The sequence below is a fragment of the Physcomitrium patens genome, chromosome 21 (assembly GCF_059467195.1).
Source record: "Physcomitrium patens ecotype Gransden chromosome 21, ASM5946719v1, whole genome shotgun sequence".
Classification (NCBI taxonomy): Eukaryota; Viridiplantae; Streptophyta; class Bryopsida; order Funariales; family Funariaceae; genus Physcomitrium; species Physcomitrium patens.
In genome coordinates, this window is record NC_143430.1 from 12,579,979 (window position 1) to 12,649,469 (window position 69,491).

General features: G+C 35.1%; 8 protein-coding genes and 2 long non-coding RNA genes across 16 annotated transcripts; 8 read left to right on the forward strand and 2 right to left on the reverse strand.

The window, feature by feature from the left end:
- The first annotated feature begins 12,745 nt into the window (after positions 1-12,745).
- LOC112274519 (histone acetyltransferase MCC1) lies at positions 12,746-16,061 on the forward strand. Of its 2 annotated transcripts, none has more exons than XM_024504133.3 (6): positions 12,746-13,284; positions 13,896-14,146; positions 14,593-14,737; positions 14,938-15,037; positions 15,249-15,477; positions 15,634-16,061. In XM_024504133.3, the coding sequence occupies exons 1-6, from the start codon at positions 13,267-13,269 to the stop codon at positions 15,701-15,703; spliced, it is 813 nt and encodes a 270-aa protein (XP_024359901.1). In that variant the 5' UTR covers positions 12,746-13,266; the 3' UTR covers positions 15,704-16,061. The 2 variants fall into 2 exon arrangements, with proteins under 2 accessions (XP_024359901.1, XP_024359903.1); XM_024504135.3 differs by having other exon boundaries at positions 12,746-12,814.
- A 1,886-nt stretch (positions 16,062-17,947) lies between these two features.
- Positions 17,948-18,418, forward strand: LOC149986767 (uncharacterized). The gene is made up of 2 exons (XR_016499806.1): positions 17,948-18,056; positions 18,180-18,418. It is a non-coding gene; the product is annotated as an uncharacterized LOC149986767 (long non-coding RNA).
- Positions 18,419-19,224: 806 nt separating this feature from the next.
- LOC112274517 (4-hydroxy-3-methylbut-2-en-1-yl diphosphate synthase (ferredoxin), chloroplastic) lies at positions 19,225-26,636 on the forward strand. Of its 2 annotated transcripts, none has more exons than XM_024504130.3 (19): positions 19,225-19,594; positions 20,471-20,628; positions 20,748-20,854; positions 21,058-21,158; positions 21,402-21,478; positions 21,601-21,720; positions 21,944-22,174; positions 22,355-22,471; positions 22,734-22,808; positions 23,234-23,311; positions 23,534-23,593; positions 24,151-24,213; positions 24,367-24,511; positions 24,642-24,780; positions 25,002-25,079; positions 25,332-25,491; positions 25,739-25,837; positions 26,054-26,158; positions 26,274-26,636. In XM_024504130.3, exons 1-19 carry the CDS (start codon positions 19,363-19,365, stop codon positions 26,376-26,378), a joined length of 2,250 nt encoding a protein of 749 aa, XP_024359898.1. In that variant the 5' UTR covers positions 19,225-19,362; the 3' UTR covers positions 26,379-26,636. The 2 variants fall into 2 exon arrangements, with proteins under 2 accessions (XP_024359898.1, XP_073385753.1); XM_073529652.2 differs by lacking the exon at positions 19,225-19,594 and adding an exon at positions 20,017-20,143.
- Positions 26,637-27,067: 431 nt separating this feature from the next.
- Positions 27,068-28,050, forward strand: LOC112274521 (18.5 kDa class I heat shock protein). Its single transcript, XM_024504137.2, has one exon. The coding sequence runs from the start codon at positions 27,371-27,373 to the stop codon at positions 27,833-27,835; it is 465 nt and encodes a 154-aa protein (XP_024359905.1). The 5' UTR covers positions 27,068-27,370; the 3' UTR covers positions 27,836-28,050.
- Positions 28,051-29,574: 1,524 nt separating this feature from the next.
- Positions 29,575-31,545, forward strand: LOC112274520 (uncharacterized). 2 transcript variants are annotated; one of them, XM_024504136.3, is made up of 5 exons: positions 29,575-29,903; positions 30,236-30,308; positions 30,458-30,598; positions 30,779-30,823; positions 31,118-31,545. In XM_024504136.3, the coding sequence occupies exons 1-5, from the start codon at positions 29,716-29,718 to the stop codon at positions 31,298-31,300; spliced, it is 630 nt and encodes a 209-aa protein (XP_024359904.1). In that variant the 5' UTR covers positions 29,575-29,715; the 3' UTR covers positions 31,301-31,545. The 2 variants fall into 2 exon arrangements, with proteins under 2 accessions (XP_024359904.1, XP_073385754.1); XM_073529653.2 differs by having other exon boundaries at positions 30,458-30,823.
- Positions 31,546-32,846: 1,301 nt separating this feature from the next.
- Positions 32,847-34,607, forward strand: LOC112274522 (uncharacterized). Its single transcript, XM_024504139.3, has 2 exons — positions 32,847-33,073; positions 33,898-34,607. The coding sequence occupies exon 2, from the start codon at positions 33,952-33,954 to the stop codon at positions 34,402-34,404; it is 453 nt and encodes a 150-aa protein (XP_024359907.1). The 5' UTR covers positions 32,847-33,073; positions 33,898-33,951; the 3' UTR covers positions 34,405-34,607.
- Positions 34,608-34,613: 6 nt separating this feature from the next.
- LOC112274518 (PI-PLC X domain-containing protein At5g67130) lies at positions 34,614-39,185 on the reverse strand. Of its 2 annotated transcripts, none has more exons than XM_090245829.1 (9): positions 38,701-39,185; positions 38,188-38,417; positions 37,416-37,535; positions 37,002-37,139; positions 36,657-36,752; positions 35,989-36,292; positions 35,588-35,802; positions 35,369-35,455; positions 34,614-35,141 (listed from the first exon to the last, which is right to left on the reverse strand). In XM_090245829.1, exons 2-9 carry the CDS (start codon positions 38,263-38,265, stop codon positions 34,953-34,955), a joined length of 1,227 nt encoding a protein of 408 aa, XP_090101955.1. In that variant the 5' UTR covers positions 38,266-38,417; positions 38,701-39,185; the 3' UTR covers positions 34,614-34,952. The 2 variants fall into 2 exon arrangements, with proteins under 2 accessions (XP_090101955.1, XP_024359900.1); XM_024504132.3 differs by having other exon boundaries at positions 38,612-38,970.
- Positions 39,186-42,402: 3,217 nt separating this feature from the next.
- On the forward strand, positions 42,403-44,497 carry LOC149986768 (uncharacterized). Its single transcript, XR_016499809.1, has 2 exons — positions 42,403-44,076; positions 44,213-44,497. It is a non-coding gene; the product is annotated as an uncharacterized LOC149986768 (long non-coding RNA).
- A 2,847-nt stretch (positions 44,498-47,344) lies between these two features.
- Positions 47,345-51,199, forward strand: LOC112274292 (uncharacterized). 3 transcript variants are annotated; one of them, XR_016499709.1, is made up of 4 exons: positions 47,345-49,161; positions 49,451-49,870; positions 50,009-50,581; positions 50,769-51,199. XR_016499709.1 is itself a non-coding variant. In XM_090245662.1 (3 exons), the coding sequence occupies exons 1-3, from the start codon at positions 48,559-48,561 to the stop codon at positions 50,339-50,341; spliced, it is 1,356 nt and encodes a 451-aa protein (XP_090101788.1). In that variant the 5' UTR covers positions 47,732-48,558; the 3' UTR covers positions 50,342-50,696. The 3 variants fall into 3 exon arrangements, 1 of the variants encoding a protein (XP_090101788.1); XR_016499710.1 differs by having other exon boundaries at positions 47,372-49,161; positions 50,797-51,199; XM_090245662.1 differs by lacking the exon at positions 50,769-51,199 and having other exon boundaries at positions 47,732-49,161; positions 50,009-50,696.
- A 749-nt stretch (positions 51,200-51,948) lies between these two features.
- LOC112274293 (receptor-like protein 2) lies at positions 51,949-53,985 on the reverse strand. Its single transcript, XM_024503642.3, has 3 exons — positions 53,473-53,985; positions 52,321-53,236; positions 51,949-52,161 (listed from the first exon to the last, which is right to left on the reverse strand). Exons 1-3 carry the CDS (start codon positions 53,674-53,676, stop codon positions 52,067-52,069), a joined length of 1,215 nt encoding a protein of 404 aa, XP_024359410.1. The 5' UTR covers positions 53,677-53,985; the 3' UTR covers positions 51,949-52,066.
- Positions 53,986-69,491: the final 15,506 nt, after the last annotated feature.

The following is a 69,491-nucleotide window of genomic DNA, read 5'->3' on the forward strand; positions in this document are numbered from 1 at the left end:
AGACAAATTAAATAGTTAGATCAAGACTTATGAATTTCTAAAATTTGGAAAGAGAAAGTTCTTTGTGAAAAAAATATGTTTTGAAGGGATTTTGCTATATTTTAAATTTTATGCAAATAAAGGAGTTTTGGAAGCTAAGATAAGATTCATGTAAAGGTTTAAGGTAAATTCTCTACTACTAGATATCTAGTGTATTCCTTGATAGCAAATTAGGCCATACGAAAGGGATTACTATCTTTATCAATCAACTCTTGAAGCAACTTCACTTAGCCATGGTGCGCTTAGATATTAATGCCCTGATGCTTGCATGAGTCTTCTTTGATACCATCAATTGTCACCATAGATTACCTTGTGTCATTGTTTTAGATTGAAATCCATGCTTCACAAGAAGTTTTTGACAAGTCTTATTCAAGCTACTGGGTACACGACTTACCACGTTTACAGCCTTCTATCTCCAAACAGATGGACAAATAAAGCATACAAATCAGACCTTAGAGGATATGCTATGGATATTTGTAGTGATTTATCATAATGATTGAGATGAATACTTGACCTCCTTGGAGTTTCTTTACATAATAGTATCCAAGCAAGTAACAATCATTCACCATTTTTTCTCCATATCAGTCAATATCAAATTATACCAATAACTCTTCATTGTTCTATCAATACCAACAATCCAACAACAGATGAATTTATTTAATACCTTACAATGACCTTACAAGAGGCACGACATTACTTCTTTAGTACACAGAATCAATAGAAGTAGTATACAGATAACCATTGGCAATATAAGACCTTTCAAAAGAGTGATCAGGTGTTACTCTTTAATGCCAACTTATCACTTGCTACATCAATCCAAATTTGTAAACTAGCACTTCGATGGCTAGGACCTCTCTGCATTTTTGCAGTGATATTTGAAGTCACATACTACCTTGAGCTTCTGCCACATATTTAGGTCCATCTAGTCTTCCATGTTTCACAACTAAAGGAATTTTATATCAAGCCAAAGTTCTTTTTGGATCAACATCATCTACCACCATCCCCAATTATAGTTGATGACCACCAAGAATATAAAGTGGACTGTATTTTAGAGCATCGTTACCTTTGTCACAACAAACATCCACAACTTTAATACAAAGTTCTTTGGAAAGATTTTTTCATTTAGAATACAATATAGGAACTTGTACAAAACCTCATCTATTATTACGAGACAATTTCTCGATACCATTAGAAGCAAAATGAGGACTTTTGCATTAATAGAGCATAATTAATTATAACAGGGTATAGATAAGATAATTGTATAGATAGATAGAACCATGGAAGTTTTTAAAATTGAGGTTAGATTAGTTGACCACATAAGATTCATCATGAAATATTTAAAAAGGAATTTACAATAGTTATTTAGGTAGGATCTATCATGGAACCTTCTAAAAAAAACTTAGGGTGGTTATTCAGGTAGAGCTTATTATAAAGCTTTCTAAAAAAGGATTTTAAGGTGGTTATTTAAGTGAATTCTACTACCTAAGAATATTCTGGAAAGTCCAAGATGATAGAATAAGGTATAAATAGGACTGTTCAAGGCTTTTTAAGACATCTGGTCAAGTATGGCATCAAACCCTTTCTCTTAGTAAAGTTTGGTTTTACATCATTTTATTCAATTCAATTCTATTTTGTTTCTATTTTCTCAATTTGTCATTCATATCCTATTATGTTTAATTCCATTCAGTTATGTTTTGGTCTGTTTTGATTTATTTTGTGATGAGATTTTATGTGGCTATCAAATAGAAAGATCTTGGATTTTTGACATAGTCTAGTTCTATTTCAGTGTCTCTACCAATGAATAAGATATTCAATCCTATGTTGGTGCCGCCTTGAGTTTAAAACTTCTTCTATCTCAAATTTTTGATTATTATCTACTTCTATAGGAAGTGGCAGTATTTGTATTGTTTTCGAGATATTTACTATCTTATATGGCTCTAAAAGAGATATGTAAAATATGGGATGAATTTTCATAGACTTCAATAGGTATAATCGATAAGCGACTAAATTGACTTATTCACAAATAGGAAATGATCCAACTCTATGATAATCTAACTTATTACAAGAATAAATAGTTTTAATATTACAATGAAGTAACCGTATTTTATTATCAATGTAGAAATCAAGTCGTTTCTTGTAATAAGCATTTGTGTTGCTCTTTTGTTGTTTTTGAGCCTCTTTGAGTTACACCTTCATTGTTGTATGTAGTTCAGATAAATGATTTGTCAAATCTTCTGCTACAAGATTATCAACTTTTAAAAAGTTAAAAGCATCAAGTTGTGGGTGATAATCATAATTAGCAAAAAAAGGTTTTTGTTGCATAGAAGAATGTACCATTATTATATTATAATTGTTTATATCATGTTGATTATAGTGTTCAAATTATATAAGATTTAGATATTTAGTATAAAATTTAAAAAGAAGATTGGATCTTAAAGGTGATTTTATATATAAACTTGGTATTTTTTTATCTTGAAACTTGGTTGAGTAATTAGTGACAATCAAAAGTCTAGTGTCCTCTTAAAAGAAATTTTCTCTAATCCTATATCATGTTATTAAAAAAAAAAATTATCAATGCCAAAAGAATTTTCTAATTATCTTGATAGTAATTAATGATACACCTCAAATATTGCTCCAAAACTTGATTTATATATTCTATTTATTCATCAATTTGAAGATAAAAAATTGAGGATAGTTTTATATCTACTTTTTGAACCTTGAAAAGCATTCTCCAAAATCTTGATACAAACTGAGTTCTCCTATCTAATATAATATCCTTAGGTAGTCCATTATAGTAATAGATGTTGTTAAGAAAAAACTTGGTTATTTCTTCACTAGTGATAGCTTTTGTACATGGTACAAAATGTGCCATCTTGGTGAAACAATCTACTATCATGAATATAGAGTCATAAGAACTTGAGATTGGAAGATCTATAATAAAATCCATAGAAAAAAAAGACCTTAGTTGCTTTAAAATGGATAATGATTGAAGAAGTCCATATAGTCAATGATAAGGAGTTTTTGACCTTAAACAAATGTCACATGAGTAAACAAAGTCTTTCACTACCTTCCACATTTATGGCCACCAAAAATCTTTAGATATAAGTTCAAAAGTCTTATTGTATTTAAAATTTTTGGTTGCTAGAAAGTGATAATGTGCTTGAAAAACTTGTGAATATATTTTTCTTTCTAGAATATATAAGAGTCTTTTGAAATAGAGTAGGTTGTTTTTGAACTCAAACTTGGAAGCATCATAAAACTAAGAAGAAGGATTTTTGATATCATGAATAAAAGGATTAAAAGAAATACTTCATTGAATTTATTTGACAAAAGTTGAATCAATAGTTAATATTGATTTTATTTCTCAAAATTGAAAATACTCTGGCTTCAACAAAATTATTCTTTATTGATCAAAAGATGAATTTTTTTCTTTTGGTGCAAGATAAAAATATCTAGAAAGGACATGTGACAAAATTCGTTATTTTTTGAGTCAATAAATGATTTTAAAATCAAATCTTGATAAACACATGCTCTAATGAACTTGGTGACAATTCAAAATATGTACTAACATGAAGTATTGAAGTTTCTTGTAGTCTTTATAAATAGTGATTAGATTAGAAGGGCCTTCTAAATAATAGCACCATTTTTTAAACAAATCTATAATTGCTAGAAGTTTTTTTTTCATGAATCTCTTAGTTGATTTTGTTTACTAAAAAATTTTTTAAATAAAAAAATATTAGGTGAAGTTTATCATCTATTTCTATTTATAAAAATACAACACTCAAAGAAAAATTTAATATATCTACTTTCATAAAAAATATCTTAGAAAAGTTAATGCAATCAAAGATTGGTACAGAAAAAAATACTATCTTCAAAGCTTCAAATATTGCTTTCACTTCTTGATTCTATTGAAGTTTGTCTTTATAAGTCAAACATATAAGTAGAGTTACAACTGGAAAGAAGTTTTTAATGAATATCTGGTAGTAATTAGCAAATCTTAAAAAATATTAGACATCTTTTTTTGTTTTTAAAATCTTTCAATTTAGAATAGTTTGAACTTTGTTAGAATCTATTGTAAGTCCATCATTTGAAATGATGTATCTTAAGAATTTGACTTGAGTATTGTAGAATATATATTTTCTATCTTACTATAGAGTCTTGTATCTTTTAATTTTTATAATACCCAATTAACATGAAGTTCATATTCTTTTGTGTTCTTAGAATAGATTAAAATGTCATCTGAGAAACAAATAACAAATTCATCTAAAATTTCTTAAAAAACATCATTCATTAAATGTTGAAAAGCTTCTGGTACATTTATAAGTTTAAAAAGTATGACATTATATTCAAAATGCTTATACCTTGTTCAAAACATAGTCTTCTATTCATCTCTTTTTTTGATACATACCAAATTGTATGCCTCTTGTAGATCTATTTTTTTATAGATCTTAAACTAATTAAGAAGTCTATATATTAAAGGATAGCTGGTACCTATTCTTGATGGTGATTTTTTTAAGCCCTTGTTAATTGACACACATCTAAATGATCCATCTTTTTTCTTTACAAATAAAATTAGAGCTTCTATTGGAGATTTGGAATGGTATATAAAGTTCTTTGCTAGATTTGTTTTAATATATTCTTTGAATTTTAGTAACTCATTTTGTGATAAACTGTAAATTGGTCCAAACAATGGTTGAACTCCTTCTTGAAGGTCAATTGAGCAATCATAGGAATGATGTTTTGATTGAATATCCACATTTTTCTTTTCAAATACATCTTTAAAATCTTAATATTGGCTTAAAATGTGACTTAAAGTCTTTCCACCATTAGACTTAGGTACAACATAAATAACATAAGATAAGCTTTCTTTTGGAATATATAAGAAAGCTCTTGCACTTACAAATATAAGTTTTATTTTAATAGATTTATGACTTTTTACTTAATCAATTAAATTATTAATTATACTTTTAGAAAATTTATGACTTCTATGCAAACAAATTTGGTTTTCTTCACTAAAAATATACTATATCTTTTAATAAATTCTTCATCTAAGAAACACACTGAGGCTCTTGAATCTAAAACGGCAAAGGCTTTGTAATGTTTAGGTCATAAAATAACATTTATTATCAAAAAAAGAGAGGACTTTGAAGAGAGAATAAAATCTTTATTAGATATTATACAAGGTTCCAACCACACAGTGTTGTACTACATGAAGTGTTGCTTGAGAGTGCACCAGGCACCTCTTTGTAGAAGGTAGAATAGAAATTGTAATAATAAAATTTTAATTCTAATAGAATATTAAATAAACTTTAAATAAATCTTAATAGTATTAAAAAAATCTTTAACCAAATTAAAAAGAAACCTTAGAGAAATTATAAAAAAAAAAATGAAAAATCTTAAAAGAATTAAAAGATAATCCACAATAAACCTTAAAAGAATCCTTAAGAATTCCTAAAAAATACTAAAATAATCACAATATATCTTAAATAAATCTCAATTAAGTTTTAATTTAATACTAATTAAAATTCTAATAGAATTCAATCAAATCTTAAAAAAATTCTAAATCCTAAATCAAATCTTAGATAAACCTTAAAATCTAAATTAAATCCTAGACAAATTCTAAATCCTATATCCAATCTTAATCAAATCTTAAATCCTAAATTCTAAATCCAACCCTAATCAAATCCTAAATATTAAATAAAATCCTAAAAAATCTTAAATCCTAAATCAAATCTTAACCAAATCCTAAATTCTAAAATAAATCTAAAATAAATCTTATATCCTAAATCAATCCTAATTAAATCTTAAATCATAAAACAAATTTTAACCAAATCTTAAATCCTAAATCAAATCCTAATCAAATCCTAAACTCTAAATCAAATCTTAGACAAACCTTAGACAAATCCTAGATAAACCCTAGATAAATCCTAAATCAAATCCTAACAAAATCCTAAATCCTAAAAAAATTCCTAAAATAGTTTAGAACCTCAATATCTTTTCATTAAACCATTGATCTTGTTTAAAATTTTATACACCTCTCAATTTCTTAGTTATAAATAAGTAAAACAAATTTAAAGACAATCGCACTACCAAATGGAAGAAAAATCCTAAAATTTGCTTAAATATTGGTAGGTCTCCTTCTATAGCTTGATGCTGATCTTCTAGTACTAATATCTTCTTTTTTCACTATTCAAGTGATTTCAAAATTGTCATATACGTAAGAAAAAAAGTCTAGTACTTACACATATAACTTTTATTCCAATTTAACTAGTAGATTGTAAGAAATCTTAGAAACCCTTAGTAGACCTAAAATTCTAATTTCCAAGTTTTGACCCTCTTAAACCTCATTAATCTTTAATTCAACTATTAGATCAAGCTAAAATTCACAATAAATATTAAGTACAACTATAAATATTAACTTACAAAATTTCACTTATAGATCAACTACAAAACTCCAAAAATTATCCAAAATGTCAACTTTATTTTATTTTATAAAAATCCAAATTATTCAAAATAATCTTAACTTTATAAAGTTCTTACAAAGTCATTACAAATTCAAATCATTCAAAACCAATTCCTATAAAAATCCTATCAAGTTTGCTATCAAATTCCACTCTTCAATCTTCAAAAGAACCTTCAAATAGCTATAGGTGCTCGATTTTGTACCTCAAGGTTTGATTTCGACCTAGGTTGACAACTGGTCTTCTTTGAGTATCAAAATTTTTTCTTTTGAATTAATTTTTATTTCAATCAATTCTTAATTTCTTCTTACATATGCTCATATTTTTTGTTTTTCTAATCTATCTTATTTTACCTTATTTATGGCCTTACAAAGTAAATAGAAGCCTACTTTATAAAAATGTAGCATTTAAATCTTTATTTCTACTTTCTCTTGGACTATTGTCTATTTTCTAAGATAATTTTCTACAATATTTGATGTAAGATCTTCTATAATATAATAGATTCTTCACCTTATTCATCTATTAGTCGTGTTACATCACAACAATGATCTATATTATAGCTTGACAAACTTGTTTTCTAACATACTATCTTTTTTGCCAGTCATACTCCTCATTTTGTGGTTGTGTCACTTCTTTGGATAATGTTAAGTAGTGTACTTAGGTTCTACACAATACAAGCATAATTCTTCTTCACTACAACAAGTCTTTTCTTGCTCAATAAGAAATTTGAAATGTACCATATAAATTTACATATTTTCTACTTCCAAACATATGTGTTGAAAAGGCATTAGTATTATCATTGAATTATAACAATGTTAAAGTGTACTTGTGCAACTCTCAAATCAAAATTCAAAAAATCAATTGTCACACCTCCTAGCAAAATCAATTGTTTTACTCAATGTTTGAGGATCAGATAAGTTGAGCATCAATTTTTTTACTTAATATTGTAATCCATAGAAAAATTGGCTAACAACTGCAACATTATCATATTTAATATTAAATACAAGTTGTCAAAATTGTAAAGCATATAACATTACTAATTGATTATTTTATTATAAAATTTGAATCTTATTGGTTGCAACGCAAATTGTATCATGTTTTCTATACATGGATCAAAACTTTGTTAAAAAAGCCTCTAGATTATCCAATATTGAATCTCATTGTTCAAGAAAAGATAAAAATCATAATAGTGCTGAACTTGAAATAAATATACTAATAAATCTAATTTGTAATCTTCAAGTTAAACAGCTTTGGAATTAAAGTTCAATCACATATATTCTTAAATGATAAATCCTCAAAACTTGGATCTTGTGCCATCAAACTTCTCAAACAATGCAATCCTTGGTTCTTTAACATTGGAAGGATGATCCACCATAGAAAAAAAGACATGATTTGGTACAGATATTGAAGCAATTCCAATCATCTCTATATCTTTGCTTCCTAAAATTCTTTTTGCTCCCTATGGTAGTAAATTGAGTTGATGCATTGCAAGCATTAACTCCCTCAATTGCTCTTGTATTAGTGCCATTATATTCTTTATTTCAAGAAGCTCTACCTTGATAATACTTAAAGAAGAGAAGATGTCTAATATTCCTTGAGATAAATAGAAGAGAAGACTTGAAAACAAAAAAATAAAATAAAAAATAAAAATAAAAATATTGAGGATAATATTAATTTAGAAGAGAAAAATCCGTAGCTCCTAATATAATTAAGTCTTATTAAGAAAAATAGATAATTTACTCTTAATTAAGAAAAGACAAACCTCTGATATTATAAATGTACTCTTATCAATCTATCAAGGATAAGAACTCAATGAAAGTAAATAAACAAGTAATATTCTCTCAAAGACATATGATACAATAAAAATAGAGAAGTATGTATATTAAAAAAAAAATGGAATGGCTATTACCAAAAGAAAAATAAACTAGGGGCTCTTCAAACTAGATTAGAAATAAAAAAAAGACTTTACAAGAATAAAGAAGGCTTTACTCTTGTTTTTATATATACTATTTATCTAAGATCCATGTAGCGACATTTTATAGGACCTCTAAAAACATATTGACTTTGTATGATACATATCTTAACTTGCAAGGTAAGTTTTCTATATGGACACCAAATAATTAGCTTGTTCTACAAGCTACCAATACATGTGGCACGTGGTTAGTTTTTTGACCAAGTTTTTAATCCATCAATCAACTACAAATATATGTAAAATCAAAAGAGCGTTTAAAAAGCTTCTAGAAAGCTTCTTTAAAAGATATTACAAATTTAATCTATTTTTATCTACTTTTACCTATTTTAACCTATTTTTATCTATTTTTATCTATTTTTACTTTTACATAAATTTATTTAAATTTATGTAAAAGATTACCTACTTCTATCTATTCATATTATCTAGTTAGCAATTACAATAGATATATATCTTTGACAATGTATAATTGTTCTTCCAAATATAATAGATTGTTCTTGAACTTGAACTTAGAAATATCATGAGTCTTAGAAGAATTATTCTTAATATTAAGAATTAGAAGATCAAAGAATATACTTGATTGAACTTGCTTGAGAAATATTAAATCAACAATCAATATTGATTTCATTGTTTGAAGATGAAAATGCTCTGGCTTTAAATAAATTATTCTTTATTGATCAAAAAGTGCATCTTATTCTTTTAGTGTAAGATAAAAATATCTACAAAGTGTATTTGACAAACATTAATTTTTTTCAAGTTGATAAGTGATTTTGAAATTAAATCTTGATAAGAACATGTTTTATTAAACCTAATAATAATTTAATATGTATGTTGACATAAAATACTCAAGGTTATTGTGATTTGTATATAAAGTGACTAGATTCAAAGAACTTTCTATATATTTTTGCTATTCTTTAAAACAAATCCATGATTTTAAGAGGTTTTCTTATCATGAATCTTATAGTTAATCTCAATTATTGAAAATTTGTGTAATAACAATGTATTATTATTATATACATCAATATTTTTATAAAAAATACATAAATTTATTATATATATATATATATATATACATATATATATATATATATTATAATTATTGATATAAATTTAAAATTTAAAATTTAATAAATTATGATTTTTAACTTATTTTCTTGATAAAAAATTCAAATTTGTTATTAAAAATATTTTTTAAGATTTAAAAATGGTATCAATTGTTTTGAATTAGAGATTAGTTTGGAGTAATATTTAATAGAAGATGAATTTTTATTAGAATTCCAAGCTTAATTAGATTGAATGAAATATTATTAAGCTTTTTAAATATCAGCATGGAATTTTTTTTAATGGTAATATGATAATATAATGCTTAAATATATGTATTTTTATTGTATTTAAATTGAAAAAATAGATATTTTTTAAAACTATATTTACAAAAACTAAAAGAAATTTATACTAAATTATATATATATATATATATATATATATATATATATATATATATATATATATATATATATATATATATAATTATTAAATTTACCTAAATATCTTCTAAATAAATCCAAATATTATTATTAATTAAAGTTCCAACCATTTTTTCTTTGATTATTGATCAATATAGATGCTGCAATATAAGAATGTTTTAATGATGGTTGAAATATGTGGGTTGATTTAATAATTGCTTTGATAAATTTAATAATTATATATATATATATATTATTTTAGTTATTTGGATAATAAAAATATTATAATTAATTTTAAATTATTTATTTTAAATTATTATTTAATGATTAAATTAATTTTATAAATATAGATATTTTATTACAATATCAATAGTTAATTTTATATTGGCATATAGAATGAAGAAAGTATAAATATTAATATTGAAATTTATACATATGATAAGAAATATTTAACCTAGTTAGTAATAAAAACTAAGATCCAAATTACATCATATGCTTCTATAAATTTTAAGAAATGTTATGATACATGACACAATTTTAAGACTACAAACAAGATTTGAAACAAATGTTATTTAATTTTCAAATAAATTTGCTACTATTTAATTATTTTTTATTTAAATAATTTAAAGAAATAAAAAATAGAACAATCTATTTCAACCACTTTGTACAACATTACACACCAAACTTATTAATTATTAAATAAATTAGAGATAACTTTTAAGTTACAATTCTATTATAGAAAAAAAAAAAATGTTTATCTAAGTAGAAATAGAATTCATTCTAATTTTTTAATATTTTTTGTATACAAAACAAAAGTTAAACATTAAAATTGTTGTTTTTCTTTTATGATAATATCTTTTAAAGAATCTAGTGAACATTCATTTTTTATTTTTTGTTTTTTGTTTTTTGTTTTTCTTTCTTTCTACCCCTTCATCCTAAATCCTAAATGATTCAAATAATACAATGAATAGAAAATTGGTAATATTTGGCATATTATTATTACAAGGATATGTAAATAATTTTAAAATGTTAAAAGACCTAGATTTAGCAATAAGAATAATTACTGAATATATTAACATAGATAAGAATTAATAACACAATTATTATTATTATTATTATTATTATTATTAATAGTCTCAATAATACCTTGCATGAAACAAGATCAAGGATGCAAATACAATAATACACAACTTTTAGGAACTTCAAGAACAATAGGGTATAATATTATTTTAGATTAAATGTTATCATTAAAATGATGAAAATTGCTTTGTTATTAATGTAGTACCAAACTAAATTTAAACAAAGCACACAACAAGTATATATTAGATTTGCATCTCTATTGACTTATTCATCAATCATTCAATTTATTCTGTAGCATCAATTAGTTAGAGTGATGTATAAAAATACTCTTAATGATACTTTAGAGGTGTTTAATGCTTTTTGTAGAAAATAACATGAACAAAAAGATTTAATTCTTTATATAGAGAAAACTATGGTTGAAGTATAATGAAATAGAGAATTAATTATGACTAACTAATTAAAATCAAATTGTTCCATGAGATATTTTATTACATAACAAAAGTCTTCAAATTTCATTTAGGAATACATTAATATTTGAAACTACTTTTTTTTTTCTTTCTTATGAAAACTATACTTAAATATTTATAAAATAAAAAATAAAAATTAGAGTGTTAATAAGACTCAATTAATTATATGTTTTTTTCTCGTATTTCAAAAATTGTGGCATCCTAGAATCAAACTAAAGTCTAGTATAAGCCTATAATTAAATTAAAGGAGTTGTTGTCTTTTTTAATTACTTCATAATAAGTGTAGTTATTCAAGAAGCTTTATCTCTTTTGATACATGCAACTTATTAATTGGTGTCTAACTACTTTAAAAATGACAAGGTGAAAAAAACCAACAAATACATTTGAAAAGAGAATTGAACACCATAAAATACATTAATTTTTTTAAAAGCCTTAAAACATTATACACATTGTTTAATAGATAAAAGAAGGCTTGCAATGAACAAAGAATCAAAATAGAAAAAAGATCCTTAGAAGAGGCTTATACTAGACTTTACTTTGATTTTATGCTAATATAAAAATCTAAAAATAATTTATAAAGTATCAAAATATCTACTTACTTTGAAAAACACAAAATAAAAGGCAATCAAAAAATAAAAAACTCCTTTCAATATGAAATATTCTATTTGAAGTTGCAATCACAATCATCTCTTATATTTGTGATCAATTCTTAGTTACTTCTTACCTTTTTCCAAAAAAAACATATATTTCAATTCCACTCATTAATACATTAAAAGTTTAATAAAACTAAATTCTAGTTACGTGCAATTATGTTCATTTTGTTGATGAAGTTTATTTTTATTATCATCGTTATTCTCACAAGGCATTGACATTAAACAAATGTTGACAAAAAGCAAAAATAAAACAAAAATATGGTATCTTCTTTGACTCATCCTTTGACTTCAAAACAAATGGTGTGAACTTTAACGACAAGGAAGTCAAAGATAAGAAAATATTTACGGGCATTCACATTTGTAGGTCAATCCACTTTCTTCTTATATGGTTGAGAAAAAAGGACTTAGAATCCAATAATATCCCCCTTGTGAACACTCTCTCTTGTGCGGTGTGAAAGCGATCCAATTCGAATCCCTTTTCCCCACGTGGAATCGGATGACGAAACCCCGCACTACGTCGCTGCGGTGTGAACCCGAACCTCTCTCCCCCACCCCCCCCCCTCTATCGTGCATTAGGCTTCAGAATGTGCGACTCGAAACTCTCTCGACGGGCTATGGCCGCGAGGACATGCCTCGATGCCCGATCATCGCACCAAAACGGGGTCGATAATGTGGAGTAGCGGTGTGTAACGAAGCCCAACAGTGGCGCATTTGAGATACATTCTATGAGCTGCGCAGATTGCAGCTGTGTCGTTGTGAGAGAATGGTGGGAATTATGAGTGTGCTGTGGGGGATTTGAGACGGACCGTCGTCGCGCACTCAGTTTCATGGGTAGCGGGGCTGGTCATCACGGCGTCACGGACGTTTCCTTCGTATTAAATTTAGAGTGCGAGGCGTTTTAGGTCACCAGTGTGTCTAGGTGCGGTGCGGTGCGTTTGGGTTTGGTTTTTCACTTTGTTGGGTACCATATGTTTCTACGGAAGCGCGGAAGCTCCTGGTCTGGGCTTGCGGGTGGTGGAAGTGTTGCTGCTGGCTCTGGAGTCTGGGTCTGGACTGTTGGGGAAGGCTTCTTCATGTGGCGGTGGTGGTGATGGTGATAGTGGTTCTTCTGGCATGACACTTTGATGGATCGTCATGGATGGGGCTCACCAGGTGTGTGTGTGCTTTTACTTTGGTGACTGGTGTGCTGTAGCACCTGCGGGTTCGAAGTTTGTCACGGATGGGGCGTGGTGAGGATAAGACCTTGATGTTTGTAGTGGTTGATCTTTGTAGAAGATTTTGAATTGGAGGGGGAGCCCTTGTTGAGGAATATGGGAAGGGATGTGGTGGTGGAAATGGTAGTAGCGCCAGTGTTAGGTTGGGGAGGTTTCTATGTTTAGGGTTGGTTTACTGTGGTCTGTATTGACATCGCTGTTTCGCGCACCTTCCTGTGCGACTTTTTGACTGAATGCGTGTAGGTATTGTGAAATTGCGAATGCAAAGCCCATTAGGTGAACTTTGCCGCAGCTGGTTGGGCAAAGATATGATGACTGGGTTTCTGTTTCTGATTGAGACACTGGGAAGTCGTGATGTGTGAATGTTACGCATAATGAAGAATATTAATCTTCCTCAGGGAACATATTTGTGGTGTGTGTGTGAAAGAGAGTGCGCGTTTTGAGAGGGGCGCTCAATATTTATCGCTATTTTCATAAATCCAGGTTACATTCTGTTTGCAATTGCGGTTTGGTTTTAAATTTTGTGCTTTGGGGTGTCTGGTTGGACAGCAACACAAGCTTCATCCCTTTTATGACTTGCATTCACAGCTGCTGCCCCAGAGCGGCAATGGCCACAACTATGGGCATAAAACCGTGTCTATGCCAGGTGCCACATCGGGGTTTCTGCCAACTACTGTGGCACCAAGTGTGCTACCCAGAGTGCCTGTTGTAAATCATTGCTCTAACGTTTTATATCGAAAAATACGTCCATCAGATCTATCAGTATTGCAGGAGATGCATGAAGCGCTATTTCCTATCAAGTATGCACAATGATCCTTTTTTTTTTTTTTTTTTTTTTTTTTTTAGTTTTTTTGTAACATAGATTAATTTCAAGATTTTCTGAATAGATTTTCTGGTTCATACATCTTACTGGTCTTACTCTGGTAAGGTTTTAATTATTTTATCAGCCAAGAAGTTACAAATTTGTCGCTACCGCGTTCCTTGCCTTGTATAAATAGGCCCACTTCCATACCAAATTGCTATAATTTGTCTTAGTCATGGTGGAACAAATTAAAAGTAAGAAACGATTTAGGTCCTCGCCTCTTCTACTCTCGGTCGGTCGAATTTACGCTCCTCTGATATGAAGCATCTTAAGAAAGTTGCGCGGTTTCGAGAGAGATTTTGTACTAGTGTACTGTTGTGTCTTTACGACTTGGTACATGTAGGTGACTTTAGGCCTAATCGTGATAAAGGTTTGGTTGTGCAGATATGAAACTGAGTTCTTCATTAACGTTGTTCACGGGCGAGGAATTATATCATGGGCAGCTGTGGACAGAAGTAGGTCTGACTCACACTGTGACGAAATTATTGGATTTGTCACAGCGCGAGTTATTGCCGCTTCGGAGGGCGAGGTGGGTGCTCAGACCTCAAACAAAGGCTTTGCTATAGTACACATTTTCTCAGTATCTATGTGAAGCTCACCATGGATATATGCTCTCAATTCGAGAGCTCATGTGCGTTAGCCGAAATACCTTTCCTGCACATTGTTAGGTTAAAGTGGTTGTTTGTGAAGCTGATTGTGAACGTTCTTATGTGGGGCCATTTTCTGCAGGAATTGGACATGTTAGGTTATGAGATTTCCAAAACAGAGAGATCTCTTATCTACATCTTGACGTTAGGTGTCATTCAGCCGTACAGAAACTCTGGCATTGGTATTATTCTGACCACTTGGAAAGGAATCTTATATTGATCTTCATGGCAATACTTTTGAGTCAACTTGTCTGTAGCTCTCAGAGTATGTTGTCCGGTCTTCACTAGGATGCAACTACTATTGTCATGTTTGTGCCTGGTATTCTTCAAAATTGTGAAATCTTTGTGATTGACATGGGTGCTGATTTTAGCCGTACTTGTCGTGGGTTGCAGCATCGGCGTTGCTCTGGGAGGTGATAGAGTATGCGAACCAGATGTCGTCATGTAGAGCTCTTTATCTGCATGTTATAGCTTATAATCGTCCTGCTATTATGTTCTACCAGAAGAACATGTTTCAGTGCTTGCGCAGGCTCCACAACTTCTATACCATTGAAGGACAAAACCACGATGCTTTTCTCTATGTCTTCTATGTGAATGGTGGTCGCTCCCCTTGCACAGCCATGTACGTGCCACCATCTTCCTCAGTATTGTCTGAGAATCTCTTGGTTCCATGTAGTAATATAGTAAAGCAGTGGTCGCCATGAAATTAGGGTCATGGTTATTGCTCGTCTGCTGCTAGGTTCAGAGGTCAAATTCTGAAACCGTTTGGTTCTTGCAGAGATGCCCTTAAAGCAGCCTTTGCATATGTGAGGGGATACTTCACGTCAATGGTGGCTAAATTATTTTGAAGAATAAGGATGTCCAGTGGCGCTTTGCAATAATACAAGCTGAAAACTCAGACGTGATTTATTTATGGTGTGTGCTTGCTAGTTTAGAGAGTAATTGGTAGCATAGTTTGTGAACGAACATTTGCCATTTTTTTCCTCCTTTTTCCTTCTTATTTTCTTTCTTCAATCTTTGCCTCAAGGATGGACAGGATTTGTGGAACTTTAACTACGCGTTAGTGCTGTATTGTATCCCATCTTCGTTTGTGAGGGCAGGGATAATGAAGTATGAAGAGAAAAGTTGCTGATCTTATCAATGACTCAATTTGGATATCATAGTTACAACCAATAATATCAATTGATTTCTACATGTTAACGGTAATTAAGAGGCAGAAGTTCTGAAATATTTTGAAAGAAATGTTTATCTCGCTCATTACGTGAAATTGTCTTTTACTTTCCCAACCTATAAGGCCTCTGTCTATTTTCTGCTTCAATAGCTCCGATCTAAAGCTTGGAGCCAGGAAGTAGAAGTTTCACTTACCTTGCACTTCTACTTCTACTCCTATTCTTCAGCTAATTAGCAATCTTCCGAACCACAATTTGTGACATGTCGGTTCCAAGTTCGTGCACGAGAAGTAAAGCTTATATTCATGCCATTTGGGTAGTTTACTGCAACATTCTTACATCATCTTTCGAAGATTCAGCACAGTTTCGTCGAGTGGTTCTTATTGAGGATTTTGGGAGATTTTGTCCTGGGTCTGACAATGACAATTACGGAGTCCTGGATACCGGGAGCCGTCTTGAACAGAGGTTTAGCTGTGCGTAGGCTGTTGGAGGAGTCTTGGAGTTTTTGCCAATTTGAAGCGAAGAGTGAAGGCCTGGCGATGGAGTGTATTGAAAAGGTGGCGAGGATAAAGGAGAAAAGCGTCGTGAGGTTTAGACCCATTTCAGTAATCGCGTCTGTATGTTCGTCCATTTGTGCTGCATGGAATGTATCTGCGCGGGACCAGGTGCCTACTCCTCGGCAGAAGCGGTTCCCTCAAAATGTTAGGGTCTATGGCCACTAGGACTGTTGGAGACGTGCACTCGACGACCGACTGGTTGGAGGATGGCGTGGTGCGCTATTTCAGTGACTCGATTCACAGGTATTGTGAGAGGGGTGGGCATCTGTTAAGCAAAAGCTAGGTACGAAGCTGGCTGAGGGTGAGAATGGAGAAGTGGCTGATTCGAAACTAGAAGAGGTAGAGAATGCGATGCACAATGAAAAGAAGCATAATTACTGTGTCGATGCTTAGGAGTGATACTGGACGGGGTCACTGTGCGTTTGCGAAAGTTTCCGAGGCCACTTTCGAGCTTAATTATCGTAATGAATTCAATGTTGGGAATACTTTGCCCTTTTTTTTATTTTTGCAGTTGTCATGCTATGAGTTTGATGAATCTTTACAAGTTTCCACAGGGTCAAGAATGTTTAATATGCCTATTGTTCAAGAGCGAGAGTATTTATAACCTCTTTCGCGACCTCTTCATGCAATTGCGATGCAGTTCTCCACTTCGTGTTTGACCTAGGATCCTTTATTGATTTGTCGAGTTCTCCCCTGCGTGATATTCTCCTTAACAAACCCAACAGAATCAGACGAGTCTAAAATTGTTCGACATCGGCCCGAAATCTCGCCTCAATTTTTCGAACCTTGAAGTTCGTGTCCCTGCGACTACGCAAACTCTTTGTCATGAACGTCTGGTGGTAACATCCACTGATAGTTTCCGGAGATCTGAAAGTTCAATTGTGACATTCTGATTTGATTTAAGGTTCCCTTCTTCCTAGAAAAGTTGTTAATCAAGCTTAGCTTAAAGTTGCAGAAATGATGACGAGAGTACCAATATTTAATGGTTTTATAGCTGGACCAAGTAAAATGTTATCATTTTTCACCGCTCCATTTAATTTCTTGCTTTGATCTTGGTTAACTACACATATAATAGCCGGGAAATGAAAAAAATAATTGCGGGGGAAGTGTATAGGGGAAAATATCTTCAAAACAAAAGGTGCAGTTCCAGAATGATCAGAGGATTTATCATCCTGTGTTTCCAAAGATCCCTAAAATTGTCAAGTGGCGCTATATGAAGTAATTGTAAGTCATAGTATTCTCACAGGTGTCACTATTCTATATTTGCATGAAGTTGGAAACGCATCTATTGTTAAGGAGAATGGCGACGGCACATTCAGCGAGAAACCTTGAAGCTTTGGAGCTATTGCAGACTATTTTGACACCAATGCTGATTGGCTCAATAAGATGGTAAAGCGATGTAAGAAAGTTAGCACAACCGTTTACTGTCTTCGAAATGGCGCAAGCTTTAGATGACATGGTGCGTAACTACGAAAGTATCCTTAACACTTGAACTTTAGTTACCAAGGCCTGATTCGAGTCTTGCCTGTTTGGATTTATCCATGCTGTGATGTAGGTCCCACTCGTTTTAGTGAGTTTCCTTAAACCATTAATGGCAGATTCGTCACTTCGCCTCAACATTTGTCTTTGAGTGCTTGTTTCCTGAACGAGAATTGTAGTAGAGTACTGATTGTTGTACGATGCAGTCTTAACTGTAGCGGATGTGAGACTCTGAAAATGATTTCGAAGAAAATGCAGACAAAGAGACGGGACAATTCGTTCTTTTTTCCTTTGTTTGGCCAGGTCAATTCAGAGTTTCTTCTCAGGAAGTAAATAAACAATTTTCTTCTATGGATACTCTTTTGATCAACCAGCTCTGTATCTCACCCCATCCCAGGGTCAGATTCGGCCTAGAAAAGAAATCTCCAAATTTTTTTGAGAATTTTTTAGTAGCTAACACGGTTTCGGATATCTGGCGGAGTATCCGAAACCATCATAACCTATCTTCAGATACATAACCGGGGGCTAGGTCAGGTTCGGTCGAATCTGGCTCGTGAACGTCTGTGCAATCAAATCCAGTGTTCTAGGAAAAAGATTTTGAAGTCCAATTTCGAAGCACGATGGGCTTTTGAAGTGAGTTCAAATGCTAAGACTTATACTTTTATTTTAGTTTTGTAAAGCGATTCAACGTTGGCAATTTAACGATGCCATGCCTGGAGTTGCATCGCACAATGCATGGAATGACGTGGACGGAATTACGGCGGTCGGGGTCGCACCCCATGACCGCCTGCTTTGCCGGGACTCTGTCCTTGCCTCGCGATCTCAGCCAAAGCATGCGAGCTAAGCGGAGCCGCCTCAGCTGAAGCCATTTTCCGTTCTGCGGGGTTCCGTTTGAGGCGAAGTCAATGCCTGGCTTCAATCGGTCACGGCCTCGGTTGTCGTTTCAGGAGGGTCGCGAGTGTCTAAAAACTTCCGTCGGGAAAACTTATTCTGTAGTTGCGTTGCGATTTTATTTTTATGACATTGTCTTCTCGTCTGGAGTCTTGCAAACACATCCCCCCCCCCCCCCCGCGCTTTAATACGGCGTGGTGTGCTGGTTTTTCTTGTATAGTGTTGAGATTTTTCACTAGTTGTTACTTTTTTATTTATAATTTTGTAAGCGATCGATTGTTAGAGGAGGAGTGTATTTTGGTGGTGAGGTCGTGTTGAAGGAGAGAAGGAGGGAGGCAGGGAGAGAGAAAGGGAGCTCAGAGGTGGTATCAAGTTGATTGAGGTCTGAGTGGGTTTTAGAGTCTTGTAGCCATGGCTGCGACGAATGCCGTGATGTCTGCTAGCATCGCGAGCTCGGTTTCGAGCTTGAAGAAGTTGAATTCGATCCCGGGGAGTTTGCAGCAATCTATGGTGTTAGAATTAAAGGTCAAGGAGAGTGTGCAGAGGTCATCCCAGGGGCAGAGGGTGCTAATCGCTGGCGTTCGCGGTATGGCACCCGAATTGGTCGAGATGAAGCCCGCATCTGAGGGGAGCCAGCTTTTAGGTGATGAATATGATCAGTTATTTTCACGCACATCGTCTTTTCTTTGCATAAATTGTTGAGTGATTTATGTGTGGATTAATTTCATTTGGTTTTCATGTTTCTCGACTTAGCTGATAGTGTTCATCTCGCGCTTTGAGAAACCAGCGTCTCCTTTTCTGCTCTCTGTTCGACGGCGGGGAATGATTACATTTCTTTAAATGTGAACGAACTAAGAACAAGAATTGATAACTATCTTTTATTCATTAATTTCTCCAAGGTTTTCAAAATTTTCAGTTAGAGAACTCGGGATGTTAACGACTCCACAGTGGGAGCAGTGCATGCTGCACAATTTCGATGACGACTGCTGCCTGGTGCAGCATTGGGTTCAGTAATGGTGAATTTATCTTTGAGTTTCATCGTTTCACTCGAATTTGATAGAAAAGCAATTCTAGTGCTCAGCTTGGACAGCTTGCTTATCTCGACGGTTTGGGCGTCAACCTTGATTAAATTAGACCGAGAGCATTGAGCATCTCCACGATTTTTGGGATCCTGATCGCAGACTTAGTGGAGGTATAGAGACCAAGAAATATTGGACTCCGATTGGAGTCCAATATTTCAGAGCATGCATCTATCATTGTCCGGAAACAGTTACAGTACTTTCTAATAATATTAATACATAGAGGAAACTCCGAGGGTATTAAAAGTATTTTTTGTAATTCAAAATAAAATAAAATCTATAAATTAAATAGAATGAGAATTTAGTAATATAAAATTTTAACTGTTGTTATTTTGACTTATGGGTAAATGGTTGAGGAGATTCCAACTGGATTTTTTTACATAGTTATTCTTCTTTCAGTTTGCTAACACTTGCGATGAAATTGTCTCCTGTGTGAGCAGTTCCTCGGAAAAAGTACTGTGAATCAATTTACAAGCCTATTAGAAGGAAGACAAGGACGGTGAACGTTGGTGGAGTGACTGTGGGCAGTGAGCATCCGATTAGAGTGCAAACAATGACGACCACGGACACAAAGGATGTCCAGAGGACTGTGGAGCAGGTGCTTATTCATCTGTCTACTTTTGAGCCATTCTTAAATTATATGTTTGGTAAAACTCGTCTGTTTTCCTAGTTAAATGATATGAATTAACTGGAAAATGCATTTTTCCATGAGCTTAGGTGATGAGAATTGCAGACAAAGGATGTGACATTGTGCGGATTACGGTCCAAGGGAAAAAGGAGGCTGATGCTTGCTATAGTATCAAGAACACTCTTGTGCAGAAAGGGTGCTGCCTTCTACATTAGCCTGGGTCGTCAAGTCTTCGGCAAGCTTTTCTTTGTGTATCCATAGTGTTACTTTTATTGATGCCGCTGCAGTGAACTGGTTGGTGGCAACTGTCGGAGCTCATTATGATGAATGTTCCACAGATATGCATTGAACCAACACATCTACTTTCTAACTTGGCAATAAACACATTGAGGCTTGCAGGTACAATATACCTCTGGTTGCAGATATTCATTTTGCACCTCCAATTGCGATGAAAGTTGCCGAATTCTTCGACAAGATTCGTATCAACCCTGGCAACTTTGGTATGTGCATTTGGTTGTGAATCGATCTATCATTTTCTCAACTAGTGCATTTTCTGTCGGTTTTGGTAAATTCTCTTGAGACATACAACACATTTCTGAGTAAAAATGAATGGTTGAAGGCTCGACAAGCAAAGTCTTCTTGAGGTCATAAAACTACTTAAAATCAGGATGGAGAGCTTGTCACGATCTTAAAGACGCAGTGTCCTCCCTTCGCTCCTAATACAATTTTTTTGTGTCTTGCAGCCGATCGGCGTGCCCAGTTCGAGAAGTTGGTATACACAGATGCTGACTACGCTGAAGAACTTCGACACATTGAAGAGGTATGTTAGAATGAAGTCTCTGTGGTGACCAAAACGCGATGCTCCTTTCGTTGGAAAGTGTACTTGATGTTTGAAAGCTGTGGTGGCTGCTAATTACCTTTTTATGTGGTCATGTGCATCAGGTGTTTACACCTCTAGTAGAAAAATGCAAGAAGTATGGAAGGGCTATGCGCATAGGCACAAACCACGGGAGTCTGTCCGATCGCATCATGAGCTATCACGGCGACTCACCAAGAGGCATGGTTAGATCCGTTGGCCTATTAAATAGATTCCGGTCAATATTTACTTATGCAGCGAGGACAGTGAATATGAGAGGTCTGGAAATTTAGAACTTTCTTTTGGTAAAATTGAGGTTATCGAGATACAAATCATCCTTGATCTCAGAAATCATCTGTGCTTCCTCGTTTGCAACGCTGCTATCAGCTGAATTCATTCTTATTGATTCCCCAAGTTTGGCTTTGACAGGTAGAGTCTGCCTTTCAGTTTGCACGAATTTGCCGCAAAAATGACTTCCACAACTTCGTGTTTTCAATGAAAGCAAGCAATTCGGTCGTAATGGTTCAAGCATATCGGCTTCTAGTATTTGAGATGTATGTGAACGACTGGGACTACCCATTGCACCTTGGTGTCACTGAGGCTGGAGAAGGGGAAGATGGTCGTATGAAGTCAGCAATCGGTATTGGTGCTTTACTCCAGGTTCAACTCTCATTTTTGGGGTTACATTCCTGCTTGCCATTTTAATATTCTGCAGCTTTAACCTAATGACCACCCATCGCTTTTGCTCGCTGCAATCAACATGATTTTTCAAGCTTCTCTCAGCTGGTTCTCAGCAATCTTTTGAAGGTGCGGCTTTTGCTGGCATATGGGTTTTTGCAGGACGGTCTTGGTGACACTATTCGCGTTTCATTAACGGAAGCTCCAGAAGAGGAGATCGATCCTTGCTCAAAACTTGCAAATCTTGGCATGAAGATCTCAGCAAAACAGAAAGGGCTGGTGGGTCAATGTGACATTACCTTCAGATGCGCTCGAAGATTTGGACTGATTGGCGAGCCCGATTTCTCTCGGGGCTATCTCAGTCATTTCATTCTGCATTCCTTTGCTTAAGTCATGTTAGTTCATGAGAATTGAATCGTGATCTTTTTGCAAGGTAACCTCAATATTTTAATTTAAAGTAGTGTTATGTACAAGAAAATCAAAAATTTCTTGGCCGGGGAATGTATTTGCCTGATTTTATTTACACTGTCGTATTGTTCAGCCTGAATTTCAAGAGAACCACCGTCGATACTTTGACTTTGAGAGACGTACTGGCCAACTTCCATTACAAAAGGAGGTTAGTGAAGGGCTGGTCAATTTTAAAAGACTGGTTCCTAGTGTTGGCAAGAAACATTCGTAATCGGTTAATGAGGACGCTGTGTGCGAGATGTGCATAATTTTGTCAGCTCCCTGGCATTGAATTCGAATCAGCTTTGCTCAAACGATTTTGAATCTCGTTTCTCTTGGGTGTTGCATAATTTATTTGTTCAATTTTTTTAAAAAATGTGATGATTTGTCAGTTTATGCACATTTTTTTGTTTTGTTTAGATTTTATTTTATCTTGAAATATTTCTTTCTTTTATTTTATTTTTTATAAATCTTCTACTGTTTTTCTTAGAAAGAAATACGACAAGTGGAGTGTGAAAATCTTTCCATTCGTAACTCAGTACTCTTCCTGTTTTACCTCATTTTACATCAAGTTAATGATCTGATAATGGACAGGGGGATCTGGTAGACGTCAGGAATGTTCTGCACCGTGATGGCTCTGTTTTGATGTCAGTCACGCTTGATCAGTTGAAGGTAAGTTGATTTCTTGGATTTGCAATGTCTAGTTTGTTGGTGAGAGTGTCAATCATTTTTACTCTAGAGATATCATTGGGCAATCCAACTTGAAGGCCGACATTGATCTTGGTAGTGGAGAACCATGGAAATTTCTAGAATTTGAGTATGTCTCATCCTTTGTGGATGGTTTTCTCATGGATCTTTGTGTTCTTACCCTTGCGGTTGTTTGCCCGTATGCAGAATCCTGAGGCTTTGTACAGAAATTTGGCCACGAAGTTGATCATGGGTATGCCTTATAAGGTGAAATGCAACAAATGCCTACCCATCAACTATGACTATGTTTTCTATTCCCATTCGAGTGGAGTTAAGCTTTAAGTTAATCTCGTCCTTTACGTCAGTGTTTACAGTGAGAACTAAAAAGTGGTTATTGAACCTAATATTGTGACCCTTGCCCCACCCAGAATTTACAAGTTGTTTCCAGTGCTCCATAGACATAATACAATGATTGCTTCGTCCTCTTCTGTTTATCTAAGTGTGTTGCTTTCATTTTTAGTGGTTAAGCTGCAGTTAAAGTGATAATGATAAGTGATATTTATTAATAATCAGCAAGAATGATTTGTCCGTTATTCTTGAGTAACTAGGAACTAGTGAGGTTTAGAGGGCTAGTTCAATGCTAGTCACGTATAGTTAGCGAGGTTGTACTTCTGATCGTTTTCTTTGATCTAAGCAGTATAATATGTTAGCATAGACCGGCTGAAGTTTGATGTTGAGAGCTTATGGGCTGTCAGATTCGTGTATCACATTCTTTTTGGAATTGCAATGCATACTGAAACAAATTACTTATCACTTGGGCGCAGGATTTGGCCACTGTGGATACCATATTCTTAAATAAGCTGCCAGCTGCTGAAGATAGGGCATCGGTTAGTGGCGCAAGTTTACATTTAGGATCGTTATACAGCATATGTTGAGACAGCTCAATAACCGTTAATGTTGGCATTGACGCTGATTTGTTGCTAATTCAACTCTTTGATATTACATCCTTTAATCTGCTCGATGGTCTTTCCCTTATGCAGAGACTTGCAGTGAAGAGATTGACAGACGTTGGTATAGGAGTGCTGACTCCTGTAGCTGAGCAGCTTGTGAACTCACTTCCACATGCAATGGCCCTCGCTACTCTTGATGAAATCGCTTCTGGAACCCATAAGGAACTGCCCACAGGTAGCCACTAGGTTTTTGTCCAGCTTTATAGTTAAATGCTCGAGATTAATGGCAAGCTCAGTGACAAGAATAAATATCACAGTTCAAAAATTGCATGTTTTTTTGCTAACACATTCATTTATATTTCCAGGCATTCGTTTAGCGGTTACTCTTCGTGGAGATGAACCAGAAGAGAAACTTGAGATGCTGAAGGATCTGGATCTCATTATGTTGTTACAATATCTACCAGAAGGCGATGAAAAATCTAGCCATGTACATGCCTCTCGAAAGTAGGTTTCAGCTCCAGGTTAAATCATGAGATACTTCACATTTGGTTGTTTTCTGATATGTGCTTATGTACAAACGAAAGTACCTGTGCAAGGAACTTGTTTAGAGTTTGAAATTGGGGAGCCGTCAGCACCCAGTATTTTGACGATGGCGGTATAAGTTTTGGATTACTTGTGAATTTGCCAGATGTATTTCAGCATCTTTTTTTTGTGAATCTTTGCAGATTGTTTGAATATCTCCAAACAAATAAACTAGACTTTCCAGTTATTCATCATCTTAAATTCCCAGCAAACACGCACAGGTAATCCTTATTTGATTTTTACATGCGAGAATTAACTCTTAAATGCTAGTGGTGTCCTAAGAGATCTTTGAAAACAATGGGAATCGAAATCTGGGGCGTTCATGGGTTTACTGGAAGCTTCTTTTTTAATGACGGATAACAGTAAAAAGAAGTGCGTTTTTTTAGGTCTAGATTGCATTTTCAGAATTCGCTATAAATATTTGAGGTTTGCATCTGCAAATTCCGCTCCTCAAATAATCGTACGCTCTACAGAGATGATCTAGTTATTAAAGCAGGCAGTGAAGCTGGCGCTATGCTTGTCGATGGTCTTGGGGATGGAATCATGTTGGAGGCTGCCGATCAGGACTTCGACTTTATAAGAAACACATCATTTGGCATGCTTCAGGGATGCCGGATGCGGCATACAAAGACAGTAAGTTTCTCTAAGCTTTTGCTCAAGTAGTTATTAACCTGAATGACAAGCGCTGATGCTCTTGTCTTCGGTATTCCATATTTCAGTATTATTGGGTTCACCTAAGCACTCAATCTATAAGCCGCACTTTATGAAGCTAGTGGTTCTTGTGTCTTCTGAGTGAAGGATTTACCTGATACTGCGTCTTTAGATTGCAGTAAGAGTTTCATTGCTAGATCCTTAGTGATGTGCTTTTCTGTTGTACCAGGAATATGTGTCTTGTCCATCTTGTGGAAGAACGCTCTTCGATCTCCAGGAGATCAGCGCAGAAATCAGAGAGAAGACAGACCACTTACCAGGTGTATCGGTAAGTGAAATTCAAGGGGACTCTTTCAAATTTATGAATATGAAATTTTTAGCATTTTTAACATTATAATTTTGATGGCTGTGGAGTTTGGGTTTTATTCTTTAGGGTGATAATTGTTGCGATTGTGAGGTCTGAATCAATGGTAATCTTAGCGTTGGGAACCGGCCTTTGTCCTAAAATCCTGAACTAGTACTCATAACGTTGTTCTTTTTGCAGATTGCTATTATGGGTTGCATCGTGAATGGACCTGGAGAAATGGCTGATGCTGACTTTGGGTATGTGGGTGGCGCTCCGGGAAAAATTGACCTCTATGTCGGCAAGGTATGTTGCTCCTGTTCCACGATTCACTGCATGCGCTTTAAATGAAACTCTTGCTAAAGCCAGTACGACCAACCTAGTTTGAGCTCATATTTACACAAGTGGTTTTCATCTACAGGAAGTGGTAAGAAGAGGGATCGCCATGGCAATGGCCACCAATGAGCTCATTGGTCTCATCAAGGAGCACGGCCGTTGGGTAGACCCCGAACCAACTGAAACCTAGGGGAGGAAAGTATGAAGAATGCGACTAAGGGTGGACCTCACATACTTTTAAAGACGGTCATTAGGATCCAAAATCACGCAACTGTATTTCAACGTTCGTATTGAAAACCTCATTCTAGATTCCAATTGAAACCTTACTATTGCCTACTGGTACGTCATGAAGCTCAACGTCAATTACAAGGAAAGCGGGTGCTGCTCTGTGGATTGTAATTGTCTCCTTCAATATACACTACAAAAGCCTCCACTTGTTTTTCCACGACTCGAGGATCCACAGACAGGTCACAATTATAAAACGTCATAAATCTCATTAATTTTTTTTCAACATGTTTATAAGGTATCTTTTACAATAATAACAATAAAAACATATAACAGATCTAAACCCAACAATGTTGGATTACTTTACTTTATGTTTATTGTGTGAAAAATTGGATTTTCAACAGTTAATGGGACAATATGATTGTTAAAGTAGATGCAGTATAGTCACACTACAAATAATGACGTTTTTTTTCCTTCTACTTAAAGCTTTTAGGTGTTGGTTCCTTTATCCACATTGCCACGTCAACCTGCCACGTCAACCATGCCACATAATCACCATTCGCGTGACGGATGGCGCAGCCCTTGGAAGTCTCTGGAACAGAGATTCTCTGTCTAGAATAGTCTCGGAGGTCTACTCTAGAATCCTCCACAACGATCTTCGTTGTTCCGGAGAGCCGTTCTACACACTTCGGTCTCATTCTCCTCCTCCTTCATGACTGTCTTGCCTCTGTCTTGCCTACATAACACATGCTTGCCTCTGTTGCGTCCAACTATACTCGTAGCAATTGCACATTAGTACTTTCCGAGGTGTAAGAGCTAACGTAGAACCTGTGCACACTTTCCTTGACTGCATCGATAGGGCTCGCATTTGTATTGGAGAGGTAACATTGGTGGTATTGAATTAGAGTTTGTCGCGCTTTGTAGTGAGGTCGGTGTGCTTGCGGAATAGAGGTAGGCATGGCGCTTTCGTTGTTCGGTGGTCGTGGCAACAGCGTGTTTGATCCCTTCGATTTCGGCAGCGCATGGGATCCTTTTCAGTCTCTGCTAGGATCTGCGCCGTCTTTGCAATTTGCACGAGATGCACACAGCATGGCCAGCACTCAGATTGATTGGCGTGAGACACCAGAGGCGCATATCTTCAAGGCCGATCTGCCCGGGCTGAGGAAAGAGGAGGTGCACGTGCAGGTTCTGGATGGGAAGGTATTGGAGATCAGTGGGGAGAGGAAGAAGGAGGAGGTGCAGAGGGGTGATACCTGGCATCGTGTAGAACGCAGCAGCGGCAGTTTCTTGCGGCGTTTCCGGCTCCCGGATAACGCGAATGTGGACGTGGTGAACGCGCAGGTGCAGGATGGAGTGCTGACGGTGACAGTACCAAAGGTTGAGAAGCCGAAGCCACAAGTGCGACAGATTCAAATCGCTTGAGTTTTGTGAAAGAATTCACTCACGTAGTGGTACACTGGAGCGCATGAGGCAATGAAAGTTTGGGATGCTATCAAGTGGAATGAGGACTGCAGCTTACATGGTTTGTATTGGAGAGTTACACAAAGTAGGCTGTTGATTTTCATGCTTCCCTGATTGAGATGATACATTTGTATAGAACGATTTAGGTGTAAATAAATCCCGAACTTGTTGCCTCATTTCTTGTTATTTCGGGAGTTTGTCTAATGTGAAGATTGATCTTGAGAATTTCCCACTTAGATCAATAGGCAAGATTCAAAAGGATGATTAATTTGTCATGAAACCGTCTCAGTGATGTGCTACCTCTTCAGTATGTCATGAGATACCACTGAAGAATTTTGAGATGCTTATGACCGAAAAAAAAATAGAATGACATTTAATGACACGAGTAAGGTCTGGAACTTTGAACAGGTCATTGTCTTTTTTCGTGTTTTTGTAGTATATAGTCATATCAAGTTGCTCAATCGTGACACATATACATTTATATAATTGCTATGTAAATAAGCCTGAGGAAGAAGGAAAAATTAAGAACATGTTGAAACATAGAGACTGGATGTGTTAATGTTGAAAACTCTTGAGGCAAATTGAAAATAAATAAATAAAATGATTTTTGCTGAACTTCTGAAAAATTCCTCTCAGACCGTTCCTACTGAGCTAATGAAGGAAAAAATTGTTGGACGTTGAAATATTTAAATTAGACTTGAAATTAATCAAATATTTTTTACATTCTCAAACATTGTGGTTGGAAAGGAAAAATATTCATAGAATAATGTTTTCATAAAAAATCTTCATAATAATATTGAATTGTGCATTGAACATTTTGTAACATAAATTACACAACCAAGAAGATAAAAAATTTAAGCCAAAATACACAATCGGCATCGAATTCAACCATCTGTTGTCTGGTTCCGACGAACGAACGTCCCAGACGGAAACCATCGTTGAAGAATGAACGAGAAAGAAGTCCCACGATCCACTGTTTACGGTTGTGACGAAGGGAATGGATGCTTCAGAGTTTTAACGCGATTCCGGAGCAGGTCCTCATTTATCACGTCCTCACGTCTCGGTGCTGCACAGAATTATTATTATGGTCGATTCTCGGAACCTTTGCAGGAGTATTCGTGCTTGTGTTTGCCGTTTTAGAGATTTGCATCGCATTAGGGTTCACATTCTGTACTCCTCATGACACATGAAGGTTCCCGAAGCCTGCTTTATCTCATGGAGCTAGACTGCATCTGAAACATCGAGAATCGGTTGTTACAGCAGGTTATTTGGCGAGGACCGTTCCTAAGGGTGCGAAATCGTTGCATGTATGGTCTATGAACGAGTCTCCATTGGAATCATTGAAGCTCGGATAGAGACATTTGCTATTGAGCGTGGCGTCGTAAATCATGGTGCATAACGACCACGAACGTCTACAAAGAATGATAGATGAAATATGTTGTTGTATAATACATGTTGAAGACGGGAAGTGAAAGAGCGGTGAGATTGGTAGCAGGAACTCAGACCTCTCGAAAGATCGACTGATGATCCTTTCAAACGTACTCATCCCCGAGTTACAGGTTTGGTCCAGTTTAGAAAAGGATGTTGCTACAAACGTGTCGTTGCTAATGCCTGTCTTCCTTCGAAGCAAGCAAATGAGAAAGAAGAGCTGCAACATCTCAAGTCTTGCGCATGTGGAATCGAACCTCCGCTACAAGTGCATCACCTGAGTGCTGGATGGTTTACTCCATTTTGAATGATGTGCTGAATTCGTGGATGCATTTAAGGGTACTCGAAATAAACACTGATTTGTTCATCATTATCGCTGAGATCCTTTAGAGCACCTACGTTCGGGCGAAGCAATGGCGGAGTCCAAAGCAGATGGGGATGAGGACCATGAAGAGCCAGAGGTGCTTACGGAGGAAGAGAAGATGGCCAATATTCGTGCCGTTCGCTTTACAGTAATTCCGAAGTATGCGGAAATATTACAAGAGGCATATCCACTGTTTGTCAGAAAAGGAGCAAAGGAGAAGACTCAGATTCATGAAAGGTAAGCTTGTCGACAACCTGCCCCTTCCGAACTCAGTCTAGGTTCAAAAGCCCACCCATACAACTGCTGTATAATTCGAACAAATATGGATGCACCAATGTCATGGCACTGTGTTTCGTGCAATTTAATTGCGCATGTCGATTTCTGTCGTAGTGTTCAATCGAAAAGCTGAATATATCAGTGACAAGCGACATCACGCGAGCGTAGCAAACATATGTAACCTGAATTAATTTTTAGCCGCCGAGGCTCTAAATTTATCGCTTGAAAAATCGTGCCAAAGCTCGGACAGATCATTTAAGGACATGTACGTGCACTGTTCTATCGTGCTGCAGCCAGATCCCTCATCTGATGCGCTCATTAGCTTTCAATCCCAGTGAAGAACAGATTGAGCGTCTCATTGCTAATGTAAGCTGTTCAAATTAGTTCAATCAACAATTAGTGCAAATATTCTTTCTACGTGATAAGCAAATTTTCATTCAGATGCATTGCAAAAACTCTGCGGCTTTTGTTGAAATCTCCACACAACAGAGGTTCGTTTGTGCGCTCACTTGCAGGCTAAATACAAGGAAAAGCCTTTAACACAAAAGCAACATTATGAATACGACAATTTTGAGCAGCGGATGATGGAATTTTTATTTAACGAGCCTGAAGCTTTCCAACGCAAATCAGAAAGCGAAGTTTTGGAAGCACTGTTGGTGAGTTTACATGGCAATGAATCTAAAGCAAACAAATTGCAAATGTACAATGTGTCTAATTGCAGAAAGTACATTGTCATCCTAGACTATTACGAAGCCTCCTTTCCATGTAAGCTTTTCCCAAACAGTGGGCAAAAACTTCCCCGGTTCACAAATACTACTGACTCATTGCGAATGCAGACGATAAGCAAGGGGCGGAAGGAGATGGACGCCGAAGAGCTCAAAGTAAGTGATTGAGTGATTGGTTTTGGTGCTAACATTGAATTGCGTAATTCGATCCTTATCATTTCATGAAAGGGCGGATTTAATCTCTTTGAAACTATTCTTACAAGAATACCATAGACTAAGGGTATTTTATCTTATGAGAAGCAGGTTTGATTCCTAGTTGTGAATTATCAGAATTTATATGGTTGACAACATTATTGATTTGGCACAATAGCTAGTGAACAATCGCATCATAGCATCAACATCACAATCCCATCGTTTTTTTTTTTTTTTTTTTTGGTTACTGACCATCAGACTATAATGAAGACTCGAGGAACCCACCCTTTCACTGAAGAAGAAGCAACAAACATGCTGCGAATAGCTAGAGACAAAGATACTGGAAAAGTGTATTTGGAAGAATACTGCAAAATTCTGGCTTTTGATGGTTTGCCCCCTCCTATAGATCCCCTTGAACCCATCGATGAACGTTTCCGATAGTTGCAAACTTAGATTATCAACAGACGCATGCTATAGTTATGAAAATCAATTGTTTACAACTGTATTTAGTGCTGACAAAATTGATAAGCTCTGTTCAGTACATGTAACTCATGGTTTAACTCTTCAGTAAACTAATTTTCTAGGTGTAACATCCTTTTAGAAGTCCGTTTTTTAACATGCAGAACACTTACTGTTGGACGCGAAATTTTCAACTTCAAATATGATATTGAAGTTACAGCACACTACTTTTCTGATCGCATTCTAACGGTGGGTTTGCTTGCTTGTACGTTGCCTCCATGCACTTAAGTACTGGTGTAGTGGAACCTGGCGATATTGTTGCCTTCCCAGCTTACATAGGTTCAGTTATTTAGCTTGGAGGCGCTGAACCTTCTCAAAAGGTAATCCCACAGACCTGATCCTGGTTTTGAGAGGGCAGTCTGGTGCTGCTTAAAGCTGTATTCATAGTAATTGTAAGAGAGTTCTTTGGGGTGTTAGATGTTATTAAGTGCATGCAGAAACTTGGCAATGTGCAATACGGTTGATGCATAAATGTTAAATGAAACAATCGTCAAAGAAAAAGGAATGAGAAGGCCTTGGTCAAATCAACTATGTTACATTCTACTTGGAGTTATATGTAATCTATAACTATTTGTCTGTATGACTAATTTTTTTTTTATTGAAATCAAATGATATTTTCACGAGTTAAGCATTTTACTATTACTTTTTTGATCACCACCTTTCATTACAAATTTCTTGAAGAAATAATTGATGAAAATTTCAATTTTAGAATTATATGCAATAAGATTGAACAATAATTCATAATGTTGATGACTGTATATATATACACACACGGTAAAAAAACATTAAAATTTTATTTTACATACCTTAATCATAAAATTTTACTTCTAAAGTCATTTATATTTTTAAAGTATATAAAAGTAAAAATACAAGAACTAATTTGGAAATAAATGTTTTATAGTTCATGTTTTAAAACAAAAAATTAAAACGTAAATTTTTGTAAATATAAAATAAACTCATACTTTACAATTGACATAAAAGTAAAATCTGTAATTGCAAATTGCACTAAAAATATGTGTATTAAAAAAATACATGGAATACATATACACAAACATCTAAGCATCAGTAGGCATATGGAAGAGAAATCAGAATAGTGAATAAATTTCGGGAAATATTCAGAGATAGGGAGTGGATCACACATACATTCTTTAAAATAAAAATAAAAAATGTAATAAATAACACTTAAGAATCTCTTGGCCCAAGGGATTTAACGTAGTCACCACCCAAATTATGTTTATAGCCAGGTCAGCAGAGGGAGAGAGAGAGAGAGAGAGAGAGAGAGAGAGCAATAAATATATATATATATATATATATATGTGTGTGTGTGTGTGTCAAAAAGAATTTTTTGAAAAAGTTTTACCTTATCCTCCGACTACACAAATCACCAGCACCACTAACAACACCATACGCAACCCCGTAGGATTTTTCATTCTACCCATTCCCCTCCTTCAATACCCCTATTTTACAAATTTGGTTGAATACATTAGTAATACTATATGCTCCAATATTTTCACTTATATTTTCAAGCATGCTGAAGCACGGTTCTGTTTCCAGCAATCCTGGCTACATCTTGCATTCGCCGTTTCGATGCCTCCCCCTTGCCTCACCTTAAACGTTTCCATCGGCGCGGTTGTTTTCGGGAGCTTTAAGCACCATCTTTGTGTGTGAATTGTAGGGGAACGTCATGACCTAAAGGTGGGTGTGTACTATGCCCAGAGTTCCAGTGCGTCGCGAGGGTTTTAGCTCATTGGAACCCTAAGCGGGGCATGAGTTGGAGAGGGTGCAAGTGATGTATCAGATTCGACGGGTGGACTTATTACTATGTCGTGAGCTATTTGAGTGATTGAGTTTGCTGCGATAGCTTTGCGGTGGTTCGCGCAGGACTAGAGGATGAGCGACGATGATCAATTTTGTAGTTTTGGGAGAGGAGCACTGACTGTTTTGGAGTCGATGCGGAGCCTGAGAATTAGCTTTGGATTTCGTTCGGACATGAGGAGGGCTGTGACACAGTTTCGCCTTCGATTTCTATAGTTCTGTCACACTGAACCAGTTCTGCTCTTTTTGCCTGCAATTACAAGTCGTTGAGGAAGAGTTTACAGCAAATGATTGTGGAGTTTCCAGTTGATCTCTCGCATTGTGAACCATCCTTTCATTAGAATCAACTCGGAATGGAAGTACTCATAGGCTGATTTGTGTCGGAAGGGTTTTAAGTACATGTGATGCTGAAGTAGATTAACTGGTTGAGGAGGAAAGCATCCGGACGCGGATAATTGTCAGAGTCTGCGAGAAAGAGAGAGATTGATACATTGTACAAACCTAGTTCATTTAGAGATTTATGATCGTGCCGAGTGCGGTGGGCCGCATCTGTGAAAGAGGAAAATCTTTGGGTCCTGTCAATTTTCGGTGGATGCTTCGCGACTCGTGAACCGACGCTTGGTGATTAATTTTCTGGGGCATGAAATTTTAGTTCCGTTTTGTGGAATAGATCAACTAACCATTTTGCTGTGTCTGGGCATCAGACCCTGGAAATTTAAACCTACATTTGAGCCGAGATTTGCGTTTGAGTGGGCACAATGGCGACGAATCGAAGCAATCGGTCGCAGGACGAAACGCGGGTCAAAATAGAGCAGTACGAAACATTTGTGGACAAGCGTCTGAAACCGGACCTGGTCACCGCGATCGGCCTGCGAGACAAAGTCCTGGAGCAGCAGAAAGTGTACTCCGACCTTGCCAAGAATATAATACTGTTACAGGAGCAGAAATTGACCAAGCTGAGGACGATGATCAATTTGGGGTCTGAGCTTTATGGGCAAGCCGAGGTGCCCGATGCCACGCGCATTTTCGTAAATATAGGTCTAGGATTCCACGCTGAGTTCACTTTGGACGAGGCACTAGGATTTATAGTTGAAAAGGATAAAATGCTTAGTAAGCAGGTGGAGGAGCACACAGCCCAGGTTGCAAATATCAAAGCTCAGATCAAGCTTGTTGTTGAAGGAATTCGAGAATTGATGAACATGGCAAGCTGAGTTTGGTTTTGCGTTCTTCGCTACTTGTTCTTCCTGTACTAGAGCGTCCTCGCCAATTCGCATCCAGAAGAGACTTTTCACCGTCATCCGTTGAAATTACAGAAGCTCGAATGTATGTGCATTGTTGGATGGCTATTTTCTGCCGCAGAACTGAACACAAAGTGTGCCAAACAAATGTTGGAGACTGATATTTGTCATTACAACTCCTGCAGGATGAATTTGTTGTATATTCACTAATCTGAACTTCGTGGGGTACAATGTTTTGATCGTGTAGCTACTTACTAATTTTTTTCCATCTCTAAATCATCAAAATTACTTAACGATCGCCGTGATCGTTCTCGAATGCAAGTAGATCGAAGGGTCGGTAATTTTTCTACATAATGTCCGACCAGTGTACACGCTGCCGAGGAAAAAATGTATCTAAACATCCCGGAGGCTATAAAGAGGAGCACTACTAAGCAAGTGTTGGGAGAGCCCATAATGGAGGACTGAACTAGGAACTCGGTGGATTGAAACATACACACTTGCTTAATAATGTTACTGTTGATCTAAAATTGCAAAAAGAGTGAAAGACATGAAATCAGGAAGTGTGTACAGAAGATGATTTTGCTCATCGTTACGTAAGTTGAAGAAGATTCAGGAGAAGGGGCTGGTCCTTCGGATTTCCTAGAAATCTGAGCTGGAGTGAGAACTGCATGCGCAGTCACTGCACTACAACCTCCTTGGGTAGAGCTAGCCTGCAATTTTAGAAGATGAATTTTGAGACTTGCTCATGCCAACTTCAATTGTAATAGCAGCACAAAGAATCAAGTTCAAGACAACTGCATTGTTTCACGAGTTCGAAAGTTAACAAAAACCTAATTGTGTTCCGTTGCAATTCATGGGGGCAAGGGCACACGTGAATACACAAAACTATACTGGAGACTTAAAAACGACGAGGTTGTTTATGACGTATTACACTTACCTGACACTGATGGATATCATTACAACCACAATGATGCTGTCCATTCAATTTGTTTATAGCAGAAAACACGCCTCCAGCCGTGCTTCTCTGAAATTGATAACAGAAATGTCCATCACTTCAACTGAATTCGTGCTGAATTACAATTCGATCGAGCGTGCAAATGTCATCCATAAATTTTGTAAACATGAAGACACCCAGGTTGCAGAAAGGTATTGGTACCTTATAGAAGTCCACCGCTAGAAAATTTGACCACCGGTTTCCAGCAGCGGTGTGACAAACAGAAATTGCTTCAGCAAGACTTGCGGAGTTGATTACACAAGCATCATCGATGTTGGGATCGTTGGGGAAATAATTTTCTAAAATTAGAGACTTGGTGGTATCCGTCAACGCAGCAGACTCCGCCCGATTTGAGCATGTTTCTGTCAATGTTCCGTCTGCAGCATTGACATTAGTACTTTTGTTGCAGGATTGAAGGCTTAGGAGACAGCTAATAAATTATTGCATTATGGAAATCTAATGTAAAGAACAAAGCGTTTCATCGTAGTTGGAATAGCTACCTCTACGCAAATACGCACAACTCCGGATAAATCAAGCCAGGCAATAGTCAATATCTCCCTTACATTGATTTTCGACGACAAAGTTCCATTGGTATGCGATACCCTCGGTGCCCTCCTTAGTTTTATCTGAGGTGAACACAATCAAGCGTTGATTGCTAGCAATCATAGAAGCGATAGTGGGCCAATCACTGCCGTCCCTCGGCATCAATGACAGTGGGAACATGTACTTCATCAACCCTGTAGATAAGAAATGGTTTTTTAGGACATTGGGGGTGGTAACGTAGTCCTCGATGAAGATCGTAACAACTTCATTCGGATTAGTGTCTAGGAACGACGCAACTTCCAGTAGAGTGCTATTGAGTGGCCGCTGATTCAAACGTAACAGAATGAAGATTCAGTGAAAGAACTTTCTCTGACGTGTCACACGTAGTGATATCACATGATTAGAAGTAAGAGCAAAGTCATATCAGAAGAACCATCTAATATCTCTCATTCTTAGAACCAGTCAGTGGCTTCCTGTCCCCCTCAGATGTGGATTCTGATTTCACATGAGATTAATATCTTTAATTCTTCGTCTCGAAGAACGAATTTAGATCTGCAATGTGACTCAACACTAGACTGTGTCGCCAATATTGGTTCTTTGCCCGTTTTGTCAAAACATCACGTTACTATGAGATTAACACTATCAGACCATTTGAAATTGACTTTCAAGGAACCCTGCGTGAACTCACAAAAGCAGTGGCGTCAAAGCATTGGCCGATTGAATGACAAAGCCATAAATCCCCTCTAAATTCGTAAACATCAAGCATGAGGCCTCTTACATTCCTCTGCAAGCGACAAATGAGAGGATGTTATTGGTAATATTTATCGAAATCACAAAGCTAAGCAGGATTTGGAGAAAATATGCTAAAAAGTTCTACGCTATAATTCTCACCGCAGATGTTACAAGTGTGATGCTCCAATTGCAGGACACGTTAGGTGCAATTTTGAGTGAAGAAAAATAGCAGAAATCAAAATTCAAAATTCAAAAACAAAATCAACAATTTTTCGGGTTTTGACACGAATACAGAGCTTACATTCAACTGACTGGTAACTGAGTCCTCTTGGTTCTTTGGAGAGATAATTGTTGTTCCCAGAATCGATTGTTCACCTTCAATTGCGTAAGCGTTGTGCGTTGTAATCCATGCATACTTGTTGTAAGGCAGAGAATATGTCTGAAATCCCACGAACGTGTGAACCATACATTGACGACATTCCCGCCCTTTCTAAGAGCAACGAAAGAACACAAACAGAACAGTAATAGCCGGGGGTAGGATTGAATAATTTCAGCGTTTTTCACATGAAGCGATTTTACAAGACAGTCGAACTCTGCACAGCTACAGATTCCGCCTTTTGCGTGACACAGAAGATTAAATGCACATGACTTTGAAATAAACAGTATATTGGATTCATTCTCACACGATTTATACAAATTAGGTGAGAAGGAGTACCTTTGGAAAGGAGGACACGGAAAGAGCCTGGTTCACAATGCAAACAGGTGCTGCTGTCTTGCATGCAAAGCAAGATAGACCTGGTCCACAGTCCGTATCTGTTGTGCAGACACTTGAGAGCTGCAGGGCAGGGAAATCTTAGCATGTACATTAGGAATCGAGGAACCATAGGAGCATTAGAGGATAGCACACATGTGCTAATCATGATGTCCTCAGTAGCCTTGCAGGTGTGATATATATATATTTACACACTAGGAGTCCATTTTTATGGAGTTCCTGCGCTTTCTAGACTTGTAGGCATTCTATGATATCTTTTTGGAATGCAGATTCATAAAGTTCTTTGGAGGATCTCAATATTGAATTTGAAGAAGTTTTGAGCGAATGATATTATGTCGCACTTTAGTTAAGTATAACTAAGCTTGATAAGGAAAGCAAATAAAATACACTTGGGCGTAGCGGGAGTAGAAAGACATCGTAAAATCATAAGTTGCACGCGACTAACTGCGAAGTTTGGGACTACAGATAACCAATGCCAATTAACCACTTATCCCAGAGGAGCAACAATCTGCAGGTTATGAAGTCACTTTCAGACCAAATTAATATTTTCATCTGCAACGTCTAAAATTTCTATCAACACAGGAGAGAATCGATGCAATCCTAAAAGTAAATGCGACTTTCTTTATAGACGTCGTTGTCATCACTTTCTGACCTGGGTTGAGTTCATAGATTCTTTCATCCGGGAGCAATGTAACCAAGTTTCTGAAGTACTCACCCCTCCAAGAGCGGCGACCTCCCCGAATAGTAAGGCTACCACAACCAGTGCCACAGCCAGATCCTCTTGCAGAGTCATAGTGCCTTACTCAGATGAAATATTTATTCGCCGACTAGTACTTATGACTAAGTACGACTATATTTCGGTATTATATATGTTGACGATTGCAGGAACGGGAATAAAGCTGAGATCGTCGCCACCAAGATCGCAAACATCAAATGCAGAATTATCTGAAAACATAAAAGCCAGTCGTCTTTTGATAGTAAAATATCGCCCGATCACAATGCTACACTCCAAAATATGTCCTCAAAGAAGAGGCGTCACAGAATTCAGAAAATGCACACTTCTTCCATATCCCAAGCCTTTCAATCAACGTCACGACACCATCACTACCAACTCCCGTTTCCATACTACCCTCGCTCACCAGTTCAATTCCTCCGAAACGTCATCACCAATGACTCAACCAGCAACACCAACAATCCACTGCCGGACCTCACGAAACTGACTTCTTACAATAATGTACACAATCGTCGGTTCCAGCAAGTGCTATTCCAACGTCGCCTCCCCGCTCGTCTACCACCGCTAATGTTCAGGCCACCTTCGAATGCGAACGAAGAAAAATCTTCATAGATACTAACGATCTCAGCATGTCACTGAACTCCTCAGTCAGCCAAACTTGAACGCATCGCCTCCTACCTTCCTTCCTTTCACACTCAGTTCTCCAATCCGCCAGACGAAATTCCATTATTAGACATACCTCACAGCCTTTTTCACTGGAACTCCAGCACACTCCATCTCACTTTTATCAACTAGCGCTGTATATGTCCTTTTTTCTTCTTCTTTATTTTATCATTTTCCTCGCTTCCTCGTCTTCGAGTCACATGAGAGTCCGTCCAACGGTTCTCTGCGAGAATGAGAGGAGAGTCAGTGGACAGAGCTCGCACAGTTCCGGGATGGTGAGACAGGGGCCTCTCTGATCGCCCTGCGCACAGACTGACTGGAGGTAGTGATGGTTGTGGAGACAGATCGCAGGTGCGCAATTACGGGCCGGGGGGGGGGGGGGGGGGGGGGGGGGGGCAATGACCCTGACGCTTAACTCTAACCCGTGATTGGCGGCCTCAGTACCGCTTCCAAAGGTCCCCGTTCACACTGTGGGCCGTAGTTGTTGTCTCTGTCGTACTCAGGCCACCATCACCAATGAATGATATCCCGGAATAAGTTGGAAAATAAGTCTCGACTTACATATTAATATGATTATTATTATTATTATTATTATTGTGAATATTCTTCTGTGATTGCTTTTTAACATTTTGGAGACCATACAGGTCATTGGTTTGAATCAACACATCTTTTCTAGTATTTTATATCATTTCCGGTAGACCTTTTTGTAGTTGTATTATATTATAATAATAATAATAATAATAATAAACAAATGACAGAGTGGTTGTTGGAAGTATTGTTTGTTCTAAGGGTGCAAGTTACAATTTTAAAAATGTATACTAAACTTGATAGGACTGTGATTTCGCCATGTAGATGCATCTTCAATTATTGTAGCTAACTTTTATACATTGAATCCATACCTTTTGAATTTTTTTGGCATATTTTTGTTGTATTTTGGATATATTTGGATCATTTCTGATACTTTTTTATTATTATTATTTATTTATGTACATGAAGAAAAAATTAGATGTTGCAGAAGTTCTATTTTAAAATTACTTTAAAAATCATTGAAATATTTTAATTGATATGTATATATATAATACTAGTCAATTTATTATATAAGTACATATATTCTTGTATTTAGATTATTATATTATTATGAAGTTATGTTGTGCTTAAAGCATACATAATATTTAACTACTTATGGATATTAATCTACACCAAATAATTAGATAAGTACCATTGTGTTTAGATAGCAAAGTCATTTTAAAAATATAGATGTGTTGTATCTCCTTGGTTTTGTCTACAATTGATTAAATTGTCCATAATGAGTTAAATATCAGGTGTATATATAATAGTGCTTGATTTTGGAACATTAAAATATCATTCAAAATAAAAGAGGTAGTCGTTAAGGTCAAATTTACTCAAATCATCATTAAACTGACTCTTAACTTATATATAGAAAAACATGTTGATATAATTAAATAAATTTGATGAAAGACTGTAGAATTAGTAAAATTTATTGATTTTTTTAGCTATTTTGTTTTGGATGTTATTGATCATGTGTTAATTTTTTTAAGAATATACAGTATAAATTTATTATAAATACAATAAAAGAAAGTATAATTTAAATTTAACATGTCGTAATTCTTGTTGTGTTTTGAAACAACATGATTTCTTAATTACAAATTGTTACAAAGATATGACCTAATAAGATTAGCAATAATTTAAGATACATATAGACATAAAATATTTATGGTTCTTGTGATTAGTATAACTTGTAATTAAATTATAAATGTCTTTTTGATAATGACATTGTTTTTGAAATAAATTATATATATATATATATATATATATATATATTCTTTTTAAAAATAAAAAATAAAAAATAAAAAATTCCAATCTTATTTACAATTATGTTTTTTAACCATAATAAATCTATAATAGTATAATTGTTTAGAGACTTAGTAATAATAGGTATTATTATAATATAACGACCATATATAAGTATCTTTAGAAGAAAGGTTTCTAAATTGATATCTCTAAAACAAAAACACTAATCATTTATGACTTTTACATGTAATAATATAGCTTTTTGTAATAATTATATGCTTTACTACTCAATAAAGCTATTATTAACAAGAAAAATGATAAGAGGTTTTAAAATCTAAGAATTCAACAAAAAAAATTATGATCTTAGGATCTTGAAAGTCTCTTTAACCTATGTTGAGTAGTATATTTTTTAAAAATTTACAAAATGATTTCAATTCTTCTTGTGTGTACTATTATATTTTATTGTGTTGTAATGCATTTAAAGTACATTCTATTAATTTATATAACTTCTACTTCAAATTTTATATTTTAATTAATAATAATATTATTATAGAATTGTAAAAATATCAAAATATGAACATGTGAGTTCTAAAAAAGAAAAGAAAAAGATGGTTGTTAAGAATAAAATTAATTATTTGATTTGGTATTTAAATATCAATAACTTTACTAATATTTTTTAATATCCCATTTTAACTTATGAAAAAACTTGATTGTTAAGTGCAAAATTATTTCACTTGCCGTGAATTATTAAAATTATGAAATAAGAGCAAATACAAAAAAATCTTTTAGTTGTACTTGATTAATTTTTTTAGTTTTTGCATATTTGCAACATATTTACCATACATGGATTAATATTTTTTTAAATTGCATCTCAATTGTGGAATATTAAATCTTAATGTTTTAAAAATAATAAGGCATAAGAAAGTGCAAGACTAATGAATTATTTTTTAATAAACATAATTCAAGATGCTTGAGTTGGATAACTCTAGGATTAGAGTTTGATTGTGTTCCTACCTTGATCCTTAATCATAGTAATCACTTGAGATAAGATACTTATTGAAGAAACTTTGTGATTTTTATATTTGCATCTACACAAGTAGATTAATGTATTTAAAGAAGATATTATCTACCTAATCTTTTTCTAACAACTTTTGTTTATCTATATTTACTTAAATATTTAAATACTATAAAAATCTATGATAATGCACAAAAAAAAAATGAAATTGGTACAAATGAAATTAGTATTCAAAATCTAAAATTTAAAATCATTTGACATTACAAAAATCTATATACTACAACAAGCTTGGAATGTCAAAAAAATATCACATTATACAGAGAAAATCAAGGATGATTTATTACTAGAAGTGAAAGTTATTAAATCCTTTAGGATTGCACAACTCTTTTTACATTGCCAAATTTTTCAAAAAAGAAGTCACAAAACAAACCAAAAAAAAAAATAGAATTTGTTTGACGAGAATAAAAGTGATAGTGGTCTCAAGTCAATTTCCAAGCAGTGGAGGGGCTCAAAAAGCATTGTCAAAGCTTCCAATGATGCCAGACCCCCCAAATTATGAACCCTATTTTTGGATGGGTGTATGATTGGCTTGGAGCATTATTAGGTATCAATCATGTACAATCTAAAGGAAGATTCTAGAATTTTGTGACCCAGGAATGACTTACTCCTGCAATCAAAACCCTAAAAAATCGTGGGTTCCCATTCCAGAACAGGGTAAGTCCACATGCTGACCCGAGATCGTCGAGAGGCTCCGTTTTCACTATGCATTTGGTGCATGGTGGTCCTTATTGACTTAATTTCCGGCTTTCTGTAGAGCTTCGAAGTTGTAATTGAAGCTTCCAAGCTGGCTGGAGGTAGAGGTTTATATTTGAACGCGGTAGCGAGTTGAATTGGTGAATTTCTTAGACCTTATGTGTCGAATATTCACGATGTAGAGCTTACGGTGAAGGATTGCATGCTGTCAATTCCCACTTCTCTCCCGAAGTTCAGGTGCTTTAATAAGTTTCGAGCCGTTGTCTGCTCTCAGTTTAGCTTTGAAGAACTTGGTTGCTCTTGTATTGTAGGGTTTGGAAATCCGCGTACAGCTTGCTGCCGAGTGCACAGTCAGGGTTGATTGCCATTTTCGGGTATTGGCTTAGAAACTTCACGGACAGTCGTAATGAGATTCCGTGGCCGGAGGAACCGAGGTTGAGAGTCTTACAAGAAGAAATGCATCGGGGAGCTTTGTCTTCTCCTATGTGACTATTCTTGTAGGGTTTGATCAAACTCTGAAGTTCTTATCATTGTTCATCCTTAGGAATTCAACGGCTCGACTCACGAATTTGGTGCTCCTCAGTTATTTATGGTTCAGTCACTCAGTTGGAGCAGGGATGGTTTTGCCTGAGTGTCTTTCATTGTCTGCTTCCTACCGTCTCTCGTGGTGGTGGTTGCTTATTCAAGCAGAATTCTCAGATATTTAGAACTAGAGAACATGGTTTAGAGCAATTAAAATCTACCGGGATGCAAGGAGACACCTCAAGCAATTCTTTAACTTACTGTGCATGAAAAATTACACCAGCAATTAAAGGCTAAAATGTTAGCTCCTTTAGTATCTGAAACCTTAAGGTTCGGAGTATACATGAAATGTTTCCCGTTTCTGTGGCATTGTAACTCCACAGTAATTTGTTGCTTCCCTGGTACACCTGGAATATTTCTCATTCGCGATGATATCGAAAACAGTTGCGGGTTGCGTCAGGTTAATTAAATTCAGATTTTGCACAAGGAAGTAGTCCCATGTAAGTTGTAAAGCATACAGAGAGGTGTAATAGTGTTATCAGGATGCTTAATTCAGTGCTCCATCAGGTGGAATCTTAACAAGATAAACTGCATCGTGATCGTGCCTTCCTCAGCCTAGTTTCGAACCCGTACCACAAATGATGTGGGAAACAGATCGGCGTCTTGTCAGGATTATGTTGTTGGTCGACCCTATGCCCCTTTTCGCAAAGCCATGTTTCACTTTGCTGTACCCTGTAAATGCCCCTCGAATCGGCCTTTGTATCAACGCCTGCATCTTTGTGATACTAAAGCACCAAAACTCATAAGACGAATCCTTTGCTGAAAACTTATCTTACAGATCTAAGAATCTTTCAGTATGAAGCTATTGTTGTCATTTCAATGTGTCGAACATTAGAGTGAGGGATAATATGCGGTTATTCAAAGTCATAGCAGCGTCAAAGTCTATCATCAACCAAACGATAAGCCAGTGCAGATTGCAATGGTAGATTACAATGGTTCACCGGAAATAAACAATACGAAGTGGTGGGTGAGGGTGACTTCTGGCTCATCACCCCCTTAGTCGTTGGGGCTCCGCAGGACTGTGATCAGGAACAATTCACAATGTGGTACTCCTTTTGGACAAATTCCTTTTCTTTCATTGAGTGTGTGTGTGTGTTTCTGTGTCACTTCTGTGCTCATTTCAGCTCACACAACTGTTTTTCTTATGGGGTGATTGACTGGAAAATGTTTCATGAAATGCAGTGAACTAGCATTTAGCGACTCTTCTGGCAACCGCCTTCATGCCTTTAGCATTTACAATACCTGAAGGTTTGTAATACGTGAAGTCCTCTTTCTTGTCATACAAGTTAAGAACTGTCTTTGTTTGGTATTTTCAACAGACTTTTAACACCTCATTGTGTGCGAACATGTTCGACAACTTTGACTCCAGTATCAATCAGTATTACCTGGATTGAGGAGTATATGTTTTATCCTTGTTTTCCACACAATGACTTGGAGCTATATCTTGTGATTTTGATTGAGGTTGAATTGGGAACTTGCGTCCTACAACTGCCTGATGAGTTCGTGTTGAAACATACTCAGCCAAAGTTGATCACAGGATTATTTGGGTTTCATGGGATGGATACTCATTATCTTATTTTGTCAATTGTCCTTCTGTATCTTCTTTTGAGAGTAGTTCTTTCATTCAGTTACGTGAATTATGTATGTTAGAGTTGTATTTCTGACGTTTTAAAGTGGTTGGTATTTTGATTGTGATGATTTTTGGCAGATAGTAGATAAGTTTTTAATTTCATATTCTTATTTCTTGTTGTTTTTATTTATTTATTTCATTTATTTATCCTAATTATTTATTAGAAGAGCATGTGGTATGATTTTTAAACCATCAGATAATTGTGAACGTGCTGAAAAACACTCATGTTATTACAATCTTTTTTCTACAGATTTTGGATGCACTAATATCTATGTAATAACAATAACAAGAATAAAAAATAATATTATTTTTTGGCAATTTTAGCCTTTTTATAGAAATGATTGATAATATTTTAGAAACATTAAAGATAGTTACCATAGATTTTATTGCTACATGTTGTCCAAAAAGATTTTATTTTTTATAACTTTTTTTCATCTGTGAATCAATTTATTTTTAAAACTTCAATATTGTTTTATTTATTGCACTGGAGAATTATTGATGTATTATACTACAGTTTAATAATAAAAATTATATGTTTTAAAATAAATGAAATTTCAATAATTCCAATAACAATATCAACAAGACTTACACACCAATAAAATAAACAACTTTGTTGTACCTGTGTACCACAAACTCTTTAGATTAGTTTACGTTCTTTAACATGGAGGTCTATTTTTTACATGTTATACGAATTTATCATAAAATTATATTTTTATGGTAAATTGTGAGAATATAAAATATGACATGTTATAATTTTAACTAAGTAAATATAGATTAAAATATATATATATATATATATATATATATATATATATATACATACATTTTTTTATTTAAAATGTGGTATAAAAGTTTACTAATCTAAAAATAATATTTAATTATTTATTATGCTCGTATGCTTGAGAAAAAAATATTTTTATGATATATATATATATATATATATATATATATATATTTCTATTTCTATTCTTACTTTGTTAACAACTTATAAGGTTAAAGAAAGTAGAGTTAGTACTTTTTTAAAATTTAAAATTTAAAATTTATATTTCATCTTGTATAGTATTTTTTTTAATGTTATTTATTTGTTATAAACCAAAAGTTTGATAAGTAGCGTAGTAAACATGTATTTATTTTTGAATAGTGAATGATTAAATCACATAGAACTTTTGGTTTAGTGTTAAGAGCCTTTACTAAAACATTGATTTGTATTTAAAGATAAAATTTTAAAAATGAATTAAAAAATTAAGAAATTATTATTAACTTTAGTATTATTTAAACGTGAAGATATAATCTAGTATAGTTAAGAGAATGATATGTAGAAATATTGAGATTTTTCATTTTTTAAAAAATTATTTAAAGATTTAAGTTAACAATTTTTTAATTTTAATTTAATTTAATTTAATTTTTTTGTATTTCTAAGAATTGTTATTTTTGATTTTACAAGTTATAGTTAGATATTTAAAGTTTTTATATAAAAGAATTTTTAGGTAGACACTCTTCTTTTGTTGCATGAACATCCCCTTATGCCATGTATTCATGCTTACACATCTTTGCAAAAAATAACTAGTTTTGATTTTGAATAAGAACCTTTAATTTTATATTTAATTTTGATAAATAACAAAAATAAAAAATATACAAAACAATAATTTGACCAAGGTTTTAATAACAAAATAATTATAAATTAAGATAATATAGAATCGTAGAATGGAAATGGATAAGGATATATCAAATTTTGATATTAAATTAATAAATATAATTAGAATCATGATTTTAAATTAATTTCACTTATTTTTTGCAAAGATGTGTAAATAGGGATCTGTGGAACAAGGGGATGTTTACATAATATAAGAGAAGTGTCTATCTAGTGGTTGAAATATTTAATTATTTAACTATTTTATATTATCTTTATATTCCAGTAACTATTTTATAATATTATATTCCAGTAATTAGTTAGAATATGCTCTAACTAATTTATATTCCAGTAATTAGTTAGAATATGCTCTAACTAATTTATATTCGAATTAGTTAGAACATATTATGAACTAATTTAATATTCTAACTAGTTATTGGAACATTCTTCCTCTAACTAATTACTGGAATTTAAAAAATATTCATAATAAAAATTCGAAAAAAAAAAATCCCCAACTCTAATACCTTAATTAAAACTAAGTTTGAGTAATCAATAGAATCTATGTCTAAAATATTTTAAAATTTTGTATTATATTTTTTTTGTGAAAATGTATATATATTAAATTTCAATTATATGTGATATAGTATATAATTAAATAATTTAATTTCATGTTATTTTATGCTATTAAAAGATGTATATATTTTAAGTACAAAAACTTCTTAAAATAAAAATAAGTGTATATATATGTCTTTCAATGATAATTTTAAGTAGGCCACTTCCAAAAATGACCCCAATTACAATTATTTTAAGTCTACATCCAATTATTTACTGCTAGAAAGCCAGTGTTAATTTAAAATTATTGCTATTCATTGTCAAAGAAGGTGGTGCAAAAAAGATGTACAAAGCAGGAATTTCAATACCCTCAACAATGGTCATCCATCCGAACTGGATGAATGTAGAGAAGACGGTATCCTAATTGATGAAGTTTCGGACGACGTTGTCATCGTCGATAGGCATCGAAGGTGAGCAGAGCGGAGGAAGCAAAGGACTCGCCATGGCTATGGCGGAAATCCTACACATAGGAAGGACGTGGAGGTAGAGGAAGAAGACGCTTAGCAGAGCCCTTGTGGTTGGTCTGTCTGTGTTGAGATTTAGCCAACCGCCTGTAAAGTTCCTCCGGTCTCCGACGCCAACGGCTTCAACTGCCGCAGGATCCACGTCATCCACGAGTTTTTCAACCACTACTGAGCTGCGCGCATACATGGCGCACCATTGTCACGCATTCGTCTGCCCTGAGCTCCCGTTTCGTCTGCTGCAGACACCTCTCGCTTCGCTATTGGCGAGGTGAAGGAGCCTTTTGGATAGAGGAGCTACGAGATCTCCTCTTTAGCGTGTTGGGAAATTGATTCTAGCTCGCTTTTTGCGCTAGGTTTGTGCCCGTGAATGGATGCTGTGAGAGGGTTGGATGTGGCTAAGTTTCTCTCTTAAGGGATTTGGTCTCGATGCTTCAATTACAGGAATTGAGGGTGAAGTTGTCAGGTGTTGGCTGAGCTTAGGCGAACGTGGGATTTGGTTCAGGCGTTTTGACGTGATTTGCGCTTGTTGGCTTGATCCCGGCAGCGCGGTTGACGCTGCTGTGCTTGTTTGGGGTTGTGTATGCGGTTTTGGTCCTGGTACGGTGCTTTCTAAGGATAGATTTAGCGACATTCAGAGGTTATTGGAGAAATTGAGAGCTCTTTGAAATAAATTCCTCACGTGCGGTTTGGTTCAGCGCGCCTACGCTGCGTAGAATTGCATTCGACGGTTTCCTCCATTTCATAGTTTCCCTCATCTACTCTCGGTTTTGAAGATTTGAATGGATTGCAAGCTCGACGAAGCGACTCAGTCACGCTTGTGGTACTCTGGTAGAACCTAATATGCCTACCAGAATTTAATCACTTTCTGGTTATGCAAATGTTTACCACGTCCGATTCTTTTCGTTCTTTTCTAGCAGTGGACTCTATTCAAGGCTTGAGTATTTAATCAATTTTGATATACCCCGTGTTACCCTTCTAGAACGTGCTTTCGTCTCTCTCTCGCTCTCTCCTGCCAAGGTGCTTCAGTGGCGTGACGTTTCTTTTTGCAAGCGAAGCTTTGTGTTCCTGCGAAGCTGTTTGTGAGAGAACGCTGCAAAGGTTGCAGTCTGGTAGATATTTTCTTCTGTCGCTTTCTTTCATCCTATCTCTTCAAAGTATGGCATGAAACTTACATTCGGGATTCAGATGATGAATGCAATTCATAATTCAGTCGAGATGTTCTCTCATCTGCCACCGAATAGATAATTTCCATTCGAGCGGGTGCGGAAGATCAGCGGAGCATAAGAAATTCCGTCATTGTGAAGTGCAATACAATATGCCAGCAGTAGGTTCCTTGTCAAAGCAGGGGATCAGCTCAATGGATCGAATCACTCACCAACGTTTCTCCAGTTGCTGTCAAATGCCCAATCGCCTTCCTTCCCCTGTTGCTAGACAAATGCGTTCTATCTTTTCCTTATCGTCCATCAAGTGCTGTTTTCGCATGGAAAAGGATTCTCGTTCCAGCGAATGGAAAATTTACTCTTCGTCGCCCTCATGGTCCTACTTTGAAGTGTATGGCGATGCACAGGGATACATGAGCACGGCTGACAGCAAGGTCTGCAAATCACCATGTGAACAGACGATCCATCGAGGGGGCTCAAGCAGAGTGTTAGCAGCATGGAAAAAAATTCAGTCTTGGAGTTCTGCTAAGGCCATCAGCGAAGCTAAGATCCGAGACATATCAATTCCAACTCAGGATGGTGTTGCTAGAGAGGATCAACTCTTTGATCAATCGGATGCATTGTATCATCTAAAGGTGAGAGAATTGGTACCTTATGTTCCTTGGGCACTTCAATCCTTTTTCCTTCCTTGTCCTCTCTGTACAACTCTCGCATACTGATAGGCTGATATTTTCATGATTAAGGATCTGCAATAAGTTTCTGGATTTCCTTCAACTTGCGTGGAACTCTTATCATTGTCAAACTGCTTCATTTCCGTAGCATTCCATTGTTTGAAATGAAATACCTTCTGATTTAGTTTTTCAGAAAGTGTCGGAGCCAAGATTTTACAGGATTAAACGCACCAGAATGAATTATTGATCGCAGGGAAGTTGGAATTTAAAAGCCAGCCAGTATGTTTCATCACAGGCAGGTGGTTACGTAGGCCAGTCTAGGGAGTTCCGTCTTTCAAGAGCCCTCTCCCAACCTTTAATCAAGAAAACAAATACCAAAAGGGAACTTGCGGTAGCTGCTGTTACACAAGCTCTCACCCCTTATCTTCTTTCACATAGAGATAGCCACGGAGAGCTCGGTCTCTGCATGGAAAATTTTCTTGAAAGTTTCATGTCATCTGCACAAACCAACGAAACGCGGTTTCGTGAAGATAGGGTTCGCCGGAACCTTGAGAGTATGTTGAAGAAAACTGAGGCGGCGGAGCGTGAAGTGAAAGCAATTCAGTCTTGGATAGATGATGCTGAAAATCGCCTATACTCAATGCCGTCGGAGAGGGACATTGAGTTTTTAGAGGTGACGGATCCGTGCTCGAATTTCTTCCTGTGCTCGTCGAGAATATGAACATGTTTTCACTACTTTGCTGATTTTTAGTAAAGATGTATCCTTCAGGATGTCTTCCGGACTAATGTGTAAAAATGTCTACATGTGCAGGATCTCCTCGACAATCTACTTTGTCACTCAGAAGAAGGATTGGTACAAGATAAACGTGACCAGTTCCTGCGAGCTGCCTCGAATTTGAAGTATTTCTTATCGAATATGCACACGGTTGCTGAGATCCAGGATTTAAAGCAGGAATTGAAAGAGATTGACAAAGAATTGTCCAGATGTGACGATTCTTGCAAAGAAGCTGTGAATCTCCTACGCAGTGCCATTGCCAGAGGCGAGTTCGCTTGGTTGCGGAACTTGGAATCGGTTGCGGCATGCTTGGAGGCCAAAGCTCGCACAGTGCTCCCTTTTGAAAACTCGTATACAACTAACTCATAGAAATTTAGGTCTTCTGACGTCTGTGTACAGAATGGCTCATGATTGTCATAAAAAATGTAGCAATTGTACGAAACCAAACACTTGCCACACGCTCTGGTGGTATTAGACATTGTAGGCGAAGGTCGTCAAGCGTGGCTCAGGATATTGACGGTGTCTAGGTGGCTACCACGAACACACAAGCAAGCATGAAGTTTTTCGCACAGCTTATGTACTTTGTCGTTCTTCACGAAGTAGGATACGGTAAGTTATTCCTGCCTGTAGATTTTGCAACATGCAGACTCAGATGCAGTATATACGAATTGATGTAGAAACTCTTGTTTTTTTGTGAATCTTGTGAGGAGAGAGCTTTTTCATATGTACAAGTAGTCGACACGGCATGCTACAAATTGCATATTCCTCCCACTGAATTCACTGTACTCCCTTGCAGTGCTGATCCCTTATCTTCATCTTCTCAGTTTTTGGTTATGAAGACTTTGGGTTAAACTTCAGAAGTTCAATGCCACTCTGGTAAGGTGTATCAGAGACAGTAAAGTTGGGAGATCTTTATCCGACTACACAGACGCGAGAAATATATGAAGAATTCTCTAATCAAAGGCTATGTTACTGCCCCTGAAATTGGCAGAGGACTTCTAGTAAGATTTACAGAAAGGAGCAACTCGGTGATCTGGTTTGTCGTGTAGGAGAGCGGAGACGGAAAATGAAAACTCTCTTCATTCTCTTGACATGTAGTGAAGATAAGGCAGTGAGTGTGAGAAGTCGTAGACAGCTTGATACTTGCTTGGCACTTGCAGTTGCACAAGATGTTTCTGACTTCAAAATTAAGGTGTCACAGACAAATCTTTGAATCGTCCTTCTAAACTTAAGTTGTCCACCTTCACAGACCTTGCCGGCAGCCTGCTTATTCATTGCTCCTTTATTGCGTATTCTATTTCTTAGGACCACCGTCTAATCGCCAGCTTCTGAGGTTTTTTAGAGGCATTCAGAGAAAATTGCGTTGGAGTCTGTTACAACGCTAAGGATTGATGATGTTGGAGAAGGTTGGATTGTCTGCATGAAAGACTTTGTGACCGAAGAGGGGAGAAGAGACCTCAAGCATGTAACACGCTCATTACGAAAAAGATTGAATTGGACGATGAGAGGGAGAGGAAGCGAAGCCGCAAAAATGAGAATAGTTCTGAGAAGCTCGCCTTTTTTTGCAAAAATAGTATGCAACCGGCCAGTAGTGACAGCGCAAGAGAAGTTTTGGCTTGAAAGACATTCACTCCAAGATCAATTTCTGTGTGGGCATTACTGTTCGAGAGAGCATCACAAATCAGCTCCTGCCTGGGGAAATCTTTCCAGGAATGTAATATTGCTTAACTCCACACACCCTGCTATATTCCGAGAGTCTTTCAACACCATCGCAAACGATCCACATAATGCATCTTCCGTGACGCTGTTTGCTAGACTTGATCGTGCGATTTTGAATGGTGGCTTAACAGATACAGTCCGCTGTACATTTAGTCAGACGAACCACAGCATGATCGGTCTCATTTTCCAATAGCAGGGTGATCATACAATTTAGTTTGTTGCAAGGACAACGCTGAATACGCAACAATTATAACGTGTGCAGAAATAACTCATCTTTATTCGGATCTATCCTTACAAACATGCACTTTCATGCAAACTTCCCGATGAGTCTCAAAAGTTTCAATCTTCCAACAATTGATTGGACTTATGAGATTGTTAGCAGGGGTTGGAAAGTGGAGGACCGCATAGACCAGGATTGCCTGGGCGGAAAGCGTTCGCACTGAGGCTCTGCATAGCCTTTGGAATCGGACCTGCGATCAAAGAGAGTAGAAAAGTGAGAAGTGATTAAGTGATGGTTGGCGAACCAAAAAAATGCACCACATTTTAATTCCCATTCAAGTTCCAGCAACTGATACTGTGAGCCGCGGAATCAGACCTTGAAGTGGAAGAGGCGGAGAAGATCGGCTTACCTTTAAGCATGTTGTTGGTAAGATCGATGGGATCGGATACAAGAGGATCAAATGGGCCATAATTTGATGGGATGCCTCCTGTAATCTTATTGTTCTGCAATTTGACGAAAGTGAGTTCCGGAAGGTCACCAAGTTCGCGAGGAAGGGGGCCAGAAAGCTTGTTTTTGTCAGCAGTCAACTCTACCAAGTTCTTCAGCTTGCCTAACTCACGTGGTAGTGGACCAGACAGCGAGTTCTGGCCCAGAATTAGATACATGAGCGATGTGCACTTGCCAATGCCCGCAGGAATTCGCCCGCTGAGCTTATTGCCTCGGAGTGCGAGGTACCGCATTCCTCTTATGTTGCATAGCTCGGCAGGAATGGTGCCAGAAAATTGGTTGAAGCTGAGAAGAAGCTCGTTGAAGAAAGGGCCTGCTAGGGTTAGGCCTCCCAGCCACTTGGGTATGGAACCGGTAATCTTGTTACGGGAGAAATCTACTCGGTCAAGTTTCTGCAACAAGGTAAGTTTCCAGGACCCGAGCGTTGTGAGCTGGTTGCTTCCAAGTTGCAGAATCCGTAATTCCTTAAGGTTCGAAATAGTGTTGGGCACACCACCTGATAATCTATTGCCGCTAATTTTGAGTTCTTGCAGCAAGCGAAGGTTGCCGAGTTCATTTGGGAGGGATCCAATGAACCCGCATCCTTCTAGCTGAAGGAAGTCTAGTTTTCCTAAGGTGAAGAACACTGGCGGGATTGGAATTTTGAATTGGACTTGAACGTTGATAAGGCTCAATTGCTTCAATATAGACTTCAGATTGCCAAGAGGCCCCCCGAAGTTCAGGGGCTTGGCTATCAACTTCTGGCCCCCTCCACATGTTGGGCAGCTCGCCTCAATCGTAATTCCAGTCACCCTTGCATTCGCGTCACAAGTGATACCCTGAGTGCAACACATCCCATTTCAAGGTTTTAGAGTTGGAATTCGATTATACATCAACTACGCAAGGTCTCGCATTAGGACCGAACAAAGAGAAAAAAAACACAGGCTAATCCATTACCAACAATTCTAATTGCTCGATGTGGCGCAACACTGAACTTCTACGATATAACCGTTGTTGCAAACGAGATGGATGAGGCAAAGATGTAAAGTTTCAAGGTTTAGAATTGTTCTGCCACCTGCCAAGTGCAGCAATCTGTGGTTTTCTTCCATGACGCTAAAACACCATCTGCATCGGTCATTTGGTTCTTGAAGGCGAGAAGAGAATCCCTATCTCGGACTGAGCAGGTCGCCGCCAAGCTCCCGCCACCGACGGTGCATATTAGGAGCAGCGCTATTGTAGTGAAGTGGCCCCAAAGTCCAAGCCCTCCAGGCCGATCCATTCTGACTCCTTCAATGTTCAAAGCTCAGTACATAAGCGATACAATGCAAGTGCCAAGTAAAGGTCTAACGCATCTGGGATCACAGAGTTAGTTTCAAAGCCCACGAACTGCCAGCTTATAACTGTTCGATCTTAGCACTCCGATGCTTATTGTACAACGTTGTACAATATTGTACAACTGTGGGGTACTGACTTTCAGTGCCGCTCCACGGAAGTCAACAAGTTGAAAATGCTTTGTTCACGATGCTGACAAACACAGGATTATGTTGCACTCTCCTGAATCAGTCGATGTAATATTCTTCAACAACCCTCGCCCATTCGATAATCTAGTCAAAACCTTATCGTCTAGCATTTCGGCTCCGTCGTGTCGACTCCGCAACTGGGAGCACCGAAGTCGGCGGGTCGCTCGAGATGATTTTGCGGTATGAGATTAGTTGACATTGGTGCATCGCCGCCTGTTGCAAATAATCACAACATCGAATGGGTAAATTCCATCTTTACCAAGCCAACTTCCCGCTGGGTTTTACTCATTCTTTGCTGTGGGGCCCACTCTTGTTGCCGCACTAGATGTGTTCTTCTTCATAGATATGTCTTAATCTGGCAGCTGATCACTGAGATCTTCCAAACGCGATAGGATTGGGCATAAGCAGCGATGTGAAAATCAACCGACATAGGTAATTTAGATATGACTGCTTTTTTTACAGTTTCATTAAACTTTTCATTCCCAGTCTTTCTCACACCGATGCAGTTTCTGCGGACATCCGTGCCCTTGACACCAACTTTTAATCGGTGAGAAGATATTTGGAGCAAGTGACATGACAGTTCTGATTATGATGGCTGAAGCTGTCCTCATATAGATAGTGGCCATGATGCGTCTCAGTGCGGCCACCTGCGGCGCTCTCACAATCTTCACAGAAACTAAAAACGAGCCTCGGAGTTCTAACTCGCACAATAGACTCAACAACGTGGGCAGCCAGATATAGAAGTAAAATATCATTGACCCACAAAGCGGTAAACTCAACACATAGATTTTTCAGGACCAACCTGGACAAGCGAACAACTCATGATCTCCCATGTGATGGAACAATGATCAATCCACATCTTATCTTTTCATTCATCCAATTAGCAAATAGCACTATTGGTCCACGTCACAAGTTGATGCTGAGATCCGGTAAGTCCGGATCTCAACCCAAGTATATATACCCTGTGATATCACAGTGGGTTCTATGTTGAATATATATATATATATATATTTATATTCTTGTTTTTTCTACTATCTCATGTTACTTGTTTTATTTAGTTTTTTTTGTTTCTTGTGTTTAATCCTCATGGTATCAGAGCAATCTTTCTCACAGAACTTGGGTGTTTTGGTTCAAGTTATTTTATCACTAATTCAAGTCATTTTTTTTTTTTTTTTGTTTTTTTTTTAATCTTTCTTTCATTTCTCCTTCTTATATTTTATTTTGCTAAAAAACTAATATTGTAAAAGTGTGTTATTCAAGTTAATTCATCTTATTATTTTTATGATAAAACTTTAGCATCAATAGACACTTTTTTATTGTTCTTTCTTTTGCAGAACTAAGTATTCTAATGATACAATAGTATTTTTTAGGTTTATTTTCTTTTCAACTCCAATGTCTTCAACTTTCTTCTTCCCTTCTATTCCACTATCTCTTCTTGTAGGATTCACAACACCTACAAACAATAAGAATCATGAGTATCCACAAAAGTATTTGCTCTAAAGAGACAATACTAACAAGACTCAAAAACTACAAACATTGGGCTATGACAAAGTAGAACATCTTTAAAAAAGAAGACCTATGGAACCTTATTTAATCTAAAATCAACTCTACTCCAAAACAAGATAAGAAAGAAAAAGGAATGGCAGTCAAGGATGTCATTGCTACATTATGAATCTTTGATGTTGACCACAAATGCAAGCGTTGCACAAAACATTTTCTTCAATTCTCCCTTGTTTTTGACTTAAGCCACACTATCATCAACATCTAAGATTTGCAAGTTTTTTGGAATTATCTCAAAAAGATGTTTCTTACCAATATAATATTTAACACTATGGTTGTACTTAATTATTGAGAACACCTACAAATGAGTGAATACCATGATATTACTGCTTTTATGCAACATGTAAATGATGTCATTAGAGATCTAAAAGTTGTAAATCTAAATCAACCTTTAGAAGTCATAGTTCATAGAATCTTAAATCATGTATTAAAATATTTTGAAAAACTTGTCAGATACATAGAAAATAAAAAGACTTACCATCATTGGAAGAGCTATGGAATTAACCTCACATGGAAGAAACTAATGAAATACTCAAGAAATCTCAAGAATCAATTGATGAGGTTCTTCTTATGAAGATTCAAAACATCTATCACAACCGACTTCATAGGAGGCCTTCACAACAACAAGGTTAAAATCAAGGCCCAATATATGGCCTTCAAGCTCCTCGTCACTATGATCAAGCTCCTCCATAAGGTCCTCACATCTTTTGGCAATGCCAAAAAGAAGAATAAACTTTGAATATACATTGTGTATCCACCAATATGATCCTTTATGAGAGCTATATCAACCATCATCCAATTATTGGCTATTCAAGTGATTTTTCCTCCATACTACCAATACACAACAATTATAGAGTTAAATTTGCAAAAAAAGTTACAAAGTTCTATTTCAAATTGACCTACCAAGTAATGAAGCTACATTAGAAATCTTTAAACTTATAGCACTTGAAGACAAGGTCAATAGCAAATGGATTGTAGATTTTGGTGCTTCAAAGTATTTCATTGGTAACTATTCTATATTTAATCAAGTAGACCACTTTCATAGCTACATAATCACATCAGCTAAGAATCATGTTCATATAATTATAGGTCAAGGGTCAATAAATCTATTTATGCTTATTAGAGAAATAAAAACTCTCAAAGAATTTTGCTATGTTTTTAGCCTAAGAAGAAACATCCTATTTGTTGGAAAATTATAGATATTAGTAACATCTATATTTTTAGATCTAAAAAATATTTTGTTATATTTTTTACTAAAATTATAGGTAAAGGTTGTAATTTTGGCAATAGACTATATAAATTAGAATATCTATCTATTTATAACTTTAATACTAATAATATTTTAATAGTATTAGCTATGAAAGATATATAATTTTTAAGTTTAGAAACTTCTAGTAAGACTATAGACTCTCTTACCTATCTTTGGCATTTATGTTTAGATCATCTAAACTATAAAAGCCTTAAATATTTAGAAACACACCATTTAGTATTAGGACCTCTTTTCTTCTTACATAAACTTGAACACATAGTCATTGCTATCAAGGAAAAAAACCAAACATCAAACTTATAAATAAGCCCAAAATAGAACTACAAAATTCTTAGAACTAATCCACACAAATGTATGTGAACTCTTTTCAGTTAAATCATTGGTTCACTTATGCTATTTTATCTTGTTTACAAATGACTTCTCTACAAAATCTTGGATCTATTTTAAAATTTCTTAAGATCAATCTCTTGATATATTCAAGAGATTCTACAAGATGGTTAAAAAAACAAATCTTCAAGCACATTCTTTTGCTTCAATCTATTCAAGGAGGCAAATTCATTTTATAGGATTTTTTTTAGTACTTACAAGAATACAAGATTATTTGACAATTTTCAATAGCTTACATACTTCAAAAAAATGGAGTTTTAAAATAAAAAAAAGTAACTATATTAGATAAAGTTAGAAATATGCTTATGAGTAGAAATGAACTTTTATTTTTATAGATTAAAGTGGCCCACAATCCTGTACAACTTATCAACTACATTCTTACTTGTATAAATCAAGGTATGCCTCTTAATTATTTATTCTATGGCACAAAATTTAATATCAATTCTATTAAAGCTTATTAATAGAAAATTATCAAAAATAAGTAAATTAGTTTAAATAATAATTTTTATTTAAATTCAGCATGTCAAAATTGAGCATAAAAGATATGACACTTTATCTAAAAAAATACATTAAATTTCTAGAGGTATCATATATATATATATATATATATATATATATATATATTTAAATAAGAAATACTAGGTAGAGAATAAATATATATAGATTTGATATTATCTTATAGTAAAGCTATTTAAAAGCTTTATTGATGCATATTTGACTTGATACATATTTATAATTATTTGATAGGTTAGAAATTTGGCCAATAAATTAGCCATGTATTATACGAATAGGTAACTTTAGGTAAAAGCTAATGATATGGCATTCATATAAGAAATTTGCCTTGCAAGATAAGTTACGTGTCTCATAAATTGGATACATGTTGGATGTCTTATAGAATGTCACCACATAACTCTTAGTTGGATAGTATATATAGAGGCAAGACTAAAGCCTTTTTCACTCTTGTCAATGTCTTTTTAGTCTTTACTCTTCTTTCAATACTTTCTAGTCTTTTTGTCTTTAGCAATAGCCATTCTAATTCAATGTGTTACCATCTTTGAGTGATTTTTTAATCTTAATGAGTAACATAAGAGTGTATTGAGATTTTTTTTTTGAAATTTCTATCCTCACTAATTTGAAAAAAGTACTAATTTATTGTCCTTATTTTGTGTTAGAAGTGAGTGAATTATTCCACTTCTATTGTTGTCTTTTGAAGGTTGTAGATTACATACCTTTAAATATATTTTTAGCTTTTTAACATTCATTGTTTTTTTTTAAAAAGAAAGTATACTATCTTTATTTATGGAAACTTTCATTTATTATTAGAGGTTGTAGATTACTCTTTTTTAATTTTACTTTTAGATTTGGTTGAATTATCTATAGAATGAAAAATTATGGATGCTACTCTTTTTGAAGTGAAAATAGATTTGTAACTATTGTAAATCTTCACAAGCTTATTAACACTCTGAGGGTAGAAATCTCATATATGTCTAATATCAACTATAGAAGTAGTATGTTGACACTTATCGAAGAGGTCTATACCAAAAAGTTGTGCAATTGAAAGAGACTAATAAATTAAGTTTACAACTAAATTCAAGTAGTCTTGCTATCATAAGTATAAGAGAAGTAAAGATAAATATGCTTGAAGAGTTTGATGGAACAAGATTAAAATTTTGAAGATTTCTACAAAAGTAAAGCTTTATCTAAGGTTGCATCCTTGTCAATACCTTGATGGATTTATTCAAATTGGATTCATAAATGTATTTTTTTCTAAGAATTCTCTCTTTTGCTTTGAAGCTTTGATGGAAAAAGATTCATGTCTTTTTAATGATGTAAATTAATTCTTAAAAGTATTTACAACTAATTTTTGAGAAAATAATCAAGAAAAGATAACATAGATTAAACTTATATCTTTAAAAGATGAATCACATTCAGCTACTATATATGGTGTTGAATTCCAAAATTTCACTTGTAATGTAGATTGAAATGATAAAGTCCTTATCAATCAATTTTGATATAAGTTGAAAGATAATGTCAAAGATTTATTGTTGACAGCACCAAAGACTTACTTATTAGAGCAATTTATTACTCAAGCCATTGTATGTAATAATTGATTCTTTGAAAGTTGCTAAGAATAAAGAATTGATTGAAGAGATACAAATCAAGCTATAATAATAGGTTCTAAGTTCAAAGAAGCTTATTCATCAAGATCAAAACCTATACAAATTGACATGATACATTTCAAGCTTTTTAGTGAGCAAAAAAAAACTTGACAATATTGAGAAGGTTTATACTTATATTATGAAAAATCTAAGTACATTGCTCAATATTTTTTAAAAAAGCAATGCATCCACAAAATAAGAAGCATGATTGCTAAAGAAGATGATATGTTGAAAAACAAGTTTTTCAGCTACAATTAAAACATTGTGATTGAAATCTTTATAATATCTAATAAAATTTCTATTTTTTCAATAAATCCCTCACCTTCTTTTATAATAGAAATTTTTTTGGAATCAAAAAATCACAAAGTCTTTGCTTTGTTAGATTAAAGAGCCTCAACTTGTTTTATAGACAAAGTCTTTGTTAAAAAATAAGAAATATTTTTAATTACAAAAAATAAATGTATGCATGTAGAAGTCATAGATGATTATTTGTTGTCTTCTAAAGACATTACTCATAAAAAAATTTATTTAGATGTAGCAACTAAAGATCATAATAACTTAGTAATATTCAATGTCATTAGATTTTTATCAAATCTAATTGTTTTAGGATTATTGTCGCTAAAGAAGTATAATTCTCAAATAAATTAGACTTCTTACAATCTTAAATTTTAACATAGTTTAGTCTAAGATTTTGCTAGTTGTGTAGAAATCCATTAGTCCAATACAATCAAATTCTTATTAGTAGGTACAAGAGCTTTTATACATACAACAAAAGAAGGGTCAATTTTTGTTATATATGTGCCAAGGACAAGAACTCGATGAAAAAGCAATTCAGTCAAGTGAGCCTTCACTCAAAGAAAGGTAACAAAATATAAATAAACAAGTATGTATATTGAAAGAGAAACTGAAATGGCTATTGCCAAAAGACAAGAAAACTAGAGACCCTTGAAACTAAACTGGAAGCAAGAAAGGAGTTGACAAGAGTGAAGAAGGCTTCACTCTTGTCTCTATATATACTATCTAATTAGAGACTACGTGGCGACATTCTATAGGACCTCCGATAAGTGTTGACTTTGTAGGACACATGCCATGACTTACAAGGTAAGTTTTTCTATGTGTGGGCCACATTATTAGCTTGGTCTTCAAGCTAACAACATGTGTGGTACATGGCCAACTTGTTGACCACGTTTCTAATCCAAAAAGTCAATTAAAGACACCTATAAAGTCAAAGCAGCATCTATGAAGCTTCTAAGAAGCTTCCATATCAAATACTATAGAATCAATTTACTTTTATCTACTTTTATTTACTTCTACTTATTTATATATGTAATTATTGGCTTACATGAGTATATTCGTGATGTTACCCGTCCTTCTAGGGACAAGTTCCACGAGGAGCGGTCATCATATGTTGAAAAAATCTATGATGCGACAAATTGTATTCCCTACATACTCTGATCTTTGTTCTCTTTGAAGATGATTGATAGGGCCTTTCAACCATCAGTAGTGTCTCATACCAGGGTGGGAAGACCATCCAGTTATTTGATCATTGTTGAGGCCTTCATAACTTCCTTTGAATAGAACATTTGGAATACCATCAAGAATTATTCCTACCACTAGTAAAATCACCAAACATCAGGAGTCCCTTCCTAAGTCGTGATACCAAACGCGTTGTATCTCGCCATCTATTCGATGAAGAACATGTTGTTCTTGAAGATCTTCATGTCAATTGCATCGTCTTGAAGATTGTGATAATCATAATGTCTCATCTGATAGATCAATAAATAAAGGCTCTTGAGTCGAATCCGTTGGTTGTTGGTTCTCCATCTCCCGAGCGTCACAACTACAAAAAAGCTATAAAGAAGTATTGAAAGTAGAATGTTATCTTGTGTAGATGTTGTTTCTTTTATAAAGAAGGTTTTTATCTTGATTTTGATGGATGTCGTCGATGAAAAGCCTCCATCGTCTTTGCTGCATTTGCAAGATTCTTTATTGGCTCCCATGTGTGTTCACTAATATCATATCCGTACCAATAGACAAGATATTCTAATTTATTTCAATGCCACCTTGAATCTAAGACTTCTTCTACTTCAAACTCTTTATTATTGTTTACTTCTATAGGAAGAAGTGGAGCTTGTTGTCTTCTTGGTATGTCCACTGTCTTGTATGGTTCAAGAAGAGACACGTGGAATACTAGATGGATTTTCATTGACTCCTATAGATGTAAACGATATGTGACTAGATTGATTTGTGCAGAAATAGAAAATGGTCCCAGCCTTCGATAGTCCAACTTGTCACAAGGACAAGTGGTCTTGATATTACAACGAAGTAGCCATACCTTATCACCCAAGTGGAATGGTGGTTTTTCCTTTTGATAGACATCCACATTGACTTTTTGTAGTTCTTGAGCCTCTTTTAACTGCGCCTTCATCATTACATGAAGCTCTGATAAATGAATCGCCAAATCTTTTACAGTAAGATTATCAACTTTTGAAAAGTCAAAAGTATCAAGTCATGGATGATAACCATAATTAGTAAAGAAATGTGTTTGTTTTGTAGAAGAATGTACCATGTTATTGTAAGCAAATTCTGCCAATGACAAAAAAGTTGTCCAATCATCTTGTTGATAGTTATTGGTACATATTAAATATTGCTCCAAAACTTCATTAACACGCTCTGTTTGTCCATCAGTTTGAGGATGGAATGTTGAAGATAGTTTTATATCCACTTTTAGAATCTTAAAAAGAATCTGCTAAAATCTTGATATAAATTGAGTTCTCCTATTTGATGTAATATCTTTGGGTAATCCATAATAGTGATAGATATTGTCAAAAAAGAGCTTAGCTGTTTCTTCACCTGTGATGGATTTTGTACATGATACAAAATGTACCATCTTGGTAAAACGATCTACTATCATGAATATAAAGTCATAAGAACTTGAGATTGGAAGATTCGTGATGAAGTCCATAGAAACAAAAGACCATGGTTGTTTTGGAATGGGTAATGGTTGAAGAAGTCCAAAAGGTCGATGACGAGGAGTTTTGATCTTGAACAAATATCAGATGATTGTACAAAATTTTTGACTGCCTTCTATATTTGAGGCCACCAAAAATCCCTAGATATCAGCTACAAAGTCTTATTGTATCCAAAATGTCCTGCTGCTAGGAAGTCGTGATGAGCTTGGAGAATACCTAAACGTGCTTCTCCTTCTCGAACATATAGGCATCCTTCGAAATAGAGTAGGTTGTTCTTGAACTCGAATTTAGAGGGATCATGAGATTTAGAAGAATTATTCTTGATATCATGAACAAGAGGGTCTGAAGACATACTTAACTAGATTTGCTTGAAAAAAGTTAAATCAACAATCAATGTTGACTTTATTGCTCAAAGATGAAATTGCTCCGACTTTAAGAAAATCGTTCTTTGTTGCTCAAAAGTTGCATCTCCTTCTTTTGGTGCAAGATAAGAACATTGTCATATTACGTGAAGTCTTGCTTGAGAATGCTTCGGGCACCTGGCTGTAGAAGGAAGAATAGAAATTGCATTAACAAAATCCTAATTCTAATAGAATATTAACAATGCTCTAATTTGACTATAATAATGCTAAGCAAGCTTAATCAAATTCAAAGAAACCTCAAAGAAATTTCAAATAAATAATAAGAATTCTTAAAGAAATATTAGAAGGATCACAAATATCACTCAAATACATCTCAATTTAATCTTAATTTAATTCTAGTTAAAATCCTATTGAACTTCATTCAAACTTTAGGCCAAAACTAATTAAATCTTAAATCCTAATAAAATCCTAAACTCTAAATCAAATCCTAAACAAAACTTAAACCAAATCCCAACTAAATCCTAAATCCTAAACCAAATCCTAAACCAAATCCTAAACCCTAAATAAAATCCTAACTAAACCCTAAACCAAATCCTAATCAAACTCTAAACCAAATCCTAACCAAATCTAAATACTAAATCAAACCCTAATTCTAAACCAAACCCTAATCCAAACCCTAATCAAACCTTAAACCAAATCCTAAATCAAATCCTAACCAAACCCTAAACCAAACCCTAGTAATTCCTATAACAGATTTAAACCTCAATAACTAATTAATAAACCGTTGATCTTAATTCAAATTTTGCACACTTCTTAAAAACCAAGTTCAAAAAAAATAAAAGAAATTTAAAAGGATCGGAGTTACCAAATTGATGATAACCTCAAAAATGTGCTTGGGTATTGGCCGGCCTCCTTCTCCAATCTTGATGCCAATCTTTCAGAGCTAATATCTCTCTATTATACTAATCGATTCATCTCAAAATTCTCATACACATAGAAAAACAAGTCTTATATCCTCTCATAAAAGTTTCACTCCAATCCAACTAGTAGATTGCACGAAATCTTAAAAAACCCTACTAGACCTAAAATTCTACTTTTTGAGACCTTGATCCACTTAGACGTCAATATTCCTCAATTTAACCGTTAGATCGAGCTCAAATTCACGACTCATATTAAACACAACTATAAACATATATCCACAAAATTCCATCCATAGATCTACTACAAAACTCTTGAAATCACTCAAAATATAAACTCTATTTTATTTTATAAAATCCAAATCATCCGAAACAAACCTTGACTTTGCAAAGATATTACAAAGTCAATACAAATCCAAATCACCCAAAATCAACACCCATAGAAACCTTATTCAATCTTCTATCAAATCCCACTCTCCGATCTACCAAAGAATCTCTGAGTTGCCGTCAGGGCGCGGTTTATGCCTTGGGATCTGATTTCGACCGAGGTTCATAACCGGTCCTCCTCGGGTATCAACTTTTGTCTTCTTGAGGTAATTTTTACTAATTTGCACTCCTAACTCCTCCCTACAAATGCCTATATCCTTTATTGTTCTAATCTATCTTATTTTGTCTTATTTATGGCCTTACAAAGTAAATAGAAGCATAATTTATAAAAAGGCAGCATTAACACCTTTAATTTTTCTATCCTTTGACTAATATCTATTTTTTCAAGATAATTTGCTACAATATTTTTGAAGTGAGATCCTCAAAACATGATATTTTTTTTCACCCTTTCACTTGTTATCTATGTTATATCACGACAACGTCTAGACAAGACATCGGACAAACCTCATTATTTTGCTGGTCGATAAGTGATAATGAACTCGAATCTTGATAAAGACATGCTCCAACGAGCTTGATGACGATTTAATACATGTGCTGACATGAAATACTCAAGGTTCTTGTGATCCGTATATATGGTGACTAGACTGGAAGCGCCTTCTAGATAATGACGCCATTCTTGAAAAGAATCCACAATTGCAAGAAGTTCTTTGTCATGGATCTCATAATTGATTTCTGTTGCTGAGAATTTTCTTGAATGAAAGGCTATTGGATGAAGTTTGTCATATGTTTCTATTTGTGATAAAACCGCACCCAAACCAAAGTGTGATGCATTTGTTTCTATAAAGAACGCTTTGAAAAATCAACACGACATAAGATTGGTACAGAAACAAATGTTATCTTCAAAGATTCTAAAGTAACTTTTGCTTCTTGATTCCATTGGAGTTTGACTTTACAAGTCAAATATGTAAGTGAAGCTGCAACTCAAGAGAAGTCTTTCATGAAGATCTGATAGTAGTTGACAAATCCCAAAAAGCATTGGACATCTCTTAATATTTTTGGGATCTTCCAATCTATAATAGTTTGAACTTTCTTAGGATCCATCATAAATCTATCATTTGAAATGATGTAACTTAAGAAATTGACTTGAGTAGTGTGGAATACACACTTTTCTATCTTGGCATAGAATCTCGCATCTCTTAATTTTTGTAATACACAACGAACATGAAGTTCATATTCTTTTGGATTCTTAAAATAGATCAAGATGTCGTCTAGATAACAGATGAAAAAATCATCCAAAAAATCTCAAAAAATATCATTCATTAGATGTTGAAAAGTTGTTGGTGCATTGGTAAGTCGAAAAGGCATGACATTATATTCAAAATGTCCATACCTAGTTCGAAACGCAGTCTTCCATTCATCTTTTTCTTTGATGCATACTAGATTGTATGCTCCCCAGAGATCTATTTTTGTATAGATCTTAGCTTCATTCACCTGAACAAAAAGTCTAGATATTAAAGGTAGTGGATACCTGTTCTTGATGGTAATCTTGTTGAGTCCTCGATAATCAACACACATCCGCAATGATCCATCTTTTTTCTTCACAAATAGAATTGGAGCTTCTGTCGGAGATTTAGAATGGCATATGAAATTCTTGGCTAGATTTTCTTCATTATACTCCTTGAGTTCAATCAACCCATTTTGTGATAAACTATAGATTGGTCCGAATGGCGGTTGTGCTCTTTTTTAAAGGTCAATTGAGCAATCATAAGGATGATGTTTTGGGAGTGTATCTATTGTCATGATGTAACATGATTAATAGGTGAAAGAGTGTGGAGATTATTATAATTTAGAAGATCTTAGTTCAAAGTATTAGAACAAATTATCTTAGAAATATAGTTAATAGTCAAAGAGATAGAAAAATGAAAGGGTACTAATGCTGACTTTTAGAAAGGTGACTTCTACTTACTTTGTAGTACCATAAGTAAGGAAAATCAAAATAGATTGGAAAAATAAATGATATAGGCATCTTTAGAAGAAAGTTAAAAGTAAATTCTAGAAAAAAATTACTTAGAAAAACTAGATATTGATACCCAGAGAGGGCTGGTTATGAACTAGGGTCGAAATCAGATCCTAGGACACAAAACCGAGTCTCGACGACGATTCTAGGGTTCTTTTGGAGATCGGAGAATGAGGTTTGATAGCAGACTGAATAGGCTTTCTATGAGCATTGATTTTGGATGATTTGGAGTTGATATGACTTTGTAAGAGCTTTGTAAAGTCGAGGTTTGTTTTGGATGGCTTGGGTTTTATGAAATAAAATAGGGTTTACGTTATAGGTGATTTCAAGAGTTTTTTAATAGATCTATGGGTGAAATTTTGTTAGCTTATGGTTATAATTGTGTTTAATATGTGTCCTAAATTTGAGCTTGATCTAACGGATGAATTGAGGCATATTGAGGTTTAAGTGGGTCAAGGTCTCAGAAAGTAGAATTTTAGGTCTAGTAGGGGTTTTTGAGATTTCTTAAAATCTACTAGTTGGATTGGAGTGAAACTTACGTAAGAGGATATTAGACTTGTTTTCCTATGCGTATGAGAATTTTGAGATCAATCGAAAGGTGCAAAAGAGAGATATTGGCTCTAGAAGATTGGCATTTAGATTGGAGAAGGAGGCCGCCCAATATCCGAGCACATTTTTGAGGATATTGTCAATTTCGTAACTCCGATCCTTATCAAATTTTTTGTGCTTCTTTTTAACTTATTTTTTTAGAAATATGAAATTTTTTAGTTAAGATCAACGGTTTATTCATTAGTTATTGAGGTTTGAATCTGTTATAGGAATTATTAGGATTTGGTTTAGGGTTTGGTTAGGATTTGGTTTGGGGTTTAGGATTTGGATTAGGGTTTAATTTAGGGTTTAGGATTTGGTTTAGGGTTTAGGATTTGGATAGGATTTGGTTTAGGACTTAGGGTTTGGATTAGGATTTGATTTAGGATTTAGGATTTGGATTAGGATTTGGTTATGGATTAAGGTTTGATTAGGATTTGGTTTAGGGTTTAGGGTTTGGATTAGGGTTTGGTTTAGGGTTTAGGATTTGGATTAGGGTTTGGTTTAGGGTTTAGGATTTGGATAGGGTTTGGTTTAGGATTTAGGATTTGAATTAGGATTTGGTTTAGGATTTAGGGTTTGGATTAGGATTTGGTTAGGGATTAAGGTTTGATTAGGATTTGGTTTAGGATTTAAGGTTTATCTAGGGTTTGATTAAGGTTGGATTAGGATTAGGATTTGATTAGAATTTAAGGTTCTATTAGATTTTTGTTAGGATTTGACTAATTTTTCTTTAATATTCTTTTATATTTCTTTAGGATTTCCTTGTGTTTCTTTTATAACTTCAATAAAATTTAATTGAGCTTGCTTAATGTTTGATTATGATTTTTAATGTTTAATTATAAATTTTCTATAATCCTATTGGATTGTTAGGACATTTTGTTGTAATTTTCTTTTACCTTCCACAGCCAGTTGTTCAGTGCATTCTCAAGCAAGACTTCACGTAATACGACACCACATTCTTTTTTTCAAATACATCTTGAAATTCTTGATATTGGCTTGGAATGCCATGTGAAGTCTTTGTACCATTAGAAACAGGTGTGGCATAAATAATATATGGTGATTCTTTCATAGCAGCATGCAAGAAAGCTTTTGCACCTATAAACATAGGTTTAATTGAATTGGACTTATGACTCTCTACTTGATTAACTACATTGTTAGTTATACTTTTAGAGAAAGTAAGAGTTCGAAAAATCCAATCTATTTGAGGGTTGTATTTTTCTAACCACGATAAACCTAAAATGACTAGATTAGAGGAAGATCTAATGATATTAAATACTACAAAGCTATTATGACCATTGATTATTATTTCTATAGGAAGGGTTTTGTGAGTAATATCTCCAAAAGACATTGGACAACCATCTATGACTTCTACATGAACAGGTTTAGTTTTCTTTAGTAAAGATATGCTATGTCTTCTAGTAAATTCTTCATCTAAGAAACACGTTGAGGCTCCTGAATCTAACAAGGTAGAAGCTTTGTAATATTTAGGTCCTAAAATAATATTTAATGTAAAATAAGGAGAGGGCTTTGAGGAGAGAATAGGACCTTTACTAGATGTTGTGCAAGGTTCCAGCCACATGGTCCCTATTGTAGCTGAAAAAACTTGTTTGTCTTCTTTGATAGCCATACTCTTCATTTTGTGGTTGCATCGTTTCTTTGGACAATGTTGAGCATTGTGTTTTGGTTCTCCATAATATAAACATAATCCTTCTTGACAATGACGAGTCTTTTTTTGCTCAATAAGAGGTTTGAAATGTATTGCATCAATTTGCATATCCTCTACTTTCAAATGTATGTGTTGAAGAAGTGTGGGTGTTGCCATTAAATTATAGTAATGTTGAGGTCTACTTGTACAGTTCTTAGATCATAATTCAAAAAGATAATTGTCGCACTTCTTACCAAAGTCAATTGCTTGACTCAATGTTTGAGGATCAAGTAAGTTGAGCATTAATTTTTTTACCTCATATTGTAATCCATAGAGAAATTGGCTAATAAGTGTAGCATCATTCTACTTGATATCAGTTACAAGTTGTCAAAATTATGAAGCATACAACGTTACTGGTCGATTGCCTTGTCGTAAAATATGGATCTTATTGGTTACAATATGAATTGCATCATGTTCTCCATACATGGATTGAAACTCTGCCAAAAAAGCCTCTAGATTATCCAATATTAGATCTCGTCGTTCAAGAAAAGATGAAAACCACAATAGTGCTGAATTTGAAAGAAGCGTACCAATAAACCTAACTTGCAATCCTGAAGTTGGATAGCTTTGGGATTGAAGTTCAGTCAAAAATTGCACTTGATTGATAAATCGTCGAAATTTGGATCTAGTGCCATCAAACTTCTCGAGTAGGATAATTCTTGGTTCTCTAACACTGGAAGGGCATTCTACCATAAGAGAAAGGACATCATTTGGTACAGATGTTGAAACAGCTCCAATCATTTCTATATCTTGACTTCCTGTCAATCTTGTTGCTCCTTGTGGTGGTAAATTGAATTAATGCATTGCAAGTATTAACTCCCTCAATTGCTCTTGCATTTGTGCCATTGCACTCTTCATTTCAACAAGTTCTGCCATGATAACACTTAGAAAAGAAAAGATGTCTAATATCGCTCAAGACAAATAGAAGAGAGGACTTGAGAATAAAGAAAATATTAAGAACAATATCAGTTTAGAAGAGGGTAATCTGTAACTTCTAATATGCTTATATCTTATCAAAAAAAAGGTGTAATCCACTCTTAATCAAGATTAGACAAAGCTCTGATATTGTAGGTGTACTCTTGTCAATCTATCAAGGATAAGAACTCGATGAAAAAGCAATTCAGAGAAGTGAGCCTTCACTCAAAGAAAGGTAACAAAATATAAATAAACAAGTATATATATTGAAAGAAAAACTGGAATGGCTATTGTCAAAAGACAAGAAAATTAGAGACCCTTAAAATTAAACTGGA

Excerpts from the sequence above, each read along its gene's own strand:
- LOC112274519 (XM_024504133.3), top strand. Across the intron at positions 14,147-14,592 it reads GAAGCGCTATTTCCTATCAA|ATATGAAACTGAGTTCTTCA; the intron begins GTATGCACAATG and ends TTGGTTGTGCAG. Across the intron at positions 14,738-14,937 it reads TTGCCGCTTCGGAGGGCGAG|GAATTGGACATGTTAGGTTA; the intron begins GTGGGTGCTCAG and ends CATTTTCTGCAG.
- LOC112274517 (XM_024504130.3), top strand. The coding sequence starts at position 19,363 with ATGGCTGCGACGAATGCCGTGATGTCTGCTAGCATCGCGAGCTCGGTT. Across the intron at positions 20,855-21,057 it reads AACACTCTTGTGCAGAAAGG|GTACAATATACCTCTGGTTG; the intron begins GTGCTGCCTTCT and ends TGAGGCTTGCAG. Across the intron at positions 21,721-21,943 it reads GCGACTCACCAAGAGGCATG|GTAGAGTCTGCCTTTCAGTT; the intron begins GTTAGATCCGTT and ends TGGCTTTGACAG.
- LOC112274521 (XM_024504137.2), top strand. The coding sequence starts at position 27,371 with ATGGCGCTTTCGTTGTTCGGTGGTCGTGGCAACAGCGTGTTTGATCCC.
- LOC112274520 (XM_073529653.2), top strand. The coding sequence starts at position 29,716 with ATGGCGGAGTCCAAAGCAGATGGGGATGAGGACCATGAAGAGCCAGAG. Across the intron at positions 29,904-30,235 it reads AAGACTCAGATTCATGAAAG|CCAGATCCCTCATCTGATGC; the intron begins GTAAGCTTGTCG and ends ATCGTGCTGCAG. Across the intron at positions 30,309-30,457 it reads TTGAGCGTCTCATTGCTAAT|GCTAAATACAAGGAAAAGCC; the intron begins GTAAGCTGTTCA and ends GCTCACTTGCAG.
- LOC112274522 (XM_024504139.3), top strand. The coding sequence starts at position 33,952 with ATGGCGACGAATCGAAGCAATCGGTCGCAGGACGAAACGCGGGTCAAA.
- LOC112274518 (XM_090245829.1), bottom strand. The coding sequence starts at position 38,265 with ATGACTCTGCAAGAGGATCTGGCTGTGGCACTGGTTGTGGTAGCCTTA. Across the intron at positions 36,753-37,001 it reads CAGTTACCAGTCAGTTGAAT|AGGAATGTAAGAGGCCTCAT; the intron begins GTAAGCTCTGTA and ends TGTCGCTTGCAG. Across the intron at positions 35,803-35,988 it reads CTTTGTCGTCGAAAATCAAT|ACGGAACATTGACAGAAACA; the intron begins GTAAGGGAGATA and ends TCAATGCTGCAG.
- LOC112274292 (XM_090245662.1), top strand. The coding sequence starts at position 48,559 with ATGCAATTCATAATTCAGTCGAGATGTTCTCTCATCTGCCACCGAATA. Across the intron at positions 49,162-49,450 it reads ATGCATTGTATCATCTAAAG|GGAAGTTGGAATTTAAAAGC; the intron begins GTGAGAGAATTG and ends TATTGATCGCAG. Across the intron at positions 49,871-50,008 it reads GGGACATTGAGTTTTTAGAG|GATCTCCTCGACAATCTACT; the intron begins GTGACGGATCCG and ends CTACATGTGCAG.
- LOC112274293 (XM_024503642.3), bottom strand. The coding sequence starts at position 53,676 with ATGGATCGGCCTGGAGGGCTTGGACTTTGGGGCCACTTCACTACAATA. Across the intron at positions 53,237-53,472 it reads CAGATTGCTGCACTTGGCAG|GGTATCACTTGTGACGCGAA; the intron begins GTGGCAGAACAA and ends TGTTGCACTCAG. Across the intron at positions 52,162-52,320 it reads TACCAACAACATGCTTAAAG|GTCCGATTCCAAAGGCTATG; the intron begins GTAAGCCGATCT and ends CTTTGATCGCAG.